This window comes from Zophobas morio, unplaced genomic scaffold (genome assembly GCF_036711695.1).
Source record: "Zophobas morio isolate AGI-343-1 ecotype UQ-CSIRO unplaced genomic scaffold, CSIRO_AGI_Zmor_V1 ptg000017l, whole genome shotgun sequence".
Lineage (NCBI taxonomy): Eukaryota > Metazoa > Arthropoda > Insecta > Coleoptera > Tenebrionidae > Zophobas > Zophobas morio.
The window spans coordinates 3,261,385-3,333,473 of NW_026972122.1; the positions used below are offsets into that span (position 1 = coordinate 3,261,385).

Sequence of the window (72,089 nt, forward strand, 5' to 3'; positions counted from 1 at the left end):
GGAGCAACACTTAGAAAAACTGGAAAAAGCAGAAAGGAGAAACAACATCGTAATCAAAGGAGGGAAACTACAAGGAAGCGAAATAACAGCAGAGGTTGAAGAACTCCTAAAAAATAAGGTAGGAATCCAAACTAAGATACAAGACGCAAGATTAGTCAGCGAAAAATACGACATAGTAGTAGCAAAGATAGAGAACTGGGACACAAAAAGAGCAATCATGAAACAGAAGAACAAATTAAAAGGATCAAAAACGTTTATTGAAGACGATTACACCAAACAAGAGAGCGAGATACAGAAGAAAATAAGAGGAATAGCAGCAGCAGAAAAAGGGAAAGGAGTCGAGGCAAAAGTAGGGTACAGAAAGATGATATGGGCAGGAGAAGTCTGGCATTGGGACACTAAATTAGACAAATTAGTGAAAGCACCGTCGCACCCCAAAGAAAATCCAAAAAACTAACAGAGGAAGAAACCACACACCGGAAAACAATGACGACGTATGCAAAGCTCATGGATGACCCGATAGGAATTACGAAGGGAAAGAAAAACCCGAAAATTAGAATAGGAACATGGAATGTTCGAGGAACATATAGCGAAGGAAAACTCAAACAAATAGTTCAGGAATTACAAAGGTATAATATAGATGTAGCAGCTATACAAGAGACGAAACAAAAAGGCAAATTCATCACTGAAATAGACAACTACATATTATTTAATAGCGGAATTGACAACAGAGAACTAGGAACAGGATTCATGGTGAAGAAGAGCCTGAAAGGAGCAGTAATTACCTTCAAACCAATCTCAGAAAGAATGAGCTATATAAGTGAATAAATGTAGACTGTCTGTCTGTTGGATAATTATCCAACAGACAGACAGTCTAACAGGATAAATGCTTTGTAGTATTATAATTATAATTATAACATGCCTACTAAAATCGACTACATGTATTATAAAAAGAGAAAAGAAAAAAGAAAAATACAAACAGGAAATATTCTATGATACAACATGAATACCTAAGTACATATAATTATAATTAACACAATATAAGTTTTTTACAATTTCGTCTAAATGTTGTTACGTTATATTGGAATATATCTAGGACAGATGCTACAACATTGTAACAGCGGCATATATTATTTAACGGTGCATAATAATGTTGGTTTGTTCTGCATGTATCTATTGAAAATGTTACATGATGTCGACTATTTAGACGCGGGACTAGAAAATGGATATCGTTGAGAAGTTTGGTGTTTACAATGATACCATGAATTAGCTTGAAAAGAAAATAAATATTACCAAACGTTCTTCTAGCCTTTAGTGTACAAAGATTAAATTCTTTTAAGAGAATATCATTAGGATATGATCTAACTGGATACACACCATGTTTAATATAATATAATCTCTTACAAAATTTTCTCTGTATTCGTTCGAGCGGCGCAATATGAATATCATAATATGGATCCCATATCGTACTACCATATTCTAATTTAGCCCTAACATATATATATATATAGTACAGCGTTAACAATGTTTCCGTGTTTCTAAAATGTACCGTGTTCCTATATATAAATCCCATCATTTTTGTGGCATGGTTACATAAATATTGTATGTGTGGTACAAATGTCAACTGTGGATCTAGAATAATACCAAAATCTTTAATTTGATTAACTTTGTCAATTGCTGATCCATTCAAAGTATAACTGTAATCTATATTCGAAGTTGTTCTAGAAAAAGTAATTACTTTACATTTAGATACATTAATTTTCAGAAAATTTGTTGTACACCACGATTTAAAACCATCTAAATGTGCTTGCAGTAGTTGACAGTCAACAGTAGATTCTATACGATTAGCAATTTTTAAGTCGTCCGCATAGACAAACACTCGACAACGAAATAAAGACAAAGCATCGTTAAAGTACATAACAAAAAGAATTGGTCCTAACGTTGATCCTTGTGTAACGCCACTCTCAGTATTATACAATTGTGAGCGGTACCCATGATATTCTACAAATTGTTGCCGGTTGCCAAGTAGCGATTTAAATAAATTTATCAGATTGTTACATAAGCCAAAAGTGTTTAACTTCCTAATTAGGATAGAACCACGTCAAAGGCTTTGGATAGATCAGTATATAACACATCGACTTGTTTCTTAGAATCTAATACACTGGATACATATTGAATATATTCACAAAGGTTCGTCGTCGTAGATTTGCCCTTAATAAAACCGTGTTGGTTGTCACTAATCATGCATGCTATGTGGCTAGATAAATTTTTTGCTAAGATGGCTTCAAAAATTTTTGCAAAATTCGAGATAACCGCTATTGGTCTGTAATTTTGAACATCATGTCGTTCACCGGTTTTATGAATAGGAACTACCTTTGTCGTTTTCCACATCTTCGGAAAAGTTGCTTTCTGAACTATGATATTAAACAAATGACATAATGGTTGACATAAACAAGAAATACAGTCTTTCACTAAAAATGCAGGTACACTATCAGGTCCCATTGTAAAATTTGGTTTAATTTTCTTGAGAGCTTGGTAAATATCACAGGTCGTTATCACAAAATTATTTAACACTGGAAACATATCACTAGTATTATCACAGAAGGTTGAATTATCACAGGGAATGTCACTAATAAAGACCGAACTGAAGAAATCAGCAAAGGCATTGACGATATCTTGTTGATGAACTAACTCCTTATCTCGGAAATGCATGTTACTTAGGATGCCGGTGTTATTTCTTTTTAAGTTAATATATTTCCATAAATTCTGTGGATTTGTACTAATATTTTCTTCCGCTCGATTAATAAAATAAACATACTGCATTTTGATTTCACTTTTAATAAGTTTCCTTAGGTTATTAACTTGTACTAGATCTCTCTCAAATTTATGCTTTTTATAACTTTTCCATAGGCGACACTTACGATTAATATAACTGATTATAGTTGGTGTAAACCATACTGGATACTGTATTGTACGAACAGGACACTTGGGAATGTATATATCAAATAAATTATATATCTTATCATAAAAATAGCTGCACGCATCATCCACATCAGTTAATAGTGTTAATTCCGACCAATCTATTGAACATAAACTGCTATATAAACCTATGTAATCGCCCCTACGAAATTTGTATTTAAGACTGTTATTGGAAGTGTAAAACTTGCAGTCATTATAAGTATGGAGTGGAATTTCAAGTTTGATTTCTAATGAAGGATGATGTTGGTCTTCTATAGTTAAAGGATCTTCACAATTCATCACTAAGCAGTTCAAATTGTTGGAAATTCGTACTAAATCTAACAGTCTGGAGTTGATATTCGTTACCATATTTCTTTGAATGAGACCATTGATATTGATGAAGTCCCGTAGAGGGATAGTAGAGCCTGTTATATGTTCAGTAGTGTTATTATGAGTCATCTGAGAGCAATATTGTGGAATATTAAAATCTCCTATAATAAGACTATTTGTGGATAGAGAACAAGTTTCTTCTAAATACTCAAAGATTTCCTCGTAACATTCGTTATGTAATGCTGGTGGTATATAAACATTAACGATATTTAATTTACATTTTCCATTAATATTTAGTGATACACCGATAAGATCTACCTCAGGAACTGGTGATGTAAGTGGTAGCAGCTTACAAACAAAATGTGATTTGACAGCCAGTAATACACCTCTACCCCTGTTTCCGTTGTTAGCCCTATAAACATTATACTGTGTGCTAAAATATTCGCTGTTTAAAACATCATTTTTTAACCAAGTTTCCGTAATTGCTAAAACATCATAGTTACTTATAATAACCTTTGGATAGAAAATATCGGCTTTTGTATTTAATCCTCTGACATTTTGGTAGTATATCTGCAGATTGAAGATTGACTGATGGATAATTACATGTTTTTTGGCACTATTATTTTTGGCATTCCATTATAATATCTTAGTTGAATATCATGTTCTCCCTGTTGTTTGCGACGTTTAAACTCTGAACGAATTAAATAAGAACTATTTTGTTGTCGAGGAGTTAGATCTCGATTTAAATAAAAATTATCTTTGCGTTTATAGGACTTCAGGACATCCAGGGCTTGTTGAGCATTAGCAAATGTCATTTTTAATGGGCGCAATTTATCTCTGTTATATTTACCTAGCCTTAAACATGACAGTACTGATACATTGTCCTTATTGGTAGGAAGAACAATGCTAAGGCATCGGGACGTATCATCTTCTTTACACTCAGTTTCCAGTCGAGATAGACCGGCACATTCAGTATGTACGTTTTTCCGACATATATCGCACGTTACACAATCAGAACAACTTTTAGCTTTTTTGTTACACATTAAACACGTAGACATGTTGTATCAATTAAATGATATTGGTTGTTAAAACTTATACAAACAGAGTTAAATCAGTACAAAATAAATTGCAAATCGTAAAGTCGACTCAACGCGTCGATTGTAATTTTAATGTTTAAGATTGAGAAGTAAGTACAGGGAAATAAGCCTAGTGAATATACATGCACCGACTGAAGAGAAAGATTTAGAAGTAAAAACAGAATATTACGAAGAACTAGAAAGAGAATATGTGAAAATACCAAAGCATGACATTAAAATGGTTATAGGAGACGCCAACGCAATGATAGTTAAAGAGAATTGCTACAGGCCAACAATCGGGAAAGAAAGCAAACACCAAAAAACGAATCAAAATGGAGAAAAACTGATAGAGTTTGCAGAAGAAAATAAAATGGTAGTCAAAAGAACCTTCTTTGCGCAGAAAGAGATCTACAAAGGCACATGGATGTCGCCTGACGGAAAAACGGTCAACCAAATAGACCACATACTGGTAGAAAGGAGAGATGCCCAACTAATAACCAGATTAAGAAGCTACAGGGGAGCAGAAGCGAATTCAGACCACTTTCTAGTAAGAGCAGACCTCAAACAAGAAATACCGAAGAAAAAAGAAGGAAAGAAGACGCAACGTGATATAAATGTAAACAAACTTAAGAAAGCTGAAGTACAACAGGAATACGAACAAAAGATGAATGAGAGAATAAGATCAACAGAGCAAGACATACCTATAGAAGAGAGGTGGGAAGAACTACACGAGAACATATGGAAGACCTCGGAAGAAGTATTAGGGTTCGTCAAAAAAGACAACAAAAATAGAAACGAATGGTTTGACGAGGAATGTAGAAAAGCAATAGAAGCGGGGAGGTAAGCCAGACAGAAATATCTAAAATCAAAAAATGAGAAGAACCAAAAAGATTACCAAGAAAAAAGGAAAGAGTACAAGAAGATATGCAGAAATAAGAAACGAACAAAGATGGAAGAACAAATACGACAAATAGAAGAAAACTTCAACAAGAATGAAATAAGGAACTTCTACCAGGACGTGAAAAAAGAGAAAAGTGGCTATCAACCACGAGCAATATATTGTAAAGACAAGGACGGCAACCTGATAGGAGACGAACAAGCAAGAATAAAACGATGGGCAGAATACTTTGAAGAGCTGCTAAACGAACAGGATACACAGCAAGATACGAACAAAAGAGTGAACGACTCGGATGACCCAGATGAAACAATAGAAATTGACGAAGGAGAGATCAGAGAAACACTAAAGCAGATGAAAAACAACAAAAGTCCTGGTAGAAACGGAATAAAGGGCGAGATGCTAAAATACGGAGGAGAAGCAGTAGCATAGAGATACATCGACTAGTGCTAGAATGTTGGAAGGAAGGAAAAATGCCAGAACAATGGACTAAAGCAGTACTTTGCCCGATATTTAAAAAAGGAGATATTACGAAATGCGAAAATTGTCGCGGAATAGCGCTGCTAGACGTAACGGCCACTTGCATCAACCGAAGACTAAAGCAGCATATGGAAAAAATAGTAGGAGAATATCAAGCAGGGTTTAGGAAAAATAGATCTACTGTAGACCAGATATTTATATTGAAGCAACTACAAGAAGTACATTCCGAACAAGGAATCAACTTATATCTGCTGTTCATAGACTTTAAAAAAGCCTACGACGCGGTTAACAGGAAAGTACTGCTAGAAGCCATGCAAGAACTGGAGTCCCAAGAAAACTAATAAAACTGACAAAGATGACCCTACAGAGCACCAGAAACAGAGTGTAACGAAGCGAATTTTCGCGGGCCGGAAACCGTGGCGCGTACCGCGAAAGCCGGGGGTAAATTGGCGATCGCCGCGCCGCCGCGGCGGAAGTAGAGGATTCTTCCCTGCAACTCCAGAGAGTGCGGAAGTGCGTGGCTGCTGTCCTGGTGAAGAGTGTTTTTGAGAAGTAAGAAGTCCGCAGTTGACCCTCCGACCACCGTAAGTACCTTTTTGGGTCGTCTGCCCGTCTTAGTACCGGTTTTGGAATCGCCGCCCCCGAGCGAGAAACCGTGTCACCATCACCGCGTTTTTTTTGTCACCGTCGAAAGTCGACACCGTCGTGCACGCGTCGTTACCGTCACCGCGCTCCCCTCCCCGGTCGCCGTACCGTCTTCGCGCGATTTCCAGGTTCAAGGTCGCCGCCCCCAGAGCCAAGAGGAGCCCGGCTTGAAGGAAGTCGCCGCCCAGGAGGAACGACCGTGCCGGACATTTAATTTTTTTTTTGTTGTAAAACCGTTCTGTAGTTATTTAAGTTGATTAGCCGTAAGATTTATTATCTTAGAACGTGTAGCTGGTGGCAGGGAATAAACCCTATTTTTGTTATAAAATACCCTCGCCGTTTTATTTCTTATTCTCGAGTTTTCGCGGCGGCTCATCACCTGAATTCCGTGTCTCCGGCTTTAGAGCACCCCGGCGCTCCCTCCCCCGGAGAGGGAGCTGGCGCCCGAGCGACCGCCGCTCCTGACCGAAGGCGCCACCCCCGGCGGCGTGAAGGTAGCCGCATAAGCTTGGTCGACCAGACGTGTTTCTGATATCAGCGATACTAGTCGACCCAAAGCTTGGCACCCAAGTACGCCGCCACCCCATACGTTATCGGCGAGATTCCGGACCGTCACCGGACCGTCCGTCCCCCATCATCCGGAATTTCGTCGCAAGAGTCAGGATAAATGGTCTGTTGTCAGAACCATTCCAAGTAAGAACAGGACTCCGGCAAGGAGATCCAACATCAACTAACCTGTTCAATCTAGTACTCGAAGCAATAATAAGGAGAAGTGGCATCCACAGAACGAGCACGATATACGAAAAAAGACACCAAAATATAGCCTTTGCAGATGACGTGACATGTATAACGAGAAAAGAAGCAGAAATGAAGAAAATGACAAAAAATCTAATCAGAGAAGCGAAACGAATGGGTTTAGCGATCAACCAAGAGAAAACGAAGTTTATGAAGATGGAAACAAAACAAACCCCAGCAAAACCACTGAAAGTAACTACAGAAGAAGGAACAACATACGAATTCGAAGAAGTAAATAGGTTCAAATATCTAGGAGTAGTAATTACAAACAAAAACGAAATGAACGAAGAAATAGAAGAACGGATCGCGAAAGCAAACAAGAGTGTAGGAAGATTAAACAGATTTCTGAGGAGTAAGAATGTAACACGACGAACAAAGAAACAAGTATATAAGACAATAGTAAGACCTACAGTCCTGTACACTAGTGAAACATGGACGCTAACGAACGAAAAGGAACAGAAGTTGGAAGTATGGGAACGCAAGATACTACGAAAGATATATGGAGGTTCAAAAGAACTAGACCAATGGAGAAGAAGAATAAACCAAGAGATCGAGGAAATATACGGAGAACCAACAATCACGAAGATAATCAGAGCACAGAGACTAAGATGGCTAGGCCACGTCAGAAGAGCACCAGAGGAAAGGACAATTGGGAAAGTATTAGACCCCCTAAAAGGAGGAAAGAAAAAGAGAGGAAGGCCAAAACTGAAATGGATAGACGATGTTCGAAAAGATCTTCAAAACTTAGGCATTGAAAATTGGAGATCCAAAGCAGCCGACAGGAACAAATGGAAAATTATTGTTAAAAAAGCCCAGGGCCTTTAAGGCCTGCAGAGCTGAATTATATATATATATATAATAATCTCATTGCACCGTTGGTAATGTCTATTATTTGTTTAGAAAAGGTTAGTGATGTGTCCATAATGACACCTAAATCAGAGAAACTAGTGCATGTTTTAATAACAAAGCCGTTTATATTATGGTGAAATGTTATCATACTCACTGTTCGTGTGTACGACATTACTGTGCATTTTTTACAGTTAATTTCGAATTTATTTTTATTACAAACAGTATTCCATGAATTTGTAGATGTTATCTTGTAGTATTAAACAGTCTCCGTAAGTGCGAATAGTACAAACAAGTTTTAAGTCGTCAGCATAGATGTAGACTTTGCACCTTAATTGATGACATAATTAAAAAAAACAACAAGCAGCAGTGGGCCCAAATTTGAGCCTTGGGCTACTCCACTATTAACACGAAATGGTTGAGATTTGTAACCGTTGTATTCAACATATTGTTGTCTACCCATTAGCAAAGATTTCACGAGGAATACTAAATGATCACACGATCCCCATTTTTAAATTTTATGTAACAAAATGCAATGGTTGATTTTGTCGAAAACCTTGCTTAGATCTGTGTAAACCACATCTGTTTGCAGCCTATCATCTAATGCTTTAGATTCAAAATGCGTAAACGAACTTAAGTTTGTTGCAGTAGATCTACCCCTAATGAATCCGTGTTGGTCAGATACTATATATTTGGACACATGAGAATAAAATGTTTCTGATATTATAGATTCAAACAGTTTAGCAAAATTACACAACAGAGTAATTGGTCTGAATCCGGATACATCAGATTTATCAGTAGACTTAGGCACAGGGCAAACACAAGATTTTTTCCAGTCTTGAGGATAAGTACAAGTTGCAATAATTAAATAAAAATATGCAGCAATGGTACAACAAAACAGTTAATACAGTCAACAGCAATGAATGCTGGTACGTTATCTGGACGATTCGCTTTAATCTTCTTAACAGATTTCATAATATTCTGCTCGCACACAGAATTTGCAAGCCCCAGAACCAGTATCACAGTTGATATCACAGCAATTATCAATGTTATCACGACTGCAAACACTAGCAAACTGTTGCGCGAAAGCATCTACTATTTCTTGAGGCGAGGTTAACGTCTTTTCTCCATCATTTATAATTCCTGGTATACTACTACATTTCTTCTTCATATTAATCATTGACCAGAATTTTTTAGTATCATGTTTCATTGAATTTTCAGAGTTCTTAATGAAATTTATATAATCTTGCCGCAATGCATGTTTAATTTTCCGTCTAAGGTCTTTAAATTTATGTAAATGGTATAGTAGTCCAGATTTTCTATAATTATTCCAGTGTCTTTTTTTCATCTTAATAAGATCTATGACAGTTTTAGAATACCACATCGGATAGTAACTTTTTGAGCTTAACTTACGTAGTAGTATATGCCGTAAGAACACATCATTTAGAAGTTGGTAAAGGCGATATGTAGCGTTATCAACATTAGTGCACTGCAATACACAGGTCCAGTCTATGTTCAATAAGTCCATATACAAGGTTTGTAGATTAGCTTTACGGAAGTTGAATACAAAATGATCTTTCTGGTCAAAATTTGGTTTATTGGTCTCACTCAGAGGAACGATAATATCAAGGCAAGGATGGTGCAAATCCTTAATGACTAGTGGTTCCTCGTGCCTCCTTATTTCTGCAGAGATGTGATTTGTAGTAATAATTAAGTCCAGAATTCTACCATTGGCATTCAGAATATTGTTATGTTGTGCGATGTTATTTAAATTTATAAAGTGAGCATAAGTATTATAAAAACAAGTTGATTTTGCTCCCGATAAACAATTAGTAAGTTCAGTAATATTGAAATCACCTGCGAGTATTACAGGATGATCAAAGTCAATATTTTGCTCAAGATACTTAAATAGTTCCATGTATTTTGCGCAGGAAGAAGCTGGAAGCACATAGACAACTAAAACTGACAGTATTTTATCATATATAATCACTTTTATCACGATAATTTCAATATTGTTTGGAGAGTTAGGTAGATTAATATTTTTTACGTTCATTTTATTGTTGACAGCTATCAACACTCCTCCTCCTCTACAATTTGTACGATCACATCTAAATACTTCAAATTTGCGAGGAAAAAGTTCATTGGAGAAGGCATCTTCATGCAGTCAGGTCTCAGTTAATAATACCAGATCTACATCCGCTTCACAAACAATAAGAAAGGAATTTTGAGTTTTTGTATTTAATCCTCTTGTATTTTGGTATAATATATTAAGACTGAATACACTCTGATTAGTTATCTGTTGGGTATCTACTTCTTTTTTTGTGTGATGGGTTTTGGCATACCATTCATATATTTTAATTTTAGATTTACCTCGCCATTACTGGTGCGAGTTTTGAACTCCTTACGAACCAGATACGTATTATTCTGTTGTTGTCGAGTAAAGTCTCTATTAACATAAATTTTATTTGTTATTTTGTAATTTGCAATTATATTATAAGCAAGATTAGCCGAAGTAAGTACAACTCGAACTGGTCGACACTTATTTTGAGATTTTTTGCCAATGCGGTAGCATTTAATAAATTCAGCATTTTTTATGCCAGTACTCGATATAATTTTGACTATTCTGTTTAAATCATTCTCAGTTTCATCATCACTCTCACTTTCCTCTCGTAAATTACTCACAATAATATTCGCTGCACGTCGTTACCTTTCCTCAAACTCTTCCAGCAATTGATCATCAGTAAAAATACGTTTACCTTGACAATGAACCTCATCAGTTTCATTTGCTAATTCACCTTGCGTTTTTGTTGATTTCTTTATTTCAGTGATTTCGGATTTAAGATCAATAATTTCCTTTTGAAGCCCTTTGATAATGTCAAACAGGTTGCAACCTTTACACAGATATTTAATTTGTCGATTCACATTTTTTAGGCAAACAATCCACTATTAGGCATTATTACAATCACTAGTACTAGTTAACTCAAAAATAACAATTCAATAAAGGATTATTATCCTTTCCTTCATAAAATTTTGTAGAGGAAAAACTCATTTGAAGCATACGCATAGCAACCTTCTTTACATTTACTTTAGCATTACTTACTTATCTATACTTATATAATAAAGCTGAAGCTTTTGTTTATTTGAACACGTTAATCTCAGAAACTACTGGTTCAAATTCAAAAAATCTTTTTATGTTGGATAGTCCATGTATCATATCTACATATAGGCTATACAACATCACGCTACGATCATTAGGAGCGAAGTAGCAATGAAAAATTCGGAAAAACGGGAAAATTATTCCTCCTTTGACAGCTTCCGTTGATTACGCTGCTTAAACGGTTAAAGTTACGTGAAAATCATGTATGACGAAATTGTTCCCCTCTAAAAGTTCTAAAGAAAAGTCCGCGACAGCATATGTCTATCTTTTAAGGTCGAGTCAGTATAACCTTTTTTATGGTAATGAAATTTGTTCTAAAATAATAATGCATTGTGTATAAAATTCTCGCGTCACAGTGTTTGTAACCGAACTTCTCCGAAATGGGTTGACCGATTTGTATGAAATTTTTTATGTATATTCAGTAGGTCTGAGAATAGGTTGTAAACTATTTTTTAAACCCCTAAGTGATAAGGGTGGCCCACCCTAAAAAAATTTTGTCTATTTTTTGGACAAAATTTCTTATTTTTATTTTTTTAAGAATTGGCATCAAAAAATACACATAACCCTAAATTTTCACCTTTCTACCACCAACCCCCATTTTTTAATCGTCTATAGAATAAAAAGCAATTGCTGTTCCTGTTAGTCTCGCTAAGACTCAAAAACGACTTGACCGATTTGAAGAATTTTTTATATTACGGGGATATTTTATAAATAAAAAAAATAAGGAAAACTTAAAAGAACAGTTAAAAAATAAAAATTTGTAAAAATTTTGTATGGGAATCGCCACTTCGAATTATTTTCAATAGTTGGCGTTTCTGACGGACATGTCGTCTAACTGACGTGTCATACAAAACTAATTCTTCCGTGCAATTGTGAAAAGTATATTACATTTCAAATCGTTCTTTGTTTTTTCGTAAAAAAAAACGTCGTTTATTTTAAGAAAAGTCTTGGTTAAAGTAAATTTAATTACACATTGCGAAAGTTTCTTATTAATTTTGATCTGCCATTCTATTTACCTATATTCACTTTGTTGGTTTTGACAAAACCTCAAACTTTACCGTTATTCGAGGATTTAATTTGAAGTTTTCAATATTTTAAAATTCTCAAGACAAAATTTACAGATTTGATTGACTGTGAAAATAATTACGTGTCGTTTTATGAAGTTTATTAAAATGTCCAGAAGACGACAACTTCACATAGGTCCACGAAGTTAATCAAATGTGCGACGAACTACCTCAGGTGCAAACCGCAATGATTTATTTCATGGGTAATTGGGATATGGAAGTTGATCAGCGTTGTGCTCATAATCAACATAATCAAACATTGAAGCGAGACATTGGGTGGTATGAATAAAACTGAGTAGAAACTAATATTCGAAGTACGAAGTACCTACTTCATTAGTACTCTTATATACCTGAGCATCTACTCTATGTACTGAGTACCTACTTGGAAACATTGTATCTCCCCGGACACAAATTGAACATCTACGCGTTTTGTGAGCATTTAATCTAAAAATGAGGATCGGCGAGGCAAATAACTGATCTGTCTGTAAAGCAGCTTAGAAAACGAGTAGGATCGTTGTAACAGTGAATTTTAACTAAACATGGCGACTTTCATGAACGTGGAACGTCGTCAAAAGGTGCATTCAGTTTGAAAAACACATTAGGAGGGGGAATATCGAAAACTTTTCAGGTAATTAACTTTTATTTATGCATAAATTGTGCAGTGCGTTTTTTATAACACTGGCCATAGAGATTCCCATCTCAAGGTGTCTACCCCATACTAACTTATATTTTGGTGACTCCATTTTTGCTTTGATGGTTGAACACTGTCACTGTTGTCCTTTTTTGTTGTATCGAGATGGTACTTGAGCATCAACTGTTACCTACTGAAGTATTAATATCATCTAGAAATACTAGAAATATTTTGATTTGATATTCGAGTAGATACTTCGTATTTCGAGTCTGAGCATCTACTGAGTTTTATTTATATCAACCATTGTCAAAAAATTGATCGAACGTTGTTTCGACAGAACTTCCTTCGCACCAAAAGTATAATGAAACATATTCAGCATTTTCGAGTTGAGTCTTTTCTTCACACAATTTTGTGATGACCTAATCAACATTTACGATCAACACGTATACCACCTTGGATTGGTGCAGTGTAATACTAAAAATAACTGTATTATATTCTCAAAATTATCTGCGAAAATCGAGTGAGCCATTCCATCAATTTTTTGGGGGGAATAAATAAATATTCTTAACAATTTACCATGCTTACAATAACTTTAAACCGTCTGCAAGATCTCAAAGTATTCATTTTTGCAACTCTTGAGTTATTCACTAAAATAAATTGACTGATCCATATATTTTTTTGAGTCACTGTAAAAGCAAACAAAAAAAAATGTGAATGCAATGATAAATTACGAAAATATACTGATGATATTTTCCACATTTTAGATAGGATTTATTCGGCAAAATCTTGAGATGACGTCTTCAAGTTTTTGGGCTTGATAAACAGATATATTTTGATTGAAAACCTACCATGTCAAACAGTAACTTCAAAACCTCTGCAATATTTCAAAATTCAGTTTTGCAATTCTTGATTCAATCAATAAAATAAATTGACTCAGTGATTTTTTTTTTTGAGACACTCCCTATAAGCAAAACTAAAAAATATGAATGGAATGATAAATCACAAGTATAGTCTCATCCTATTTTAGACATTTTAGATAGGATTCATTTGGCAAAATTTTGGGCTGACGTCATAAATTTTTTGGAGGGGATAAGTAAGTATATTTTGAATACAAATTTGTTATGCTTATCATATGTTTAAAACATCTGCAAGATTTCAAAGCATTCGATTTTGCAGATTCAAAATTAAATTGTAGGTGAAACGAAGTTCACGGGGTCAGCTAGTCACTAATATAACAATGAAATATTTTCGTCCTGATTATCTGTGTTGAAACCACTGCTGTCACATACAACTGCTAATGACTTTATCTGAATAGACCGACAAACACCATACGGTAGCTTATCACGATACCTTCCCTTGTTCACTACTCTACTAATTAATCAATCAGGACAATAGCGATGAGAGAACCATAAACGAGGCAAAGACAACCCACGCAAGATCATCCGAAACGCAAACAATAAATCACTGAAATCTCTAATATAAATTTTTCAATCCAATATCGATACTTGTAAAGTAATAATCATAATTGAGTTTTTAAAATAAAAAATATCAAATTGCCTTCGTTAAGTATTAAACACAAAGGATAACTAATTATCGTCCCTCGTTTCAGCCAACTTCCAGTCACCGGTGAAATATTTAGTGTTTTATGTCTGGAAAAATAAGCAACAATAAAATAATGTCTCCGCTATTCTTGAATTAATTTCCGCTCCCCCAGGAGCGGAAGCCTTGGAATTATCTGCGTCTCTCAAAGATCCAGACGCTCCTTTCAAAATCAGAACTTTCATTTTTTACCATAAAGCGGCGTGCCTGTTCCTGACTTCGCTAAATGATTAATTAACTGAATAAATCGGGATAATTACAAAAGCCTTTGTAGCATTATTACTCAGTTATCTTTATATAATATCAGTGATTATGCAACTGTACAGGTTTCCAGAAACTGTGCAAACCCAGACACTAATTCAAATAACAGATTGACCCAATTATCGTCACAATTTTTACTTTCAGGAGCAAATATTTGCCTTACGAGCACAGGACCGACAAATTAGAATTTCCACCGCGTGTTTCTCATTCCTGACACATTTACCTTGTTGCAAGTGTAATAAACTGCCCCATGCAGTTAATTATATTTCAAAGCTGACATTTGTAAAGGACAATTTCGTGTTAAATAATTAGGGAAAGCTGAAAAGTAATTACGTACTTTGTCGACTCGACTTCTGCGGTTGACAAAAGGCCACCGCATTTTAATTATTAGTTTAAGGAGAACGATGTACAGGTGCAGCGATCTAAAATGGACGAATTAAAAACCTTGCCGGTGATTTACATATTTGAGTTGGATCGATATGTACTTTCGCCGAGTCTCAATCAAAAATCCGACGTTATTTACATTTATTATCGTCGGTGAGCGAGCAGTTAGGGAGGACCACAAAATTGAGCAATAGACCAAATGAATCGACTAATCGGGCACGGGAGAATCATTATCTGTACGTAAGGCGTCCACTACACTGTATAAAATGTATCGAAATATTTTACCGTAGTTTGAGGATTATGATTGGTAAAACGTAGTTGTTGAAGAATTCTCACCTTAATCAATACGCTTGTACAATAACTGCATATTTCTCTAAATTCTTATCCGAAAATAGATTTTTCTTTGTTGTTAAATGTTTTTAGTTCGGGAAAACGAGCGCAGGTTCGAATCCTGCACCTGGAACTTTAGTTGACTTTTTCTTCAAAATCTACTCTAATCAATTTCAAACTTTAATGTTTTCACAAAATGGTATATATGGTTCTGTATTTAAGAAATAAACCCACGGACTAGCTAGGGACGCCGCCACTGATCCGGTGCGTGGCCCCCTTGACGCATCAATGAGCCGGCGGCGGCGTTCTGGGACGTTCGAGAAAATAAAAGCCTAGAAGCGGTTTTTTTTATAAATTTCTTGAAACGCAGCGTCAGCGTGGTGGTTTTAAAAGGGGACACCGTCGGAAGCAATTCATTTCACATCTAGCCCGAAGTGCGGCACGCTATTAAAGTAGGAGAATTATTCGCTGAAGATTATCGCTATTAAGTCAGTTGTATACCCTGGTGTATTCGATAAATAAATCGTTGAGTTTTTATTCACGCCGATTTAATTCCCGTGAATCGTAACACTGGTGTCAGCGGTGGGATTCAACGATTAATAATTGGTTTTATGAAGATTTACGGGCAGGTTGGACAAGAATTCCGAAAATTTATGCTCGTGGAGACTAGAGCTCAAAGTGCAGAGGAAAAAATTAAAGAACTTTTGAGTCGCCCTGTATAAGCAAATCCTGAAATTTTTTTAACGTTTTGTTTAACCCTCCTATTTATCTAATTCTCTTTTAAAAATCTCTTTTAAAAATCGTCGAATTATTATTAAATCCCAGTCCAGAAATCTTTCAATTTATAAACTATTCAATTTATATGGATATAAATAGTGACATTTGTACACTTATTGACTAAAAATATGTAATTATTATAACCTCTATTGAACATTTATGCACTGATCCATTTAACATCGCTGCACCGATCTCCACATCATCCGTATAATATCGTTATGCTTCAAATATCCATACGAACGACCTTATTGTCCCTGAACGCCCTACATACACAGCACACATTCCCATGTTTCAACTATCCACGTTCATGACATTTATTACAATTCGACCTCCGCTTGACTCGTAATCGATGTACATTCGACATTTTTTTCCCCAGTACAATAAAAATTACAGATTGTTCGTCGCAAACACAACATTCCAGTCTGAGCCAATATTTGAACTTTTAACGCTAAAATAACTAACGCATTAAACGCTCATTCCCCTGACAAAAACTTCGAGCTTCAACTTCCATGTTTGGCTTCATCCCGATTTCACGAAGGAGAATTAAAGCGTAATAAAACTAAAAACGTTTAAGTGAAAATTACCGTGCTGGGACTAGAGCTACCTTTTTTTTTTGTTAACGCGCTAAGGAGCTTGTTGGAAAATAAATTATCTTGCTTTATTGTGTCTATCAAAGTAGAGTCTATTTGTAGCACTTTGTTCATCAGACCTTAGAAAGGTCACATCAGGGTGGGTTAATGCTTGTTTGCATCGATCAGTTCGTTGACTTCGGGGTTGTGAATGTTATCTTAAGCTCTTTTTGACGTTTGTTCTTGATAATTATCGTAGCTAGTTTATTTTTTGGGACAACTGATTTTTTGTTTAAATTTTTTATGAAACTAGTTTAATGTATATATTTGTAATACAGCATAAACTTTGCTTGTTTTTTATTTAAGCCCGATTTTTTTTTTAAATATACACCGAAGCTGTTTTTTCTCAGTTCTCGACTAATTATTTATTTATGTGGGGTATCTATTCCTGCACCCAAATCCGATTGAGTTTTCTCTTTTCTACGACATTTCTATTGAATTTGCGACTTCTGTTTACCTTAAACCCTTTCATGTAATTTGTGAACGTCAGTGACTCTGCATTATTTACTTCGAAAGGTATTGGCCTCAGTGCCCTGTATATTCCTGTTTGATGTTAGGATTTCTGTGCGCCTGTGATCCTCTTGGGTAATTTATAAATATACTCTTATGTTTGTAAAGCATTCGTTTCACAATATTGAATGGATTTAATAACGAAAACCGTTAAGTTGGTTAATTTTATTTCATTTCGGTTTTCAATCCCTTACTTTGAAAATTTTAGCCAATTTTCGATGATTTTTGAAACGTAACTAAGGATATTTGTTTATATATTTAGACCTACAGAAATTAGTTTTCAGTCTCGTTTTTTCAATAACTGCTACCATTTTTCCAGAAGAGTTTACTGGAATTTTGCATTTTTTTTAATTAAAAAAAAAAAGATTTTTGAATCAAATATTTCTCAAATCTTGCCCCGGGAGCATAAGTACGCTACATTTTTGGAACCAGCACATTGAAATCTATAACTCTTAGTTTTTTGGGAATTTTTTGACAACATTTTCAAAAGTAAAATTTTTTAGGACGATTATGGCTAAATTTCGACCATTTTGGAAACTCGCCAAACATATTTTCTTCAACCTACAGAAGTTCCTTTCGGCCTCATTTCTTCAATAACGCCTATCATTTTTCTACAACCCTCCTTGGATTATTGCAATTTTTTGAAATTAAAAAAAATAATTTTTATAATAAGTATACTTAATATTTCTAAAATCTTGTCCCGGAGCGATAAACACTCTATATTTTCAGAATCAGTACCTCGAAATCTGTACCTCTGAATATTTTGAGAACTTTTTGATAACTTTTTCTTTAGTATACTGCCTAATGAAAATTTCGACCAATTTTCGACCGTTTTCGAAACTTAACTGAAGACATTTCCTTATAGATTTCGAACAACAGAAATTAATTCATTAGTTTAAAGACATTTTCTTTTAAATTTAGACCTGCAAAAGTTAATTTCTACTTTATTTCTTCCATAACTCCTACTATTTGTCGAGAATCGCCAATTTGAATATTACAATTTTTTGGATTAAAAAAAAAAGATTTTTAAACCGACTATTTCTAAAATCTTGTACCGAAACCATGGATATTATAGTTTTAGAATGAGCTTGTGAAGTCTATATCAATAAATTTTTTGGGAATTTTTTCAAAAGCAAAACTTTTCAATAAAGCTCAGTATGAAAATCTTGGTGAATTTTTGACCATTTTCGAAACTTTACAAAAGACATTCTCTTATAGATTTTAATATATCGCCCATTGAAAAATTTAAATTTTTTGGATTTTTCATACAGAATAATTCTAAAATCTACCCCTTGGACGATAAACACGATATATTTTTGAAATCAGGACGTCATAGTTTATATCCCTATTTTTTTTTTGGCAATTTTTTTGACAACTTTCTCAAAAATAACATTTTTCAGTATACCTGCATAGTATAAAATTTCGGCCAATTCTCGACCATTTTCGAAATTCAACTAAAGACTTTTTCTTATATGTAGATTTTAACCCATAAAATTTAGTTTCGACCTCATTTTTTCCATGACACCCACAATTTTTTCTGAATCGCGAATTGGATTACCTACCGCAAATTTTCGAATTTTTTAAAAAATTGATTTCAAGCCGAATATTTCTACAATCTTACTGAAGATCATAATATGCTATATGTTTGGAATCATTACGTCGAAATCTATATCACTGAATTTTTTTGGAAAATTTTTGGCAACTTTTTTAAAAATAACATTGTTCAATATGATATGAAATGTTAGGCCAATTTTCTACCATTTTCAACAAATAACCAAAGACATTTTCTTATAGATTTCCAAGCCAGTTTAGGCCTCATTTCATCGATAACTAACATTTTCCAAAATCGTCCATCCGAATATTATAGTTTTTGGATATAAAAAAAATTTCAACTAGATTATTTACAAAATATAGCCTTGGGACCTTAAACACGTTATATTTTTGGAATCAGCACATCAAAATCTATATCCCTGAATTTTTTCGCAATTTTTTGAGAATTTTCTCAAAAACAAAATTTTTCAATTATTATTATACGTACGAAAATTTCGACCTAGTTTCGACCATCTTCGAAGTTCAACAGGAGATAGATTTATAGATTTCAACCTACAGAAGTTAATATCAGCCTCATTTATATAATTTTTCCAAAATCGCCCATTGGATTACTACAATTTTTTTGGAGTTTTAAAAAATTGATTTTTAAACCGAATATTTCTAAAACCTTGCTAGGGATCATAAACACGTATATGTTTGGAATCATCACGTCGAAATCTTCAGTATCCAAATTTTTTGGATTTTTTTTGACCATTTTTTCAAGAATAACAATTTTCACTAAATTTTTTGAGGTTTTTTTGACATTTTTTTCGAAAGGGTAATAATTCAATGTATTCAAATTTCATTTTTTTATAGATTTTGACCTACAAAAGTTAGTTTCGACCTCCTTCCTTCAATTTCTCCTGCCACTTTTCTAGAATCGCCCTTTGGAATATTCCAATATTTCGGATCTCTACGACTAGAAATAAGCTATATTTTTGGAATCAGCATCGCTAAATCTATATTTACCGATTTTTGGGAAATTTTTTAAACCTACTTAAAAAAAAATGTTTTATTATAGGAAAATTTTTACCAATTTTCGACCATTTTCGAAATTTAAATAAAGATATTTTCTTATAGATTTCAATCCATAAAAGTTAGTTCCGGGCTCATTTTTTTCCATAACTCCTAGTATTTTTCAAGAATCGTCTACTGGATTGTTGGAATTTTTTTGACTTTTTAAAAAATAAAATTTCCAATCGAGCATTTCTAAAACCTTGCCCCCAGACCATAAATACGCTATATTTTTGGAACCACCACGTCGTAGATTTGGGTACTGATTCTTTTGGAGAATTTTTGAGAACTTTTCCCAAAGCAAAATTTTTCAATAAGAAATGTCGGCCAATTTTCAACTATTTTCGAAACATAACCCAAGACATTTTCTTATCGACTTCGACTTGCAAAAGTCAGTTTCGGTCTCATATTTTATATAACTCCTCCCATTTTTTCCAGAATCGCCCACTGGAATATTGCAATTTTTTGAATTAAAAAAAAAGGTTTTCAAATATAACATTTCTAGAATCTTGCCCCAGGACCGTAAACACGCTGTTTTAGAAATAAACACGTCGTAATGTATTTCACTGAATTTTTTGGGAATTTTTCGACAACTTTTTCAAAAACAAAATTTGTTTGTTAATCCTTTATGAAAATTTCGGGCAATTTTCGACCAACTTGTCTGACATTTTCAAAAGCAAAAATTCTCAACAGATGAAAATATTTACCAATTTGCGACCATTTGCAAGACTTAACCAAGGACATTTTCCTATAGATTTCAACCCACAGAAGTTAGTTTCGGTTTCATTTCTTCTATAAATTTCACCAATTTTGCAGAATCAGCCACTGAGTTATTGAATCTTTTTATCAAAAAAAGATTTTCAAAATAAATATTTCTAAAATATTGCCCTGAGACTAGATATACGCTATATTTTTGGAATTAATGCATCGAAATCTATATCACTGGTTTTTTTGGGAGTGTTTTGATAACTTTCTCAAAAACAAAATAATTCCATACATCAAAATTTCGCCAAATTTTCGACCATTTGAGACTCTTAACTAAAGACATTTTCTTATAAATCTGGACCTACAAAAGTTAGTTTCCACCGCATTTCTTTGATAACTTCTTCTATTTTTTAGGATCGCCCACTGGAAAATTGCAATCTTTTGGTTCTCCAATAACTGAGTATAGAAAATTGAATTTCAAACCGAATATTTTTAAAATCTTGTCCTAGGATTATAAATACGCTATATTTTTTGAACCAGCATATCTAAATCTATATTCCCGATTTCTTGGGGATTTTTTCGACAACTTAGTCAAAAGAAAAATTTTTCAACAATTTTTTTTGACTTTTTAAAAAATCGATTTTCCAATCGAATATTTCTAAAATCTTGTCCGGGGAGCATAAATACGCTATATTTTTGGAACAAACACGTCGTAATCTATATTACTGAATTTTTTGGGGAATTTTTCAGAACTTTTCAAAAACAAAATTTTTCAATAAACCCCCTTATGAAAATTTCGGCCAGTTTTCAACCATTTTCTAAACATAACCAAAGACATTTTTTATAGATTTACACCTGCAGAAGTCAGTTTCGGCATCTCTTATATAACTCCTCCCATTTTTCCAGAATCGCCCACTGGAATATTGCAGTTTTTTGCATTAAAAAAAGATTTTCAAACATAATATTTCTAGAATCTTGCCCCAGGACCATAAACACGCCATATTTTAGAAATAAGCGCGTCGATTTCGCTGAATTTTTTGGGAATTTTTCGACAGCTTTTTCAAAAGAAAAATTTTTCAATTATGAAAATTTCGGGTAATTTTCGACCATTTTGGAAACTTAACTGAAAACATTTTCTTATAGATTTGGAACTACATAAGTTATAATCGGACTCATTTCTTCAATAACTTTTACGATTTTTCCATAACCGTCCACCCGAATATTGCAAATTTTTCTATTTAAAAAAAAAAAGACTTTCACATCAAATATTTCCATATACATGTTATAGTTTTGGAATAGACACGTCGACATCTATATCTTTGCAGTTTTTTGTAATTTTTTTGAACACATTTTCAAGTGCAAAATTTTTCAAAAAATGAAAAATTTTACCAATTTGCGACCATTTTCCAGAATTAAGTAAAGAGCTAGTCTTATAGATTTGGACCTACGAAATTTAGTTTCGGCCTCATTTTTTCGATAACTCCTTCCATTTTTCTAAAATCGCCCATTGGAATATTGAAATATTTTGGATCTCTAAAAAAATTGATTTTTAGGCCAAATATTTTTAAAATCTTGCTTTAGGACTATAAACACACACCAACACGTCGAAATCTAGATATTTCCGAATTTTTGGGGATTTTTTTGACAACTTTCTCAAAAGCAAAATTTTCAATAAACCCCCCTATGAAAATTTCGCAAAAAATTTTGAAACTTAACTAAATACATTTTTTTATAGATTTGAACCTACAGAAGTTAGTTTCGGGCTCCCTTTTTCCGTAACCTCTACTATTTTTCAAGAATCGCCTATTGGATTATTGGAATTTTTTGAATTTTGGTTTGTTGATTTTATAAATCTTGTCCCGAGACCATAAACACACCCTATTTTTGGAACCAACAAGTCGAAATCTATATCACTGAATTTTTTGGGGAATTTTGTGAGAACTTTTTCAAAAACAAAATTTGTCAATAAAACCACTTATGAAAATTTCGACCATTTTTGAAACATAACCAAAGACATTTTCTTATAAATTTCCACCTGCAGAAGTCAATTTTGGCCTCATCTCTTACATCACTCCTCCCATTTTTCCAGAATCGCCCATTGGAATATTGCAATTTTTTTAATTAAAAAAAAAAGTATTTCAACCAGAATATTTCTAAAGTTTTCTCCTGGAACAATAAATAAGCAATATTTTTGAAATCAGTACGAATAAATTTATACCACTAAATTTTATGGATTTTTTTGAGAATTTTTACAAAACAAATTTTTCAGTTCGATATGAATATTTCGGCTAATTTTCGACCATTTTCGAACTTAGTCAAAGACATTTTCATACAAATTTAGACCTACAGAAGTTAGTTTCGGCTTCATTTCTTCGATAACTCCTACTAAATTTCCAGAAACACCCATTAAAATTATGCAATTTTTTGGAATTTAAAAAAAATTATTTTTAGACCAAATATTTTTAAAGTCTTGTACTGTGGCTATAGATAAGTATTATATTTTTGGAATCATCAGCACATCGAAATCTATATCACTGAATTTTTTCGAAATTTTCTACAACTTTTTCAAAAACAAAATTTTTCAGTAAACCCCGAATTTTCGATAATTTTTAAAACTTAACAAAAGACATTTTCTTGTAGATTGCAACTTACGGAAGTTAGTTCGGCCTTATTTCTTCGATAACTCCGACCATTCGTCTAGAGTCGCCAACTAGAAAATTTAAATTTTTTGGATTTAAAAAAGAAATGATTTTCATATAGAACAGCTCTAAACTCTTCTCCTGTGACCATAAACACCCTAAATTTTTTAAAACAGCACGTCGGAATCTATTTTCCTCATTTTTTTTTTTTTGGGAATTTCTTGACAATGTCCTCAAAAGCAAAAATTTTCAAAATACCAACGAAAATTTCGGCCACTTTTTGATCATTTTCGAAACTTAATTAAAGACATTTTCTTATAGATTTCAAAGTCAGTTTCGACCTCATTTCATCGATAACTAACATTTTTCAAAATCGCCGACTCGAATATTGCAATTTTGGTTTTTGAAAAAAGTTAATTTTGAACTACATGTAGAATATTTCTAAAATCTTGCCCTGCGATCTTAACACGCTATATTTTTTAAGTCAGCACCCAAAATCTACAAGCATCACTGAATTTTTTGGGAATTTTTCGACAAATTTTTCAATAAACCCCATATGAAAATTTCGGGTAATATTCGACAATTTTGAAAATTTAACTGAAGAAATTTCTTTATATATTTAGAACTGCAGAAGTGATAATCGGACTCATTTCTTCAATAACTTTTACTATTTTTCCATGACCGTCCACCGGAATATTGCAAATTTTTGTATTAAAAAAAAAATTGACTTTCACATCAAATATTTCTAAAATTTTGCCTTGGATCCATAAATATGTTATATGTTTGGAATCGACACGTCGAAATCTATATCTTCGAAGTTTTTTGTAATTATTTTTGACATTTTCAAATGCAAAATTTTTCAACTGACGAAAATTTTTATCAATTTGCGACCATTTTCCAAACTTAACTAAAGACCTTTGCTTATAGATTTGCACCTACAAAAGATAGTTTCGACCTCATTTCTTTGATAACTCCTACCATTTTTCTAAAATCGCCCATTGGAATATTGAAATATTTTGGATCTCTAAAAAAATTGATTTTCAAACCGAATATTTCTAAAATCTTATCCTATAAACACGCTATATTTTTGGAATCAGCAGCCCGAAATCTATATTCCCGAATTTTTGGGATTTTTTTGGACAACTTTCCCAAAAGCAACATTTTTCAATAAATATTTGAAAATTTCGGCCAATTTTCGACTATTTTCGAAACTTAAATAAAAACATTTTCTTATAGATTTGAACCTATAGAAGTTAGTTTCAGCCTCCTATTTTCTATAACTTTTGCCATATTTTTGTAGAATCGCCCATTGGATAATCGCATTTTTGGCAAATGTTTTGACAACTTTTTGAAAAACAAAATTTTCCTACCCTTTTACTAGAAACGCATATTATTTTACATATTTTAAATAGTCACTTACGTGACTTCATCAAAATTTTGATGGGGATAGATCGACACATTATGATTAGCTATTTATCAGACTGATGAACAACGCAAAGTATGTGCTAAATAACAAAAACAGATTAATAAACTAGAAGCATAGAAGCTAAGGATAAACAAATAAATTTTTGTTTCAAAGTGCGCCCAAAATATTAGGTCCAGTGGTTTTTGTTTTTACTTTAATAATAATAAAAACCTCTGGAAAATTTACACTACTGGACATAACAGCTAGTTATGAGCATGGTAAGAAGGCATTAATAAATTATGACCGTCCATTTCTGTACACAAAAAAGCTTCTGAATGTGACCTAATAAATTTTCATTTTAAAGAACCAGAGGTAGACAATGAAGGAAATTTCGTAATTTTTTTCAGACTTCAAATTATGTAGCGTAATTAAGTTTACAAGCAATTAAGTTTCCACATGCAACAGGTAATATCAAAATTGCAATTTTCAACAATTTCTTGTGTCATTAATCACTCCAGCCTTCCGCCTGCCCTTATTACGGAGAACTTTATCAACAAACGAACTTATTACGCCTTCTAAGCTCTCCAAGCTTCAGCCATCTCCACTTTGATCTAATCTTGAAATGTTCATTTCGCCTTTGCGATTCCAGTTTTTCACAAACCATGAATTCCCCGGTCACCGAGTTGACTTAGTCGAGTGTCCCAACTTTCCCTCCACACGCAATAAACTTTTTTAATAAAAATTTCTCCAGCTAATTTCCCAGACAGCAAACTTTAAGATCCGAATTAAAGCCAAAGCCATCGGAGCCCCAACAAAATAAAACACGCTTTGGATGCCGACACGGAGCGAATCTCTCAAGCACTCTCAAAAACTTGGCTATAAAGCGACCCTTTTCGGGACTTCCTGAAGGAGCCGTCCCGCAGGAGCGCATCCATTCGCATTTGCGTATGAATCCCAAGTCGCCAAATGGATAATTTAATCCTGAAGGACGCTGAATATTTAAGCGATTTTGACGCGATGGAGGTAATCTTCGCAATTATCGACTTTTAATTCAGAATTTCGGTGCGAAAGGGAGCGAATTAATTTGTTCGGGCGGGCTGCGAGTTTCTTTTTCCCGCTTGGAAAAACACACACGGTGCAATTAACCTCGAATTTAAAATAATATTTGAAGTTTTTCCGGGCGGTATTTGCTTTTCATTGCACTCGGGTCTGCGAAGAGGTTGATTTTGAGTTATTATATCGGCTGTAGTTAGCAAATGTTGTTTGCTTTGAAACTCGACGAGTTGTTTACTCGAGGCGTTGTTATTAGGAGAAAGAGGGACTTATGGAGGTTTCTGGTGACTAGAAGGAAGCTTTCGTGTAAGACGAACGGAATTTATAAGCTTTGAGCTGCGAGAATACAAAGAACTTTATAGGTTACGGTTACAATACGTGGAGGGGAATTTTAAAAATAATGAGGATGTTGCCCTCTTAAAAGAAAAATCAGAAAATAAAAGATTGGTCGAAAGCTTGTCATCAGATTGAAACATGTGTAAAATGAAAAGTTTACCTGAAAAATTGCTTTAACCCACGGTATCAGTTAGGGACTGATTTGAAAACGACGTTCAACTCGGGCACCAGTTTTTACCTTGTAAAGTTGAATTTTTATCAACATTTTTGCAAGGACACGTGTATGAATTTGGATGCTGTGTAGTACTTGCGATGATAAGATTGCTTGTGGCAAATTATATACTCCCTAAGAACATAGAGGGCGGGTGGGCTTAGGTAGTATTTGTTAAAATAAGATTGATTTTGATAAATGACTAAACAATATTAAGAGTAATTACTGGAATGAAGATTAGGTGGGTGGGCGGGGCTAATACTTGCTTATAAGAGATTCTACAGGAAAAGTTAAACTTAGCCCCGCCCACCCTCCCGTTCTCTCATTTTTTCTTCAGAAATTAAAAATAAATGTTCTAACAAATACGTAGTACAACAAAAAATTACGACTAATTAGTTACAATTAGTATTTGTTAAAATAAGATTGATTTTGGTAAACGACTGAACAATATTAAGAGTAATCACTGGAATAAGGAGAGGGTGGGTGGGCGGGGCTATTAGCTTGCTTATAAAAAATTCTGTAGGAAAAGTTAAACTTAGCCGCGTCCACCCACCCGTTCTCTCATTTTTTCTTCAGAAAAAAGAAATAAACGTTCTAACAAATAAGTAGTACAACAAAAAATTGCGACTAATTGGTTACGATTAGTATTTGCTAAAATAATATTGATTTTGGTAAACAATATTAAGAGTAATCAGTGGAATAAAGAGGGGTTGGGTGGGCGGGGTACTGCTTGCTTATAAAAGATTCTCTATAAAAAGTTAAACTTGGCCCCGCGCACCCACCCGTTCTCTCATTTTTTCTTCAGAAATAAGAAATAAATGTTCTAACATATAAGTAGTACAACAAAAAATTACGATTAATTAGTTACGATTAGTATTTGTTAAAATAAGATTGATGTATGTAAATGACTGAACAATATTAAGAGTAATCACTGGAATAAAGAGGGGGTGGGTGGGCGGGGCTATTGCTTGCTTATAAAAAATTCTGTAGGAAAAGTTAAACTTAGCCCCGCCCACCCACCCGTTCTCTCATTTTTTCTTCAGAAATAAGAAATAAATGTTCTAACAAATAAGTAGTACAACAAAAAATTGCGACTAATTAGTTACGATTAGTATTTGCTAAAATAATATTGATTTTGATAAACAATATTAAGAGTAATCAGTGGAATAAAGAGGGGGTGGGTGGGCGAGGTACTGCTTACTTATCAAAGATTCTGTATAAAAAGTTAAACTTGGCCCCGCGCACCCACCCGTTCTCTCATTTTTTCTTCAGAAATAAGAAATAAATGTTCTAACAAATAAGTAGTATAATAAAAAATTACGATTAATTAGTTACGATTAGTATTTGTAAAATAAGATTGATTTATGTAAATAACTGAACAATATTAAGAGTAATCACTGAAATAAAGAGGGGGTGGGTGGGCGGGGCTATTGCTTGCTTGTAAAAGATTCTGTAGGAAAAGTTAAACTTAGCCCCGCCCACCCACCCGTTCTCTCATTTTTTCTTCAGAAACAACAAATAAATGTTCTAACAAATGAGTAGTATAACAAAAAAATTACGATTTATTAGTTACGATTAAGATTTGTTAAAATAAGATTGATTTTGGTAAACGACTAAACAATATTAAGAGTAATCAGTGGAATAAAGAGGGGGCGGGTGGGTGGGGTACTGCTTGCTTATAAAAGATTCTGTAGGAAAAGTTAAACTTAGCCCCGCCCACCCACCCGTTCTTTCATTTTTTTCTTCAGAAATAAGAAATAAATGTTCTAACAAATAAGTAGTACAACAAAAAATTACGACTAATTAGTTACAATTAGTATTTGTTAAAATAAGATTGATTTTGGTAAACGACTGAACAATATTAAGAGTAATCAGTGGAATAAACAGAGGGTGGGTGGGCGAAGCTACTGCTAGGTTATAAAAGATTCTGTATAAAAAGTTAAACTTAGCCCCGCCCACCCACCCGTTTTCTCATTTTTTCTTAAGGAATAAGAAATAAATGTTCTAACAAATAAGTAGTATAACAAAAAATTACTATTAATTAGGTACGATTAGTATTTGTAAAATAAGATTGATTTATGTAAATGACTGAACAATATTAAGAGTAATCACTGAAATAAAGAGGGGGTGGGTGGGCGGGGCTATTGCTTGCTTATAAAAAATTCTGTAGGAAAAGTTAAACTTAGCCCCGCGCACCCACCTGTTCTCTCATTTTTTCTTCAGGAATAAGAAATAAATGCTCAAACAAATAAGTAGTATAACACAAAATTACGATTAATTAGTTCCGATTAGTATTTGTAAAATAAGATTGATTTATGTAAATGACTGAACAATATTAAGAGTAATCACTGAAATAAAGAGGGGGTGGGTGGGCGGGGCTATTGCTTGCTTATAAAAAATTCTGTAGGAAAAGTTAAACTTAGCCCCGCCCACCCGCCCGTTCTCTCATTTTTTCTTCAGAAATAAGAAATAAATGTTCTAACAAATAAGTAGTACAACAAAAAAATACGATTTATTAGTTACGATTAGTATTTGTTAAAATAAGATTAATTTATGTAAATGACAGAACAATATTAATAGTAATCACTGAAATGAAGAGGGGGTGGGTGGGCGGGGCTATTGCTTGCTTATTAAAGATTCTGTAGGAAAAGTTAAACTTAGCCCCGCCCACCCACCCGTTCTGTCATTTTTTTCTTAAGGAATAAGAAATAAATGCCCTAACAAATACGTAGTACAACAAAAAATTACGACTAATTAGTTACAATTAGTATTTGTTAAAATAAGATTGATTTTGGTTAACGACTGAACAATATTAAGAGTAATCAGTGGAATAAAGAGGGGGTGGGTGGGCGGGGCTACTGCTATGTTATAAAAGATTCTGTATAAAAAGTTAAACTTAGCCCCGCCCACCCACCCGTTCCCTCATTTTTGTATTTAGAAATAAGAAATAAATGTTATAACAAATAAGTAGTAAAACAAAAAATTACGATTAATTAGTTACAATTAGTATTTGTAAAATAAGATTGATTTATGTAAATGACTGAACAATATTAAGAGTAATCACTGGAATAAAGAGGGGGTGGGTGGGCGGGGCTATTACTTGCTTATAAAAAATTCTGTAGGAAAAATTCAACTTAGCCCCGCCCACCCACCCGTTCTCTATTTTTTTCTTCAGAAATAAGAAATAAATATTATAACAAATAAGTAGTATAACAAAAAATTACGATTAATTAGTTACGATTAGTATTTGTTGAAATAAGATTGCTCTATGTAAATGACTGAACAATATTAAGAGTAATCACTGGAATAAAGAGGGGGTGGGTGGGCGGGGCTATTACTTGCTTATAAAAAATTCTGTAAGAAAAATTAAACTTAGCTCCGCCCACCCACCCGTTCTCTAATTTTTTCTTCAGAAATAAGAAATAAATGTTCTAACAAATAAGTAGTATAACAAAAAGTTACGATTAATTAGTTACGATTAGTATTTGTAAAATAACATTGATTTATGTAAATGACTGAACAATATTAAGAGTAATCACTGAAATAAAGAGGGGGTGGGTGGACGGAGCTATTGCTTGCTTATAAAAGATTCTGTAGGAAAGTTAAACTTAGCCCCGCCCACCCACCCTTTCTGTCATTTTTTTCTTCAGAAATAAGAAATAAATGTTATAACAAATAAGTAGTACAACAAAAAATTACGATTAATTAGTTACGATTAGTATTTGCTAAAATACTTTATAAAATAAAATTTTTTCTTACTCAGAATGTCGCAGAGTAAAGACGTGTTTTCGGGTCTCCCGACAATACCGTGTAAGAAGTGCAAAAGTCTGCCCATTACAGGGCTTAGATGTGTTAGATGTGGTTCTCTTAGCCACCCTAGTTGTGTCAAGCTTCTAAAAAATGTCAAGATAATAAGTGAAACTCAGATTGTTTGCTGTGATAGTGATGATGGCATGTCCAAAAACGAAAACAACTACTTGACTCCCCAACCAGTTGATGCATCAAGTATTAATAATAGTGATAATGATAACATCTTGATGTTAATCAATGTAGCAATGCAACCTTTGCTGCAAAAAATCGAAATGTTACGTAAGGAAGTATACGACTTAAAGGAAAACAACAAAGATTTGGTAAGACTATTAACTAATAATGGCAATGTTCCGAGTTTTGCCTCAAAGTTTCCATCAAAGCCCATTTCTGCTGATACAAATAAGTGTAAATACGAGGATTTGAATAAACCGGATCCGTCATTGAAAAAACAGATACCAGTTATAAGAAATGTAGATAAAGCGTCCAAAAGAAATGAAGATAACGAATGTATACAAAAATCAGCCGATGATACAAAACAAACAGAGCAAACTTTGGGGTCCTCTGATGAAGATGGACACTTTTTAGATACCGAAAAGGAGAATCCGTGGGTTGAGCCTAAACGTCGATCAAAGAACAAGAAAAAACCTCAATTTTCAATAACTGGTACATCTCAATATAACGCAGATGCTGGGAACAACTTCAAGTCCACATATGTCAAAAAAGCTTGGTATTATGTTGGAAAAGTGAGTCAGGAAACGGATATAGATGCTGTTAAATCTTACATTTGTGACAAACTTTCATCAGAAGACGTTACCGTGGAAAAACTTCCAGTAAAGGGTTCTTATCAATCATTTAGAGTTGGTGTATTGTTCGCCTTTAAAGATGTGCTTTTTAAAGAAGAATTTTGGCCGCAAGGTGTGACTGTGAGACGATTTAATTTCGCTTCTAAATCTTTTTTAGTCAAGACTATCGCATAAAAATTGGGGAAGGATCTATAAGCATGCCTTTAGACAATAAGGATAAGTACCATTTGGAATCTGTTAGTACCTTAATAATTTATTACCAAAATGTTCGTGGTCTACGGACAAAAGTACAGTCTTTTTACGATGAAGTTTGTGCATCTGACTTTGACTTTCTGTGTTTAACTGAAACATGGCTGTCTGCTGATGTTGGTGATGCTGAGCTGTTTCCAATGTTTTACAACGTTGTGAGATGTGATAGAGCCTTTGCAGCTTGCGACTTAACAAGAGGTGGCGGTGTGTTACTTGCTGCTAAAGTCCGCTATCAGCTTATACCTCTTAATGTATCGTCAATAAGGTCTGTGCTTCCTATGATAGATTTTACCTGCTGTAAAGTGAAATTAACCAATAACATAAATATTTGTCTTTGTGTAATTTATATTCCTCCACATTGTCCAGTGGCTGATTTTGAGCTATTTTTTGAAATGTTAGAAGACTTCCTTATTGTGCTTAATGATGTCGACAAATCATTTCTCATTGGTGACTTCAATGTGCATTTCACTAACGAGTCGGATAATGATAGAAGGCTTATTATTATAAATAATTTTATGGAATTTTTTAATTTCACTCAGTTCAATAATATCCCCAATAATCATGGATTTATATTAGATCTTGTATTTTCTGATTTAGTATGTGGTGTTAGTAAATTTGATGAAGCATTTGTACCTGTTGACGCACATCATCCCTGCTTAGTAATAAATTTGTCTTATGCACATAATCACTATAAAGAGTTTATACCAGATTTTATACCCCCTACATATAATTTTTCAAAAGCAGATTTTGCTACTATGTACAAAATATTCTCAGAAATAGACTGGTCCTTGTTATATAATTGTTCTGATGTTGATGATGCGTGCAATATTTTTTACGATTTAATTTATTCCACATTTGATTATACAGTCCCGTATACTGTTTGTAAACACGACAAGGGATACCCTATCTGGTTTACCCGTTCAATAATTAGTAAAATCAAATTAAAAAATAAGGCCCATAAAAAATTCAAGTTAAGTAAGCAATCTGCAGACTATGAGTATTATAAGGCACTAAGATCTCAAGTAAAAACGATGATAAGGTTTGCATATGAAAATTATATTAGCAAAATTGAAGGTAATTTAGTTTCAGATCCTAAGACATTTTGGAACTACATTCGTGGTAAAAAAAGTCACACCAGGATACCTGGTCAAATGACATATAATGACTCTCAACTTGACAATGCTGATGCTATTGTTAATGCTTTCGCCCATTTTTTTCAAAGTGTGTATATTGAATCAAATTCAAATTCATGTAACAAACCATGTGATAAGCAGTCAGGTGAAAGTTTCCCGAATATCGCTGTACATTGCTTCTCTCTGTCAGATGTGCGTCTTGCCTTAAAGCAAGTTAAAAATAAAAAAACTGCAGGATTAGACTTGGTACCAGCTTATATAGTGAAAGATTGTTACAATATTTTTTGCGAACCTTTGCTGCATATTTATAATTTAATCTTGAAAACGTCAACCTTCCCCTCAATATGGAAAAAAGTTAAAGTTTGTCCAGTATTTAAAAGTGGAGATCATACTAATATTGTGAATTACCGACCCATTGCTATATTATCGAATTTTTCAAAAGTTTTTGAATCTATTCTTTATAAACACTTATATGCACAGGTTAAAAATTTAATTTCCCCTTGTCAGCATGGTTTTATGAAAAAGAGATCAACTGAAACTAACTTAGCTGTACTATCACAATATGTTGCCGAAGCTTTGAACCAGCGTGGCCAAGTGGATGTTTTGTACACCGATTTTCGGAAGGCTTTCGACACCATAAACTTCCTTATACTCATTAAGAAATTAGATCACTTTGGGTTTTCGGGAGGACTGTGTAATCTGTTTCTATCGTATCTTTCTGAAAGAGAGCAACTAGTTGTTTATCAACAGAGTAGATCCTTGCCATTTTTCGCCACGTCTGGTGTACCACAGGGATCCAACTTAGGGCCCCTGTTGTTTCTACTGTTTATCAATGACCTTAGTGACATAATGGATAGTAACAGATTGTTCTACGCAGACGACTTGAAATTATACGCCAAAATTGATTGTTTTAGCGATTGCTTAAATCTTCAACATGATTTAGATAAAGTTTATAACTGGTGTTGCGAGAATTGTCTGTTTCTGAACATTGGTAAATGCAAGGTGATATCTTACAGTCGTAAAAGGCAGATTACTCAGTTTGACTATAGCATTAATAATGACTTAATACAACGTTGCTCGAAAACTACTGACTTAGGTGTGACATTTGATACTGAATTTACCTTCAGGGAACATATTACCATTAAAATTAAGGAATCATGCCGTGTTTTAGGCTTCATTTACAGAAATTGTTCTGATTTTAGAAATAGAAACGATAGTTTGAAGACCCTATATTACGCTTTGGTGCGTTCTAAACTCGAGTATTGCTCTCTAATTTGGTATCCTGTGTACTCCTATATGGTTAAAGGGATAGAGCGTATCCAACGTAAATTTCTGAAATTTCTTTATCGCCAACGTTTTGGTTATTACCCTCATAGACACTTTGAGCATTCCATCCTTTTGTCTATCTTTGGAGTATTGTCACTTGAAACAAGGAGGGTCTTATCATCCATTAATTTTGTATATAAGTTAAATAATTTTTATATTGACTGTCCCCTGCTTTTAGATTATCTTAATTTTTATGTGCCTCGTTTATCGAGTAGAAGTAGTCGCACGTTTTATTGCACCTTTAATAGAAGTAATGCCCTAAAGAGATCGCCTATCACGGTTGCTTGCTCCAACTTTAATATATTTGCGAAAGATTGTGACCTTAACTTCGATTCCTTAAAATGTATTCTAGGTAAAGCTGTTCTCGAGTTTAGCAAAAAATAGTTTATCTTTATCTAATTAGTTTATATATTTTTCTATATGTTTTTGTGCGCATCTGTACACTTATTTGTTTATTGTTTTTTATATATGTATTTTGTATTTTTTTCTTTTGCCTACTTGTGGCTTATGCTGTTTGGCAAATATATATCTATTATTAATATATATCTATTAAAATAAGATTGATTTTGGTAAACGAATGAACAATGTTAGAGTAATCAGTGGAGTAAAGAGGGGGTGGGTAGGCGGGGCTACTGCTTGCTTATAAAAGATTCTATAGGAAAAGTTAAACTTAGCCTAGCCGACCCACCCGTTCTCTCACTTTTTCTTCAGAAATAAGAAATAAATGTTATAACAAATAAGTAGTACCTATAACAAAATATTACGGTTAATAAGTTACGATTAGTATTTTCTAAAATAAGATTGATTCTGGTAAACGACTGAACAAAATTAAGAATAATGAGTGGAATAAAGAGGGGGTGGGCGGGCGGGGCTACTGCTTGCTTATAAAAGATTCTTTATAAAAAGTTAAACTTGGCCCCGTGCACCCACCTGTTCTCTCATTTTTTCTTCAGAAATAAGAAATAAATATTATTAAAAATAAGTAGTACCTATAACAAAATATTACGGTTAATTAGTTACGATTAGTATTTTCTAAAATAAGATTGATTCTGGTAAACCACTGAACAATATTAAGAATAATCAGTGGAATAAAGAGGGGGTGGGTGGGCGGGGCTACTCCTTGCTTATAAAAGATTCTTTATAAAAAGTTATACTTAGCCCCGCCCACCCACCCGTTCTCTCATTTTTTTCTTCAGAAATAAGAAATAAATGTTCTAACAAATAAGTAGTACAACAAAAAATTACGATTAATTAGTTACGATTAGTATTTGCTAAAATAAGATTGATTTTGGTAAACGACTGAATAATATTAAGAGTAATCAGTGGAATAAAGAGGGGGTGGGTGGGCGGGGCTACTGATTGCTTATAAAAGATTCTATAGGAAAAGTTAAACTTATCCCAGCCCAGCCACCCGTTCTCTTATTTTTTCTTCAGAAATAAGAAATAAATGTTCTAACAAATAAGTCGTACAACAAAAAATTGCGACTAATTAGTTACGATTAGTATTTGCTAAAATAATATCGATTTTGGTAAGCAATATTAAGAGTAATCAGTGGAATAAAGAGGGGGTGGGTGGGCGGGGCTACTGCTTGCTTACAAAAGATTCTTTACAAAAAGTTAAACTTGGCCCCGCGCACCCACCCATTCTCTCATTTTTTCTTCAGAAATAAGAAATAAATGTTATAACAAATAAGTAGTACAACAAAGAATTACGATTAATTAGTTACGATTAGTATTTGTTAAAATAAGATTAATTTATGTAAATGACTGAACAATATTAAGAGTAATCACTGAAATAAAGAGGGGGTGGGTGGGCGGGGCTATTGCTTGCTTATAAAAGATTCTGTAGGAAAAGTTAAACTTAGCCCCACCCACACACCCGTTCTTTTTCTTCAGAAATAAGAAATAAATATTCTAACAAATAAGTAGTACAACAAAAAATTGCGACTAATTAGTTACAATTATTATTTGTTAAAATAAGATTGATTTTGGTAAACGACTGAACAATATTAAGAGTAATCAATGGAATAAAGAGGGGGTGGGTGGGCGGGGCTACTGCTTGCTTATAAAAGATTCTTTATAAAAAGTTAAACTTGGCCCCGCGCACCCACCCGTTCTCTCATTTTTTCTTCAGAAATAAGAAATAAATGTTCTAACAAATAAGTAGTATAACAAAAAATTACGATTAATTAGTTACGACTAGTATTTGTAAAATAAGATTGATTTATGTAAATGACTGAACAATATTAAGAGAAATCACTGAAATAAATAGGGCGGGGCTATTGCTTGCTTATAAAAGATTCTGTAGGAAAAGTTAAACTTAGCCCCGCCCACCCACCCATTTTCTCATTTTTTTCTTCAGAAATAAGAAATAAATGTTATAACAAATAAGTAATATAACAAAAAATTACGATTAATAAGTTAGGATTAGTATTTGTTAAAATAAGATTGATTTTGGTAAACGACTGAACAATATTAAGAGTAATCACTGGAATAAAGAGGGGGTGGGTGGGCGGGTCTATTGCTTGCTTATAAAAGATTCTGTAGGAAAAGTTAAACTTAGCCCCACCCACCTACCCTTTCTGTCATTTTTTTCTTCAGGAATAAGGAATAAATGTTACAGCAAGTAAGTAGTATAACGAAAAAATTACGATTATCGCTTTTTCAACTGCATACGTTCTATTAGTTCCCATTCTCAGTTTACAAAAGAAGATATAATTCACTTTCGACCAGTGTTTTAGATTTGCTTCAAGAGGTGTGTCAAAAAAATTAATGAAGGAATCAATTTATTTTATTGATTAAATCAGGAATGGATCTCTCCATTTTCCCAGAAAATTTTGGGAATGCAATTTTGTTATTTTCCAATTTCCATTTTACACTAAATAAAATAAGTAAGTCAGAGAAATTGAGAAAGGAGGTGGGTGGAGCTAAATTTAGGTTCTTTCTAGTTTGATGAGCAAGCAGTGGCCCCGCCCACCCTTGTTCGTTCCAATGATTATTCTTAATATTGTTTAATCCTAGTTTAGCAAGTTTTAGCCCCGCCCACCCATCCTTTATGTTCTTAACGAATATGTTATTTACCAAAATCAATGTTATCTTAACAAGTACTAGCCACCATTTTTGAACCACGTGTTTAAGCAAATCAAAAAAATACGAATGCAATGATAAATCACAACTAAAACTCATCATATTTTGCACATTTTGGGTAGAATTTACTCGGCCAAATTTTGAGGTCAAAATAAAATTGATTTTGGTAAATGACTGAACAACATTAAGAGTAATCACTCGAATAAAGAGGGGGTGCGTGGACGGGGTTATTGTTTGCTTATAAGAAACCCAATAGGAAGGTTAAATTTAGCCCCGCCCACCCACCCGTACCCTCATTTTTTTCTTCAGAAATAAGAAATAAATATTATAGCAAATAAGTAGTAGTAATTAGTTTTCCATTCTCACTTTACCAAAGAACATATAATTCACTTTCGACCTATTTTTCAGATTTTCTTAAACAGGTGGCTCAAAAAAATTAATTAATGAATCATTTTATTTTATTGATCAAATCAGGAATGGCTCACTGTTATTTTTCAATTTTTATTTTACACTAAATAAATTAAGTAAGTCAGCGAAATGAAGAAAGGAGGTGGGCGGGGCTAAATTTAGCTTCTTTCTAGTTTTATGAGCAAGCAGTGGCCCCGCCCACCCAATTCTTGTTCGTTCCAGTGACTATTCTTAAAATTGTTCAGTCCTAGTTTAGCAAATTTTAGTGTCAATCGCCGAATGACGTTTTTCGAGTTTTGACCTTTCGAAAAATTGGAAAATTTCACGAACTGAATTCTGCAATGTCATAACCAAACTGGTGGAGGTTGTTTCCAAGATATCGACCAGTTAAATGCGACGAACTTATTTATTTGTCAAAACTGATGCAACCTGATGTTTTCCCAGAGCTGTTTTCACAATCCATTAAGCTTTCTCTAATTCTAAAGAGAAAAAACTACTACGCCACTGACGGTTGTGTGAGAAGGAAGTCATTTCTCTGCATTTATTTTATTTAATAAAAAGGACTTTCAGAAGCACTATGTTCCAAAACAGGCTTAATTTGTTGGGGTGTTTGTCATTTGATTAAAAGCGTCCTCGGTCCATTTCCGACTTTAATGAAAAAGTAATTAACAAGTTTGGTTTACAAAAAGCGGAAACAAAAATAGAGTAACATTTTCTGATGTGTTTTCGAGTTGTGCTGTTGTAAAACGTCTCACTCTTGTTTATTTAAATTTTATATTTTTATATTTGAAGATATATCCGGCGAACAGTTAATTTCATGTTTGCTTGCCTTTTCATGGTCCCTAGAGTGTGAAAAAATGGGTCCTCGTTTCCCTGTCTGTCTGGCGAGTATCCGTCTGTGTCGATATATGTGTATTAAACAGATAATCTTCGAAACTACTGGACCGATTGTTGTCAAATTTTATATGTAGGAATATCGTGCAGATGGTAAAACCAAAATTTAATTTTTTTTTTTTTTTAATATATAGTTTTCTTTCAACAACAGAATGGCTAAACATGTTTTTTAATTTTTGGTTTCCTTTTTACTTGATAATTATAGGTTTTTTTTAACATAGTTTTTTTTAAAAAACATGTTTTAGATGGTAATTTCTTGTAGAAAAATAAGAATTTTGCAGTTAAGCTCTGGCCCCTGGCTGCCGACGAATAAAAAGATTATCACAATTGAGATAGGGTGGGTGGGCGGGGCATATATTTTGTATTTCTTTTTCTTAATGGATGCTACACATTTCCCTGTCAAGGTACATTATTCCAAAAAAGTAACATCTCAAATGCGAGCGTAGCGAGCACGTTCAGGGTGTTTCAGTTCCACAGATATTAGCGGTCACAAATTATTTTTAAACTCATATTTTAATGACAACTAAATTTTTCTTAATAATTTAGCTTCGCAAGGATACTAACGAATTTTTTTTTAATAACACCTGAACGTGCTGCTTCTTTTTCTAAATAATTTAGTATCAAAAAACATTTACAAATGAACGGCTCCTTAGTTTTTATTGTAATAATTCTCGAGATCTCCCTTGACAAGGTAAATTACACATTGCGTGTTTATGCTACATGGGCTGGATTTTAAAATATTCTGTTTGATTTTTTTTCTTTTAATAAAAAAATTTACGATATTTCAATTGGCGATTCTGGAAAAATGATAGGAGCTATTGAAAAACTGACACCGAACTAGTTTCTGGAGATCGAAATCTGTAAAAAAATCTTTAGTTAAATTTAAAAAATTGTCCGAATTTTTCATGGGGGTTAATAATGTTGATTTTGAAACAGGGGTACTGAAAAAGTTTACAAAAATTCCAAAAAAATTCTGGTATATAGATTTCGTCGTGCTGATTCCAAAAAAGGGTTGATATAAGCAGCAACAAAATTTCAACTTAAAAATGACTTAGTAATTTGTGTAAATTTTAGATGAATATGGAATCGAACGAAAGACGTTTTTAAAATATTTGAACTGAACGTCTGCAGCGCTATAGTTTTATTTTGTGGATTAACTTAACCTTAATGAATATGATACAAGCTCCAATAGCAATATTAGAACTGACAGACAAATTTTGATTAACGATTTACCATACTTCCAAAACCCTTAAAATATTTGCAAGATTTAACAGCATTCGGTTTTTGCAATTTCAAAATTAAATAGTAAAATATCGTTATACAATTTTGATTTTTTGACAAAAAATCTGAATTCCAAGCTCAAAGCTCAACACGGATTCATAAATCGCACATTCAGAATTATGTAATAAGATTAAGAAATCATTTATTTAGCGAAATTGTAAAAAGACGTCATCACATTTTTGAGGGATATAAACAAAAAAATTGAACGATTTACCAGGCTTACGATAACCTTGGAAGGTTTACGAGGTTTTAGAAAATTCAGTTTTGTAATTTCAAAATTATTTTGCATTTTTTTTTTCCAAAAATCCGGATGCCTAAGGTAAATATTCAACACGAATTCATAAACCACATGTAGAGGAGTATGTTTTATCAAATTTAAATAATATACACTCATGTAAATTTTAGAGATGACGTCATCGTATTGTTAGGGGGGATGATTATCCAAATTTTGGTTAGCGTTATACCACCTACACGTTATTCCTAATACACATCTAAAATTTGACAATAACCGGTTGACGGTTGAATTTCCGGACAGACGGCAAACAGACAGACAGACAGACAGAAACGGAAGAACGTCGAGAAAAGATAAGGAGCCAGTTCTCCAATGGACTCAATTACAAATCGTATAATTTTGCGTATTCCAAGGAAACTGTTAGTTTGACAGGTATTCTGCTACTCCCCAGAACCGCATTAGCATTATTTCAAGAGGGTGGTTGATCGTCAATTTCTTCTTCCTTGTCAATATTCATGTAATCTTCTTTACGAATTTTTCTTCTTGATTCTTTCACTTCCTAACTTTTCCTGTTGATTAAGCTTGTCTTACTATCGCTATTAATCCTTTCTTATTCTTATTTTTTTCATTATTCCTTACTTTTCAGATTTGTTTTCAATTTCTTTATTGATCTTTTTTTTAATTTGTATTTCTTTCGTACTTGTCGTGCTTTCTTTTTTTTTCCTCATTTACTTCCTCATTTCTTCTCTTCTTTCTCTCTCTCTTTCATACTCACTTTTCGCTTTCATTATTGTAACTAACATCCTTTCTATTACCATCCATCCCTCTTAAAATGTCCTTAATGTTGATTATACAATAGAAAGAAACTTTTCTAAATTTAAGCCATTTTAGCTGAAAACAGGCAAAGTTTTACAACAAGTAATTTAGTAATATAATGTAACGTAATAAGGAAATCAAACGTTCAACCTAAACGAAGAAAAATTTGTTGCCTAAAAATGCCTAATTTCGGATTTTAGGGGCCCATTTTAATTATTTTAAGAAACTAAATATTTTAGGCGCCTATTATTATCAAATTTTAACCACCTAAATTCTGGGCCTCACATATCACCAACGCGCGGAGTTGTATCTCATATGCTAGAACCAGTGCTGTCGCGGCGATAGTTTGATTATAAATATATTTTTCTTTTGGACTATTTCAACATAATATAACATTTCAAGATCACAAATCTGTGGTCCTGTGGTTGAAAAATTAAAAAGGGCATCAAGTATTATTATTTGAAGTAATATAGTAATATAGAAGTAGTTTTTTTTACTAGCTGTAAACACTCCTAGCGACGCACTGGCTACGACCTTGTGGACCAGAACAAGGCGTCACCGCTACTCGCCGTAAAACACACCTTACTTCAACTGGGGGATTGCAGCGGTGAAACAAATTCCCGCGTACTGCATATCACTTTACAAAAGTCTGTGATACCTCGATTGTTTAATGTTTACCAAACAAATAGTAGTAAATAATTCCAACTAATTAAATGAAAACAGGCTCCGAACAGACAACAATCGATACCTACGAGCAGAAAATAGATTCCCTTCCCGTCCCAGCGATTTTTTTCAGCCCACATTCACAATAATGAAATTCGCTCCCGGAGGAATAGTCAAAGGTCAAAGGCATGTGTACGTTTTAAACAAAGTTTTTCAATTATAGCGGGGGCTGCAGAAGCGGTCAACTGAGCCGACTTCATCGATTATTCCATTTTATTTCCACCTTTCGAGCAAATAGCTGTATCAAACGAATTAATCAGCTCCAGGTCACAACTTTACAAACTTCCGCGATACCTTTATTGACCCCGCACTCTTCCGCTTAATTGTCCCCGAAAAGTCCGTTTGTGTCAAATCCGAGGCTCTGCTCCCGAGATTGAGAGAGTCGAAAGCGAACATGATCCGGATTTGGAGCACAAATAAAAAGCGGGAAGAGACAAGCGAAAAGGCAATAAGGAAAACATTGGGCGCCGGTAAATTGGCGACCTTTAGGGTTTTTTAGGGGGAAGAGAGTGAAGATGCCACCATGAATATGAAGCGGGTCAGGCAGTGGCCGTGATAAGGATTTCGGTCCACATATAAACTAGGACGGGGTTTAGTGGAATTCAAATAAAGTTCGGGCTAGCGAAAGAAATTTTGCATGCCGTTCGCACGTGGAGAGAGTTCGAGAAATGGGGAGGAGGTGGAAATGGGGTTATTTGCGGGTGTTGGAGGAGCTTTTATACAAAAATTCAGGGGTGTGTACTACATAAAATTTTATTGTGGTTGGGGGTGTGTGCGGATGGAAAGTTTACTGTTTCTTGTGGAAAGAGAAGGAACTGCAGCCGCATGGACTTCCGGACTATTTGATTGTGCCGCATCTTCTCATCCGAACGCTTTTAATGAAGTAGGTACGATTATTGCAGATGTTTCGAAATCACCCTGTATATTGCTACATCTATGTATTAATGCAAATAAAAAAATTGAGCTTGTAAAAAGTGGATTTAAAATATCAAAGAGGTAATCAGAAAGAAAGCTAAGTTCCATTAAATTTGTGCAACGCGAGTGACGAACGAACTCAGAGGCTTCATAAATACATAAAATGACGAAAAAATATACCACAGGGAATTAAATACGAACATGATGCAGGCAGTTCCGCAGGTGAGGAAATCTAACAGAGTGAAATTTGCTCCGGACCAAGACTGTTAAAAATTTATAAGAGATTTTTACGTTTTAGAAAGCTTTCATATAATTGCCTTCTACTTTTTATGAATTTTTTCTTCCATCCAAATATGTATTTTTGGAAGTTCCAGCCAAAATTTCTCATATTACTCATAAAACCAATAGGACGTGTGTCACACATTCCTACCCTTGACCTTAAAACTTTATATCGTTCTTATCATTTTTCCGCTTTATCGACGCGAAGAAAATATCGTCACCATTCATCGCGCGAACTTCCACGTTACCAAATTACGGCAACAATGAGAGGTGGCATTCGCATCACGCCGAACTCCCCTAATGGCCATAGTGTTTCCTGAATTCTGAAGCGATTTGGTGCCCTCACGTAAATACGTACAGTTCTTTTCGCGTTATTGCCAACTCGCTGGTCTACTTTCCGTGTGCATAATTGGAGCTAAAGTGGAGCGAGGCGTTGTCAGAGGGATAGTAGTGGTGCTTGGGGACGGTGAAGTCTAATTTACAGACGTTAGAGTTTCTTTCCGTGTTTTCTTGGAGGTTATAATTGCACGTTTGGGGGCATCAGGTGCATGTAAACGTTGTGAATTGGCGTGCAGTTGACAATCAAGCGCATTAAAGCAGACGGTGAAAGCGTTTAAATTGGCGTTCTTGGCTAATGATATTTTATTGGTAGGTATTTTATTGGAGTGGCTTAATCGGTGGCGTGCAACCAAAGCGATCATTTCCAGTTTAATGATAAAAGCATTAAATGATAAATATACGTGGATGTAAAGCCATAAACCGATGTGATTATAAATCAACAATTATCACCCAGTAAGTAAGCTTCCACTGCGCTTCTTTTGTTAAGTAGGACAAATGAGTTGAAGCAAGAAAAGCATAGTGCACTCTGAGCATGGTTGTATGATATAGCAATTAACTCAGCGGTTAGAGCAATGACATTGAAAATGTTGGAACACTGCATTTACATGTACAAGAGGAACTGAAATATGAACTTATTTAAAGATAACCTATTTCTTTATTAGGTATTTATAATTAGTAAAACAAATTTACATATTAAATATTTATTTCTTCATAATCAAATTCCGAAAACCTAAAATCGCTATCATCTTGGTCATCAACATGTTTGTAGGCCATTTGAAGAATCAATGTCAGGTTTTCGGTATTTTGTTTTGTTCAAAGATGATTGGACAAAATGTTAAAGCTCCGATGCGATATGACGACTACACGCTGTATCTTTTGACATTTCAGGAACCTGAAACCTGCAATGAAGCGATAAAGTCCGATCATAGAGAGAACTATGGCAAGAGGCCATGGATCGTGAGATGAAATCTCTTAAAGATAATAAGAAGAAAGGCTATTCCAAACAAGTGGGTCTACAAGATGAAGATTTTTTTATTCGGCAACCAGCCGTGCACTATATTGAATTTATTTCAAGTGTATTTTGAAGTGTTTTCTTCTTGAATAGTTAATGTTCAAATTTCATATTTAGGCAAGTAAGTTCTCAGTAAACCCATTTACATTGTTTTTTCAAATTAATTAAGTATCCCCAGAGAAAGTTTACAACCTAACCTAAAAATTCGAATTTGCACCTTTCCATTTGTGTCCTTTTGTTTACCCACTCCGTGGTCTTATTGTTTGTTCAGTTAGTCACTGCGAACGATCCCGCAAGTGTGAAGTGTATCCCTGTTTTATCCTTCTTTTAGTAAGTTACAATCCTAATAAGGTTAGGTTGTGATGGTGCGTTGCCTTAAATGTAAAGGGGATATAGATGATAAAAGTACTGCCTATATTAAATGTGATGGATGTACTAAACCCATCCATACAGCCTGTTCTGAACTTTCTCAGCAGGATCTAAAATGCTTAGCCTTGACGTCCACCTCGCGACGCCTTAAATACATGTGTGAGCAGGGTGTACACCAAATTCTTAAACTAATTTCCATGATAAATATGTTACAAGACGAAATTCAGCAATTAAAAAATACTATCAAAGCTAATACCACCATTGCACCCAGTGATTCATCGTTTATTGAAACTGAAAAAATTATCAACGAAATAACCGAACGCAAAAAACGTGAATGCAACATAATTATCTTCAACGTTAAAGAATCTAACGGTATTTCAAAACAAGAACAAAATGTTGCTGGTTGTTCTCTTGTCAATGATCTTATGTCTGAATCAAAACTTAACTTGCCAACTGTTCCACCGGTTCGTCTTGGTAAATTTGATACAACAAATGTCAACAGAGCGCGTCCTATTAAAGTTACATTGTCCAGTCCTGAAGATGATTCTAGTATGATCAAAAACTTTAAAACTTTAAAATCAATGGATAAATAGTCCCACATTAACATCTTAATGGATCGTACTCCCATGCAAATTAATGCATATAAGTCGGTAAGGGAGCACTTGACAATCGTTTGGCTCAGGGTGAAAAAAATCTGAAAATTCAGTATCGTAATGGCATACCTACTATTATTGCAAACTTGTCGGAAAACTAGATCAGTCCAGCAGGTATTCAACATTAATTTGTCTGTATTACCAAAATGTTCGTAGACTTGCTTCCAAATCTCATTCTTTTTACGTCACTTGTTGCGATCTGTCTTTTAACACTATCGCAATTAGTGAAACTTGGTTACATGATTCCATTCTCACTTCCGAAATATTTGCTTCTTATTATAGTGTCATTCGTTCTGATAGAAAATTTTCATTGGTTCGTCCCTCTAGAGGAGGTGGAGTATTAGTTGCATTCTCAAATAAATTCAAATATACGGTAATAAATAATAAACATCTTACTGATTTGGTACCGCTCATTGACGTAATCATTTGTAAATGCTCTTACGAAAATATGATTTTCTTATTTGTTGTTTTATATGTCCACCAGATGTTTCTGTTCATGATTTTGAGTTATTTTTTAATGCCTTAGAAGTTATGGTAATGCATGAACATTTGATAATCGTTGGCGATTTCAATGTTCCTAGTTTTTCAAGTAATAGCCATAGTAACTGCCATAAAAGTTTAATTCTCAAGCAGTTCTGCAGCGTTCTTCAACTATCACAATTTAATTCGATCCTTAATATTAATAACAGATTGCTGGACCTAATTTTTTCCAATCCAAATACTACAGCCCTAGTCTCCCACTGCATACCACCTTTAATAACTGAAGATAAGCATCACCCCGCTCTCCATCTGAACTTTAATTTTGCTATGCCTAGTATCACTTCTAAGTTTCCGTTAGCAAAAAAACTTCGCTATAACTTTCGCAAGGCCAACTTTTTAAAATTATATCATGACATCAACAACGTCGATTGATCTTTTTTAGAAAGTCAGGAAGATGTTTTAAATATTGCTCTTGAGGGTTTTTATTCTTGTCTTTATAAGTTATTTGATACATCTGTTCCACGTATAACCTCTAGCTCTTCGAAATTTCCACCTTGGATTACTTCTGAGATTAAGCAGAATATAAAAACAAAAGACTGCTACAGGCGTAAATGGGTTAAATTTAAGGATGCTAAATTCTATATCGAATTCAAACGATTAAGAGCTATTGTTAAAAAACAAATGGGTAATGCCTACCAACTGTATCTAAATCATGTCCAGAGCAATATCAAATCTGATCCTTCATCTTTATGGAGCTTTCTACATTGGAAAAATGGCACTTCTGGAATACCGGGTCAGTTAAGAGACAATAATGGAAATATATTTTCGGAACCTCAGGATATTGTGGATGCATTTGCTACTACATTTGCCAATGTATTTATTGTTAACAACTCTACGCACATAGAGTCTACTTCTATTTCTTCAAATTCTTTCTCAATGTCTTCCGTCAGCATAGTGGATTTAATTCTGATCATGTCAAATTTATCCAACAAACAAACATGTGGTGATGACTTAGTCCCTAGTTTTTTAATCCGTGACTGTAGATATGCATTTGCTCAACATTTGTCCATTATAATTCACAAGATACTTAAAACAAGTACATTTCCGGACCTTTGGAAAATTGCAAGAATCAGTCTTATTTTTAAAAAGGGTGATCCATCTTTACTAACGAACTATCGTCCTATTTCCATTCTAAGCAATTTTGCCAAAGTTTTTGAACAGGCATTATATAGTTGAATTTACAATAATACTCGTTCGCATATCAGTTTAGGACAGCATGGATTCAGAACTGGTAGATCTACATCTACAAACCTTGCAGTGCTTGTTCAAGATCTAAGTGTAGCACTTGATAAACGAGAACAAATAAACGTAATATATACTGACTTTTCTCGAGCTTTTGATGTTCTTCCTCACGACATTCTGTTAAGCAAACTTAATAACATTGGATTTAACTATCCCCTTCTCAAACTGATGGAATCTTACTTAATAAACCGTAACAACTATGTATTTTACAATGGTTTTACCTCTTTTCGTTTTTTGTCAAGGTCTGGAGTCCCACAAGGCTCTAACCTTGGGTCTCTCCTCTTCAGTCTATTTATCAATGACCTTTTGGAATCTTTAAATTGCAATATTTTAGCATATGCTGATGATCTGAAAATTTATTCTAAAATCTCAAGTCTTTATGATGCTGAGCTTTTACAACGTGAACTTACGAAAATCGTGGAATGGTGCTAACAACATAGACTTATTATTAATATTAGTAAATGTTGCTACATTTCATATTGTCGAAAGCTTAATATCGTTGATTTTTCTTATTGAATAGAAGGTACACTGTTAGAACGAAAAACATCGATCAAAGATCTTCGAGTCACTTTTGATAGCTGCTTGACTTTTGATATTCATCTTACCAACATTTGCAATGCTGCAAATAAATCTTTGGGGTTAGTCATAAGAACTTCAAAATTTTTCAACAACATTGACGAAATTAAATCCCTCTTCTTTGCATATGTTCTTTCGAAATTAGAGTATGCCTCACTAATATGGTATCCCATATACTTATATGTATCAGCACATGCTTCTTGATAAAGTGCACAGGAAATTTTTGAAATTCCTTTCGTTCAAATTTGATGGTAATTATCCGGCCAGAGGTATTGAGATGGAAAGTCTTCTCCAACGACACAAGATGTTCTCTTTGATTGTTCGAAGGGATCTGCATGCGGCTAACTTCTTGTGTAAGCTTATTCACAACAAAATTGATTGCCCATATTTATTATCACATATTAGATTTAATGTCCCTCGGCCAGCATCGAGATATGTTAACAACTTTCATATCTCCACCGCCCGAACTAATATCCTTCGTCGTTCGCCAATTACTACAATGTGTCGATGTGCAGATAGATATGTAGCTGATATATTTTATTCAAATTAGTTTATACTTCGAATTATGTTTTTGTTATTTTTATAATTTTTGTGTTTGTTATTCATGTAATATAAGTAATTATTTAGATTTGTCCTGTCATTAGGGTAACCTGTTGGACAATAAATTATTATATTATTATTATTATTATGAAGACAAATGCCTATAGGGCAGTCAACAAGTTAAAAGCCCGATTGGTTATCAAAGGATTAAATCAGAAAAACGGAGTAGAATACATATGATCAGGCCTTTAGTCCAGTCGCAAGAATGTCAGCGATTTGAACATTGCTTAGCATAGCCAATGTAGGCATGAAACTTAGTCAGATCGACGTTTCCACAGCTTTCTTATATAGTGACCTGGATAAAACCATTTTTATATGCAACTAAGAGCTATGAGGATAAATCTGGGAGAGTTTGTGGTCTGAAAAAAAATCTGTATTGAATGAAACAGGCGTATCGAATAAGAACAAGAACTTCAAACCTTCATCAATGAGTTGAAGAAAGAATTTAAAATTACTTTCAAACCGGCGACATATGGAACGAGGACGAGATGGCTCCCTTCAAGTCCTTCAAACTCACTACTACTAAATTATAGACTTGTGTATAAGAATAACCATGAAAAAGGGGTTCTTATCTGCTACAGCGACGCTGATCAGCATCCGGGGTGTTAGGCCTATACTCTGGAGTGCCGATCTTATGGATGTGTCAAAGACAAGTCTCTGTTGCAATTTTCACCACAAAGAAGCTGAGATATTAGCTGCGAGTGAAGCTGCTCGGGAAATCATCTGGATTAAAAGGCTTTTACTGAACTTGGTCAGTTGAAAGAAACACATTCGTACTCGACATTTCTTTGTACGCGAATTAGTTACTACTGGGCAAACTAAAATTTGTAAGGTAGACACGCTGAGATAGCTTGCAGATGTATTGACAAAACCATTGTCATCAGTTAGGTTTCGGGAATAATGCATTAATTTACGAATGTTTTTGTTATTAAATACGGGAGAGTGTTGATGTAATTCGTACTTACATTTTACTATATATTTAATAACTTTATAATAAGGAGTTTACGTGTCTGTCTATTTTTTAATGTCTATGGGAATTCTCATTAGATTCTTCTATCTACAACAAGTCGATCAATAGAGAAATAGTTCTGTGGCTGGTATTTTTGTTACAAATTTTCAACATTTCGCTTGACGCCAAACCATTTCAATTGCATTGAATTGACAATGATACGGATTTGATCAATTTCATACATTTTCTTCTCCTTACGCTCCTTTGCTATTAAAAGTAAGTCACATTTCAAACTTTGAGGTGGATAATAAATTCTCCTTTGAACCAACCAATTTGAAATATCTTGTTTTTCCAGCTAGACGTTGTTTGTTTATTTTCTAATCTGGAATGATATAGTGATAAAATAATTAACGAGTGCTCCTCCAAATATTTCAACATGGTGGCCAACCATTTTTCACAATATTCGTGGATCATACACACAGCACCATCCACGAATCCGTCTTTTTCGTTCCGGCATGTAAGATGATAAATCGTTTTCCAATTGAGGCCCCGTGTTTCTGGTGCTAGCTACATTTCCATCAGTTTGGTCTTCACTTCCAGATTGAAAAATCCACATTTCAGCCAACATGACAATGATTTTTACACATCTTCATTTTAAGTTTTTTATATTGTCGACAAAATTCAGTTCGTAATTGTACAACATGAGCTTTTTCGCACAACATGTTTCTGTTTGTTTACCATTTTATACTTAAAACTCATACATAAGTGGGATTTATAAACTTCGTGTTGACGTTGAAGTTCCCGTTGCAGTTGCTGTTCCCGCTGACGTTGCTTTTAGAGCTGAAGTTGTTGTTGATAGTAACTTTGATATTCAACTTTTGCCGTATTTAAAGGGGTTGTAGAAGAAATTTTAGACTTGTTTTAAGTTTCTTGTTGTCAAAATATGTCTACACATATTAAGAAAAAAAGGCAAAATTTTGTCCCCGCCCACCCGCCCAATCTCAGTTGTGATGATTTTTTTTATTCGTCGTGAACCAAGGGGGCGGGCTTAACTGCAAAATCATTATTTGTCTACGAGAAATTAAAAACATGTTTTTCAGTATCGTGTTGTTCAAAGAATAATATATATATTAAGAAAAAATTCAAGCCAAAGATTAAGCCCCACCCATACTTGCCCTGATCTAAATGGTAATGAAATTTTCATTCGTTGGTAGACCTAGGGGCGGAGCCTAATTCCAAAATCCATATTTCTTTACAAAAATTGCCATTTTAGACGCGTTTTAAGTTTCTAAGAATAAAAAAATCATCAGAATTAAGAGGGAGTGGGTGGGTGGGGTTTATGTTTTGCCTTGTTTTCTTAATAATTTAATTAATTCAAACATTAGTTGTAAACATACACAGATGATACAAAATGTATCAAACGATTCTGTTAATGTAAAGTATATAAGTGAGGAGGAAATACTAAATACTTTAAAAAGGACTAAAAATAACTTAACAGCAGGTCCAGATGAAATTCCAAATTTTCTTTTAAAAAATTGTGCTGCAATATTTGCAAAACCATTGCATTCCATATTTAATCTAATTATAAAAACATCTCATTTTCCCTCTTTTTGGAAAAAAGCTTGTATTACACCTGTATTTAAGAAGGATAATCCAGCCAAGATTGAAAACTATCGTCCAATAGCATTACTATGCAATTTCTCAAAAGTTTTTGAATCAACCATTTACCTATAAACAAATATATTCTACACTGAAACATTCAATATCACCATATCAACACGGTTTTGTAGAAAAACGATCCACCATTACCAACTTAGCCTACTTTACGCAATATGTCTCTGAAGCTATAGATGGCAAAAGTCAAGTTGATGTGATATTTACGGATTTCACTAAAGCATTTGATACAATAGATCATTTCATATTATTACATAAACTAAAATTAATTGGCTTTTCTGAATCACTAATACTTTTGTTAAAATCTTATCTTCGCGGCAGAATAAATTGTGTCAGCTATAGAAATTATACCTCTCAAACTTTTACCCCTAATTCAGGCGTACCACAAGGCTCCAACTTAGGTCCGCTTCTTTTTCTGTTGTTTATAAATGACTTACCAAATACCATCTTCAGTGAAAAGTTATTATTCGCAGATGACTTTAAAATATTCCACAGGATAGACAGTCTAAATGGTTGTCTACTACTACAAAACAATTTACATAATTTATATAAATGGTGCACCCTAAATTGTCTAGCTTTAAACTTAGATAAATGCAAAGTTATGTCATTTTCAAATAAGAAAAAATTTATTGAATTTTCATACAATATAAATGGCACTAACTTGACACGAACTACTGAGTTTAAAGAGTTAGGTATTTTGTTTGATGAAAAACTCACTTTTGTCAATCACGTGAATGACATTGTCAGAAAAGCATTTGTAAACTATGGCTTTATATACAGAAATTGTAGAGACTTTACGAACGTGAAATCCCTTATTACTTTATATTGTAGTCTGGTAAGGTCAAAATTAGAGTACGGTAGTCTTATTTGGTTCCCTATTTATGAGACTCATAGTTGGCATATCGAGTCTGTTCAAAGAAAATTTTTAAAATTCGTAAGTTTTCTCCTTGACGGTAGATATCCTGAAAGAGGCTGTGACCATCATATGTTACTAAGAAGATTTAATGTGAATTTATTATCAACTAGAAGAATTATTTTAAGCCTTCACTTTTTATACAAACTAGTTAATAACATCATTGATAGCTCTGTGCTTTTATCAAAATTAAACTTTGCGGTACTTAGACATAATTCCCGCCAACATATTACATTTTACCCCAAAATAGGCCGAACAAATGTATCAAACAATTCACCGGTAAGTGTTATGTGTGAGCATTTTAATCAAATAGCTAATGAATGTGATCTTTATTTTACACCATTTAAAGAGATTTCTGATTATGTTATTAAGTATTTAGAATAAGCCTAATTTTTAGTGTTATTATTGTGTTTAATTTCAGGCCGGTTGCCTTAATCTTAAGTATTGTATATTTTCCTGTAATTGGGTGTAACCTGTAGGGAAATAAACTATTATTACTATTATTATTATTATTATTATTAATATACGTAGTATTCTTTAAATAACAGGATAGTCAAAAACATATTTTTAATATCCTGTAAAGAAATAAATATTTTGCAGTTAAGCTCCGCCCCCTTGGTTCACGGAAAAAAAATGACCAGAATTGAGATAGGGCGGGTGGGCGGGCTTACATTTTGCCTTTTTGTTTTAATATTTGTAGACTTCTTTTCACAACATGGAACTCAAAACATGCTTAAAATGGAAAATTTGTATAAGGAAATATCGATTTTGTAATTATAGGCTCCGCCCCATAATCCATATTTCCTTGCAAAACTGTAAAATTAAAACCATGTTATAAGTTTCTTGTTGTGAAAAGATGGCTACGTATTTTAAGAAAAGCAAGCCAAAAATTAAGCCCTACCCATATCCATCTCAAGCTCAGTTGTGATGAATTTTTCATTCGTTGTCAGACCGAGGGGCGGAGCCTAATTACAAATTCGATACTTTCGTACAAAAATGTACCAATTTAAACATGTTTTACCTTTCTTGTTGTGAAAAAAAGACTGCACTTCACATATTAAGAAAAAAGGTCAAAATGTAAGCCTTTGTAGTTATAATATTTACGTAATCTGTTTTTGAGATGAATAGCAATAAATCGATTGATTTAAACGTCGGGAACTATCTTCAACAATTGCAATAGGTACTCACAGAAAGCTGAAGTATAGAAAATGATATGGCAGGTAGTTGAAATATATTTCAAAAAAAAAATGAGTCACTCCATTTGCCTGAAAATTTGGGATTATTACATTGGTCAACAAAATTCAATTTTTTCTCTCTAACTTTGACATAATTGTAATGTTTTCGTTTAATTTGTCTCTGTGTTTGTAACAAAGGGCATAAACCTTACAACTTAGCTCAATTAAAAATAAAAATGCATATTTGATGTTAAAAACAAAAAAGCAGGTAAAACAATTTAATTTTTGTATCTTTAACGGCAAAAAGTGATGTATTAACAAAAGAACAACCATAATTAAGAAAAAAACAACGATTGTAGTTTAAAAAACGAAAAAAACAAAAGAAACAGCTAAGACCGACGTTTTTTCGCTTGCCTCCTATGGATTTCATTGGAGATCTCTCGCTTGATGGTCCCGCAGTATTCTGCGGTGTTAGGTGTTCCATCGATCTTGGTAACGTTTTTGTATCCACAAAATGCCCAGATGGAAGCGTTCTCTATGTCCGACACTCACGTCGTCATAATTTTTGGGGAAAAAATCAAGATGCGAATACATAAAATGCACTTTTAAGAATATGTTAATTTTAAATTTTTTATATGATGATAACATGTTTTCTACTTACTAAACGTAGTTTTCTTATTGTTTCCCAAGAAGTTTGTAGCAATTTGATCACAAAAAAATACACCTTATAGAAAGTTTCCTATTACTTAATAGTACGATTTTTGTATTTTTCAAAGGATAATATTGAAGATTACTTTTAAATGAGAGCTAAGTTTGGGTTTAGCCGTTTATAATATCATTTAAAATTGTTAATTAAATAATAATTGGCTGCTATAATAAAAGTTAGAGTTTAGCTGTTGACCAGTGATATGAGGGTTTCGGTGAACAGGTGATTAAATGGTTTAATATTAGTGTTGTCAACCAGAAAAATGACCCCCCTACTTCAGGGGATTTTCCTTCAAGTTGGCGGCACTACACACTACCGCAATGATTGACTGGTTGAAAATATTTCAAATAATCGACCTTTTCAACGATGTTAAGAATGTTGAGAACTGCAGGAATGAGAAGAAGGTTTAAAATATTATGTCGACAGAGGTCTGTATTCGCGTTTAGCATAAGAGTCAATGTCGTTAGAAAGCTTTAAGCAGTAGGCGTTCGCTACTAGAGTACAAAGCGGTACTCACAAAACTGGCAAAGCTGTGCAATGATCGACGTGCAGAGGCTAAAACTCCGCTTCCATTCGATACTAGCACGTACTAAAAGTATAACGATTTATGACAGGTGTTAAATAGTTAAGCTTTATAGTTTTCTAGCATTAAAGGTATCAAGAAATAATAGTAACTCTCAGCCAGACTAGCGATACCTTAAAACCTCTGAATTATTCCCCGGCAATAAATTCCCAACGACATGACAATAACATCACTTTCGGTTTAATGAAACAGAATAATGAATGAAGCAAGTTCATTGTTATTACCCTTCCCAAAACCACAACAAAGCTCCAACTAATTAAACTTTAAAACCGAAACAGCCGCTAAAAATTTCACCGCAAAATATCAAACATCTCCACTTTTTCCTTCAGCCCATCAATTCACCTCGAGTATCCTCTCCTTCACGCTTCGGTAAGCATCAAAGCTCCGGTATAACTCCGGCCGCCTTCTCCGGAGGCGTTGCAATTAACGCCCTCCGCCATGTTTTCGAAATGATAACGAACTTAATGGGGACAATAATTAGCAGATGTGGGCTGAAAATTGGGTTACCCTCCAATTTCCCCCAAATTTTTCTGGGCGCGCATTTACAGTAATGAAATTCTATATCGGGGGATAAGTCAAAGGGCAAAGGAGGCGTTTTAACAAAGTGTGGGCACAGTGTCAGCAGCCTGGGGGCGTGTTTCAAGGTGATCAATAAAGAACGACTTTTCGGTTAAAAAAAGCCAAAACAGATCCTAAAACTCCCAAATTTCATTTTTTGTAAACAATTGTTTTACTGTATCACTCAGACTGACTTAACGTCAGCCCAAAGGTCTCTAATCTAGTTATACTTATTTTTAAGATGGAAAATGGGTTTTTATATAAGCCAAATCATGTTCAGATGTTTGTGTTGGAAATACTATTTGACCGCAGGTAAAATCTAAAATCTTAAACAATATATATCTCAATGCATGTACGTTTCTCCAAAATCCAATACGTCTTTAAAATCCGTGCCTTCGAACTTATCGACGTTATTCTCTGGAGTTACGGTGATGCGAAGTCCGATCCTTTTGACATGTATTCATGCCCGTGTTCAGTAGATGTGAAAAATACATTTCTCAGAAGCTCCGCGCCTTGTCACTCCGAAATGGAAAGAAAACACGTTCTTGCGAACCGAACCATATCATTTTTTCCATAAACTGTCTCGGTACGAGAAAAAAACAAACACTGTATCTTGTATCATTTTTCGCGGGAAGTGGGTTATATTTACATGACCCCTCAACTCATCAAACTTTCTTACTTGTGACGTAATTTCGCCGAGGGTTTAATTTTGACGCACAGCATATTAATAAGAGTTTGACGTTAATGGCGGTGGTATATTTCGGGGTAATTTTCCGACTGTTTCAAATTTAAAGGATCCGCTCCAATCACGTTCTCATTAACTCCGTCCCTCATGCGGAGAGTAATTTTCGAAATTACGATATAATACCAAGATTTACGGGGCTTACGTTCTAATTCATCATTCGTAAATAGATTTTTAAATTAGCAGTTTAAGTTGGGGTGGCCGGGGATGTTGAATTAATCAAGAGAGCTTGAAGTTGAGGGTGGTCTTAGTGTTTACTGGGTGCAAAAAACACCTATTCTTAAAAACATTTCCGATAAAGTTATGTTAATTAATTTAATGGATAAATGAGGCGTACTAAATTTAATGTTAAGCATCAACGGGTAATAATAATCGTGGTATTGATCGAACGAGGTACAATTTTACCAACTTTCATTTGTGTGGCTATTAAATTGCTTTTATTGTAATAACTTGGTGTGTACTTTAATGATATTATTTTTCACATGCAAGCTGGGGCGATACGGCACCGTTTTAAACGTGGTATGTGATGTTATTACCTTTTTAACACGTCGTTTCTGAAATAATAACAGGGAAAATAATGGTTGTGGATGTTGGTGTAGTCACATAAAAGCTGTTTACTACACGTGCATATGTGTAGTCTAAATATTAAAATTTTGATGAATAAGCCACCATTCAACCTAAATTTTACATATACATGAATTTCCCATTTAATAGAGGGAAATGTTGATCGGTTTTTGTATGTACATGGTTTAAAGTCCTTTAACCAAAGGAAAGTAAATTTACACCATTTTTAAATTTACAAAACTTGTTCAGACTGGAAGTCATCTTTACATATTTTCAAAAACATTAAACTTCAGTATGTTGCTGTGTATTCTTTATTTTACTAATATCACTAACATGATTCGTGCACACAGTTTTTAAAATGTCTGAGTAGAAAAAAATGGAGATCTGGGAGGCCTTTAATCAACTGACATCAAGCGTTTGTCAAAATATTCATGAATGGGCTGTTGCACCATCTTGTTGAAAGTATCCTCGCTGCAGAGGATAGAATAAATAGTGATTGTTGATAAGGTAAAAATGTTATTAAAATAATTTCTATACATTAACAGGAAGTGCATTTGAAATTCAGATTTTTCTAACACGATTTGCATTTTTTTTTCATTTTTGAAATATATTGCAGTTTGAAGTGGTTATTTGTTTAGTTTAAGTTTATTCAAAAGTAACAGAAAACAAGAAACCACGGAGAAATAGGGGAGAAAATATAGAACTTTTTTTTTCATTTGATGACATAAATATCTCATTTTTATTCCGAACTATCATAAAACGTTTGTCTAAAAAGTTAAATTTTTAACCAGAAATTGTGAGCTTAATTAATTAATTACTCACAAATCAAAGTTTAAAATAATAAAACTCGTTGGGTGCAAATAATAACAAGCATTACTTTATTACAATACGTTAAATGATTATGTTCAATGACCTGAATGAAATATCTTTATAGTAAATTAGTAATTTAGGAATTTAAGAAACTTCATTAATCGTGCAAAATTAAGACTACAAATTCTTTTGTGCGAAATTTTCAGTAATTTTTTCTGCTTTCTCCCCCAAAATTTGATGACGTTACCTACAATTTTCTGTGTCTGTTATCCTTTTTTTTTTTAATCATACGTATGCCGGCGAGCTTTGCAAAACTTGACAGAATTTTCACTTTGCAATTGTTCAAATTTTTCATTTTTTATTTTTACAGTTTTTTGTTTCTTCAAACTTTCAATTTTTCACTTTTTACACTTTTCAGTTTCTCAATTAAAAATTTTTTAGATTACTAGTTTTTTATTTGTTAAAAGTTTCAAGTTTTTGGTTTGTATTGACCACTTTTTTCATTTTTCCGATTTTTCTATTTTTCAATGATTCGATTTTATAATTTTTAAATTCTGAATTCCTCGATTTTTCAATTTCTAGATATTTCAACTTTTCGTGTTGTTAATTTTTGATGTTATTAATACTTTATGTTTTCAATTTTTCCATTTTGCACTTTCTGGATTTATAATTTTTCAATTTTTCCTTTCTTAAATTTTTTGAATTTACAATTTTTCGATTTCAAGTTTTCACGATTAGTTGTTATTTTGTTTTTTTGTCAGATTTTTGTTTCTATATGAACATCTGTCCGAAAATTAATTTATTATTATTTTATGTAGATTTCAAATTTGAAATTTTTCGAATTTTTCATTTTTCATTTTTTCAATTTTTCGTTTCTTTAAATTTTTTATTTTTCAGTGACACAATTTTTGGATTTCTAGATATTTTTCAATTGCTAGCTTTTAAATTTTCGATTTCGCAACTTTCTTATTTCAATTTTTCAAATTTGCAATTTCTAGAATTTTTAATTTTTTTATTTTTACTGTTTTCATGTTCTTTTGTAGTTTTCAGTTTTAAATATTCAAATTTCGATTTTTAAAGTTTGGAATTTTTCAGTTCTTCGAATTTTCAGTTTTTCGACTTTTTCACGTTTTACACCTTTTAGTTTCTCAATTAAAATTTTTTAGATTTTTAATTTTTGATTATGTTAAAATTTTTAAGTTTTTGGTTTTTAATTGATCACTTTTTTCATTTTTCCGATTTTACTTTTGCTCAGTGTTTCAATTTTATCACGTTTTCAAATTTTCCATTTTTCACTTTCTAGATTTAAATTTTTTAATTTTTCAATTTTTCGTTTCTTAAATTTTTTGATTTTACAAATTTTCGTTTTCAAGTTTTCACGATTAATTGTTATTTTTTTTGTTTGTAAGATTGTTTCGTTTATTTGTCAGAATTTTGTTTCTATATGGATATCTGTTAAAAATAAACCCATCATTAGTTATTAATATTATTATTATTTCCATTTCAAGTTTTAAATTTTTAAAATTTTTAAATTTTCATTTTTTCAGTTTCTCGTTTCTTCAAAAGTTCTATTGTATAATTTGTCGTTTCTTAATTTTTTTTATTTTTCACTGGCAGGATTTTTGGATTTCTAAATGTTTTTCAATTGCTAACTTTTAAATTTTCGATTTCTCAACATTTTTGTTTCAATTTTTACAATTTTCATGGCATTTTTTTCTAGTTTTCAATTTTAAATTTTCAAATTTCAGTTTATGAAGTTTTGAATTTTTCAGTTTTTCGACTTTTCAGGATTTCGAATTTTCAATGATTCGTTTTTTAGATTTTTCAATTTTTTACACTTTTCAGTTTTTCCATTAATTTTTTTTAGATTTTTCGTTTTCCGTTAGTTAAAATTTTCAAGTTTTTGGTTTTTAATTGGCCACTTTTTTCTTTTGTCGGATTTTCTATTTTTCAGTGTTTCGATTTTACAATTTTTGAGTTCTCAGTTCTTCGATTTTTCAATTTCTAGATATTGTAACTTTTCGAGTTTTTAATTTTTGCTGTTATTAACTTTTCGCGTTTTCAATTTTTACATTTTTCATTTTCCAGATTTATAATTTTTCGAATTTTCAATTTTTCGTTTCTTCAATTTTTTGACTTACAAATTTTCGATCTCAAATCTTCACCATTATTTGTTACTTTGTTTTTTTATTAAATTATTTTGTCATATTTTTGTTTCTTTGTGTATATATGGAATTTTGTCCAAAAATAAACCCATTATTATTATTATTTCGATTTTGAGTTTGGAATTTCTCGAATTTTTAATTTTTTAGCTTCAATTTTTTTATGCCTTTATTTTCTTGTGTTTGCAATATTATATTTTCAAGTTTCGAAATTTTATGTTTTAAATTTTTCAAGTTTTCGGTCTTTCAGTTATTCAATTTTTCGATTTCAATTATTCAACACAATTTGTTAATTTATTTTGTTCATTTCTGAGATTATTTATTTATTTGTTAGATTTTCGATATACAATATCGCCATCTGTCCGAAAATAAACCCATTATTGTTATTTCGATTTTAAGTTTGGATTTTTTCGAATATTTAATTTTTCATTTATTAAAATTTTTAAATTCTATATTGTATAATTTGTCGTTCTAATTTGTATTTTTTCGATTTTTAGTTTTCGAGTTTAAATTTTCAAATTTCGATTTTTAAAGTTTTGAATTTTTCAGTTTTTCGACTTTTCAAGTTTCCGATTTTTCAATTATTCGTTTCCTCAATTTTTTACTTTTTACACTTTTCAGTTTCTAAATTAAAATTTTTAGAGTTTCCGTTTTTCGTTTGTTCAAATTTTCAAGTTTTTGGTTTTTAATTAATCATTTTTTCAGTTTTCCCGATTTATCTATTTTTCAATGTTTCGATTTTATAATTTATTAATTTTTCACTTTCTAGATTTATAACAATTTTTCAGTACAGTATTTTTTTTTTCAATTTTTCCTTTCTTCAATTTTTCGATTTTATAAATTTTCAATTTTAAGTTCTCACCATTGTCTGTTAGATTATTTTGTTTATTTTCTAAATTATTTCATTTATTTGTCATATTTTTGTTTCTACATCTGTCCACAAATGAACCCATAATTCAAATTCGGAATTTTTCTAATTTTTAATTTTTCAAGTTTGCAATATTAAATTTTCAAGTTTTGAATTTTTCAATTTTTCGGTTGTTCAATTGTTTAATTTCTCGATTTCAATTTTTCATCTTTATTTGTTAGATTATTTTGTTTATTTATAAAATTTTTGTTTCTATGTAGACATCTGTCCGAAAATAAACTCACTATTATTATTATTAATTCGATTTCAAGTTTGGAATTTTTCGAATTTTTAATTTTTCAGCATAAATTTTTCATGCCTTCATTTTCTTGAGTTTGCGATATGAAATTTTCAAGTTTTCAATTTTTCCGTTTTGAATTTTTCAATTCTTCTGTTGTTCAATTTTTCAATGTTTCGATATTTCAATTTTAAGTTTTCAAGTTTTCGATTTTTGAAATTTTTAATTTTCCATTTTTTGTTTTTACGATTTTGCACTTTTTCGATTTTTTGTTTTAATTTTTTAATTTTTAATATTTTCAACTTTTCGACTTTTCAGTTTTTCGATTTCTCAGTTATTCGTTTTTTCCATTTTTCATTTCATCGCCTTTTTAGTTTCACAATTTAATTTTTTGATTTTTCAGATTTTTCATGTCAATATCTTGATTTTATATTTTTTCGTTTTTCCAATTTTTGATTTTTCAATTCATAGTTTTTTAATTTTTCAGTTTTTGAGTTTTTCGACTTTACAATTTTTCATGTCTTCATTTTCTCGAGTGTTCAATTTTAAATTTTCAATCAAAATATTGACAATTATTATATTATTAAATAGTTCAAAAAAGGTTTTACAGATATTTTAGTTTTTTTACAGACAAATAAAAATAACGAATGTTAAAGAAAATTAAGTATTGCACTCATTGTGTAACAGAGCTTGCGTGATTACTTTTATTTCACTGAACTTTTATTTTTTTTATTAACTGACAATGACATAAATCTCCAAGTGTTTTATATCACTCTTAAATAACGACGAAATATATCAAAGTAATCTTCCATCTTTAAACTAAAAATAAATCACATGCCAATTGTAATATCGTTCAATCCCCCACAGTTTCCATCCTCAGAAAACATATTTCTTTCTTTCAAAGTAGCAACGACCCAGAAATAATCCTCCAGATAAAATTTTACGTAATTCCATGTTGGATGTCCGGTCATTTCGACAAATTGTTATTTAGAGAGTCCTCCTCTCATGAAAATGTCACACGTAAACAACAAACTTTTCTCATTTTCTACCAGTTCAGTTTATCTCAATGTCCATCCCTAAATATTATATCGGTGACAGCAATTTCTGCCAATACCAGCTGTTCCAAATAGAATAACAACCCAAAATCGATTGGATTGACCCGTTTTGAATAACCTCCGCATATTTCACCTGACACCGTGTTTCTTGCTTATCAGGTAAAGCGTAATCGAGGATTTATTCAAGGTTCAGGGGTGGCATTGATCCAACAATGTAATCAAACTAAACCAGGACAATGAGCGTCGGTTTAAATTTGGTCGTCGCATTTAGAAAGCTCCCTTGTGATAATTAGATAAACAAAAGTAATAAAATAAAAATCAAAACTAAATTGATAATTACTTCCAATATTCACAAGTGTTACATGATAGCCTTAGCCACCGTGATGCGTAATGACTACTGAAATACCAATTCAAGTAAGATTTGGATCTGAGTGTAGCTGTATGATTTACCGAGCACATTCTCCTCATTTACCGACTTCATAACCGCCCTCAATAATAACCCCGATGATCGACGGTAATTCACCCCATCTATTCGTTTAATTTCATTATCCGCGCAAATTGTAGATTAATCTCCCTATCCGGAGGCAACACCGTATCACTACTTGTTCATTACCAAGACGTGTCGTTTTGGTAATTTACGATGTCGTTTAGTTGTCGAGACAATCAATTTTCTCGACGATAACATTTTAAGTAGCTATCTTGTCTTAAATTAAATTTGCACACAATTTTACCTGATGGATGCAAGCGGAAGTTCTTAATTTAGCAGGAATGTAAATAAGGGGAGGGAACGGTTTAAAGAAAATGTACAACTTTATTAATTTTACTAAAGTAAAGCTGCGAACGTTTTGAAAATAAATATATTTAAGAAAATGGGTTAATTGTTGCCGCAGGAATTTCTCTGAGGTCTGTAATTTCATAAAAATTTCAATATATTACCAGAGAACGTAGAGAAGCGTCATCGTTTAAATTAAATGACGGTTGAGGACTTATGTTGGCAACAGTGTTTGTTTCTAACTAGAAATAAAATTAACTACAATAGAAAAAATGTCATAATATTTATAACGACGCATTTTACTTTCAACAAATTAACACTAGATTTACAAAAATATTACAAGCTGCTTACTGTTTCCTTCACTTTAATTCAGGTCACACGAATTACAGTTCATCGTCTGAGAACTTGTTTGATCCACAGACCAGAGCACACTCAGGCCAATGTCGACTCTAAGCGTTTGATTTATAAGCCATGATCCGTGATATGTTACACATCCTAACCGGTTTCGACCATAATTTCTGCTGTTTCAACTTTCGAATTCTCAGTTTTTCGAAATTTTAGTTTGGGAACTTTTCAGTTATCAATTTTTGGATTTTACAATTTCCCAATTGTTCAATTTCTCGGTTTTCAGTTTTTCTCTTCAATTTTACGATTTTTAAATATTTCGATTTTTCAATTTTTGACTTTTATAAACTCTTTATGTGTTGATTTTTCAATTAATTGATTTTTCAGGTTTTTTGGTTTTTCAATTTTTCTATTTTTTCAGGTTTCGATTTTTCAAATTCACTTTTTTGATTTTTCGATTTCTCAATTTTTCAATTTTTGAATTTCTCAGTTTTTGGACATTTCAGTTTTGGGATTTTTCAGTTTACTTATTATTCAATTTTTCGATCTTACAATTTCGCAGGTTTTTGATTTTTCAATTTTTCGATTTTTTTAACGTTTCGATATTTCAACTTCACTTTTTTTATTTTTCGATTTCTCAATTTTTCGATTCTTTAAATTCTCAGTTTTTGGATATTTCTGTTTTGGGATTTTTCAGTTTTTCGATTCGTTAGTTTTTCTTTCATTTTTCAGTTTTTCGATATTTCAGTTTTGAGATTTTTCTATATTTCGATTCTTCGACTTTTCGATTTTTGACTCCTGGATTTTTCGATGTGTCGATTATATTACTTTTTCGATTTTTAAATTTTAGATTTTTTAATTTTTAAAGTTTTAGATTTTTCGATTTCTCGATTTTTCAGTTTAGTTCTTCGAATTTTTCAAATGTTTCGATTTCTTAATCTTTTGATTTTTCGACTTCCCGGTTTTAGATTTTCTGTTTTTCAATTGTCGTTTTGTCAAATTTTCAATTTTCTAATTTTTCAAATTTAACTTTCATAAACTCTCAATTTTTCGATTTTTCAATTTAATCGTTGTTTTGATTTTTCCATTTCTTGACCTTCGAGTGTTTCGATTTTCCAGTTCTTCAATTCTTTAATTTTTGGATATTTCAGTTTTGGGATTTTTCAGTTTTTCGATTCGTCAATTTTTCTTTCATTTTTCAGTTTTTCGATATTTCAGTTTTGAGATTTTTCAATATTTCTGTTCTTCGACTTTTCCATTTTTCAATGTGTCGACTTTTTACATTTTCGATTTTTTAATATTAGACTTCTCAATTTTTTGGTATTTTAATTTTTCAAAATTTAAAATTTTACATTTTCGATTTTTCAATTAATCGATGTTTTGATTTTCCCATTTCTTGACTTTCGAGGGTTTCGATATTCCTGTTCTTGAATTCTTTAATTTTTCGGTTTCTCAGGTTTTTGATTTTTATTTTTTTTATTTTTTAAGGTTTCAGTTTTTCGACTTCACTTTTTGGATTTTTCAACTTTTTAGGTTCTCAGTTATTGGATATTTCAGTTTTTGAATTTTCAAGTTTTCCATTTTCCAGTTTTTCGATATTTCAGTTTTGGGATTTTTCAATATTTTGATTCTTTGAGTTTTCGATTTTTAGCTTCTGGAGTTTTCGATGTGTCGCTTTTTTTACTTTTTCGATTTTTCAATTTTTCGATTGCTTAATCTTTCGATTTTTCGCCGTCCCGGTTTTAGATTTTCTCTTTTCAATTGTCGTTTTAAATTTGTCGATTTTTCAATGTTTTGATTTCCCGATTCTTAGTTTTTCTTTCATTTTTCAGTTTTTCGATATTTCAGTTTTAGGATTTTTCAATATTTCTGTTCTTCGACTTTTCCTTTTTGAACTTCTGGATTTTTCGATGTGTCGACTTTTTACTTTTTCGATTTTTAAATATTAGATTTCTCAATTTTTTGGTATTTTAATTTTTCAATATTTAAAATTTTAGTTTTTTCGATTTCTCGATTTTTCATTTCAGCTCTTCCATATTTCAATTTTTCAAATGTTTTGATTTCTTAATCTATCGATTTTTCGACTTCCCGGTTTTAGATTTTCTGCTTTTCAATTGCCGTTTTTTCAAATTTTCGATTTTTCAATTTTTCATATTTGACATTTATAAATTGTCAATTTTTCGATTTTTCAATTAATCGATGTTTTGATTTTCCCATTTCTTGACTTTCGAGGGTTTCGATATTCCTGTTCTTGAGTTCTTTAATTTTTCGGTTTTTCAGGGTTTTGATTTTTTATTTTTTTATTTTTTTAAGGTTTCAATTTTTCGACTTTTTAGGTTCTCAGTTTTTGGATTTCAGTTTTTCTTTCATTTTTCAGTTTTTCGATATTTCATTTTGGGATTTTTCAATATTTCGATTCTTCGACTTTTCGATTTTTGACTCCTGGATTTTTCGATGTGTCGATTATATCACTTTTTCGATTTTTCAATTTTTCGATATTTTAATTTTACATTTTTTAATAATTTTTAAAATTTTAGATTTTTCGATTTCTCGATTTTTCATTTCAGTTTTTCTATATTTCAATTTTTCAAGTTTTCGAATGTTTCAAATGTTTCGATTTCTTAATCTTTTGATTTTTCGACTTCCCGGTTTTAAATTTTCTGTTTTTCAATTGTCACTTTGTCAAATTTTCGATTTTTTAATTTTTCAAATTTAACTTTTATAAACTCTCAATTTTTCGATTTTTCAATTAATCGATGTTTTGATTTTCCCATTTCTTGACCTTCGAGTGTTTCGATTTTCCAGTTCTTCAATTCTTTAATTTTTTGATTTTTCAGGCTTTTGATTTTTCGATTTTTCGGTTTTTAGCTATTACAATTCTTCGGCTTTTCTGGGTTTTTCGATGTGTCTACCTTTTTACTTTTTCGATTTTTCAATTTTTGGATTTCTAAATTTTAGATTTTTCAATCTGTTGATATTTTAATTTTTCAATATTTCTTAATCTTTCGATTTTTCGACTTCCTGGTTTTAGATGTTCTATTTTTCAAATTTTCGTTTTGTTAATTTTTCATTCCCGAATTATCGAGATTTGCTTGTTGAGGTTTTCGATTTATCAGTTTTTCAATTTTTTATTTTGGCCTATTTCGGTTTCTCAATTTTTCAAGTTTTCCATTTTTTCGTTTTAGATTTTTCCGCTTTTTCAACTTTTAACTTTTTATTTGTCGATTTCTCTATTTTTCGATTTTTCGACTACATCACTTTTCAATTTCTCGTTCTTTTGATCTTTCAATCTCTCAATTTTTCAATTTTTCGAATTTTTTTTTTTGGTTTCTCGATTTATCGAGATTTGGAGTTTTCGATATTTTGATTGTCAATTTCTCAATTTATAAATTGTTCAGTTTTTAACTTTTCGATTTTTCGATTTTGGCCTATTTCGGGTTTTCAATTGTTCGGCTTTTCGACTCCACGATTTCTTGATCCTTTGATTTTTCGATTTCTAGGTTTTTCGATTTTCCAGTTTTTCGATGTTTCGATTTTTCAGTTATCCAATTTTTTAAATTTGGGAGTTTCGATTTCTCGATTTTTCGTTATTCGGTTTTTACATTTTTTCGATTTTCAGTTCTTCGATATTTCGATTGTTCAATATTTGACTTTTACAATTTTTGAAGGTTTCGATTTTTCGATTATTAGATTTCTCGATTTTTCGAATTTTCGATTATTTTAATTGTGCATTTTTTTCTCACTGTTAATATCATACAATGTATCGAAAACAACTACAAAAATTGTGACTAAAAACGTTAAAAAAAATCATACAAAATAGAACACAGTGTTTCAAAACGTTTTCCCGAAAAAAATCCATTGGGTTATTACGATTTCAACAATATTCTTAGTTTAAGACGTTTTGCTGGTATAAAACACAAACAAAGAATTAATTCTTAGTTAAACAAAATATGTAAAATCATTTAAATGTGTACCAAAAATATTCTTAGTCGTTATAAAAAACTGACCACACAACAATTTCCCGCAGAAATTATAGTCTAAACCAACCAAATCGCTTGTGAACGCTTAGAGTCGACATTGGTCTGAGCGCGCTCTGGTCTGTAAATCAAACAAGTTCTCAGGCGACGAGTTGTAGTGAATCAAGTTTTTTTATTGACATCGACTATTTAAATTAGGCGCTTGCCTTTGGCGGTTGAGGACTCCAATATCAATAAGGGTGGTTTTGCAAAATCAGCCTGTATGTCGCATTTATTAATGATATTACCTTAGATTTCCAGAGTCAATCAAATCTCACACAAATTAGCATAATTAATTATGATATTTTTATTTTTTTGAACACGTAAAATACCTTAAAATTTACGACAAAAAATACGGCCACTTCCCGGAAAAATTTATGTCTTGGCATCTCGCAACGCAAAATTTACTGTTGAAATTAAAAAATCTGATTAGCATACTTGACATAAGTTAGAAAGAAGTGGCAATAAAGAATAGGAAATTAAACCAGAACGCGACATTGTGAACAAGAAGCTCAGCTTTGGAATTCTGTCTTTCGAATAGTTTTCATTAAAACTTTTCTACATTCAGTGTAATACAAAACTTAGTTGTTAAATTAAGTTCGTGGCATATTTTCAACTGCTAAGAATACTAAATACTGCGAACTCGACTTATCTGATTCCAGTTTTATTTTGTTAGATATTGAATTAACGTCCTAATTTTAGGTAATTTCTATTTATATTGAAAGCTCGTAATTATATAATAAAGTTTTGGTTACTATTACTGTAACAACGCTAAATTTACTTTCAAAGTTTAAAACGGGAAACGAGCTTAATCTCGTTTAGGCATAGTTACATTGAATGAAGTTAGCTCTTTGCGAAAGTTTAATGCAGCATTTCCATTCCTGAGTAAATAAGTATTTGATGTTGTGGCGCCTTTAAGAACTAACATTATTTTTTTGAAAAATTCATTTTGGTGATTATGTTGATGGGCAACGAATTTCAATTTAGTTGTTTATAAAACGCTCAGAAAGTGCTATTTCATTGAATTTTGAGGTTTCCTATGGATTTAGAACATTTCCAGAGCATTGTTAACTCCGTAAAATCCAGCACGATAATTAAATTACACTTTGTTATATGAAAATAATTAATTAAAAATGCTTATAGTCTTTTTTATGACAAGCCATGTAAGTTCCATTCGAAAGAATTCGACTATTAAGCACGTACAGATAACCGATAGCACGCAGATCGAAATACTTATTTAATAATATAAATGTAATAAGAATAAGTAATTAATTAATTCAGTTACAATAGAGCAAAACGTTTCGAATATTATTTTGGGTGAGAAACTGTTGTACTACAGCTTATTTTGTTTTTCTAAATTCGTTGAGGTATCATAATTTAATCACCCATACCCCGCCTCTGTCTATTTTCTCAAAGGATATGCCGAAATAAGACTTATCTTAGAAAGTACTACCCCCCGCCCACCCGCCCTTATTTTTCTCGGAGGGTAGTACTTGCTAATATTTGCTAAGATAAATCTTATTTTGGCAAACGACATATCCTCTGAGAAAATAGGGGCGGGCAGGCGAGGTTAGTACTTGCTAAGGTAAAACTTATTTTGGCAAATGACATATCCTCTGAGAATATGGGGGGTGGGTGGGTGGGGCGAGCACTTGCAAAGATAAGGCTGACTTTGCCCCATTTAACTTATAAAATTAATTGAGTCTGTTAAGTAAATACGGTTTTTCGCCTTAACTAAATAATCATGTTTAAATAAAGTAGATTTAATCCAATAGAAAGTCTACGAGAAAAAGTCTTTTAAGAAACATGATATTTAAGGTTCGAATTTTAAGCAAAATGCACAGTCTATAAAATGCGGCATATTAAAAAAAAAAGATGTTTCCTGGCCACATAACTTCTTTTTTTAAACAATGGGTCAAAAAATGCATATTTCTCCAACCGCTTTTCCAGAATCGCGTATTGAAATATGTATAGCAATTTTTAAAAATTTTAAAAAATTCTAATATCACTCCAAATATTTCGAAAACGTTGCTCCGTGACCCTAGAGATACTATATTTTTGGAATCAGCACGCCAAGATCTATAACCATTAATTTTTTGAGGATTTTTAGACGACTTTTTCAAAAATAAAATTTTCCACCACCGCTTTTCCAGAATCGCCCATTGAAATATCGCAATTTTTAAAAATTTCAAAAAATTCGAATTTCACTCCGAATATTTAGAAAATATTGCTTCGTGACACTAAATATGCTATATTTTTCGAATCAGTACGTTCAGATCTGTAGCCCTGAATTTTTTGTGAATTTTTAGTTAACTTTTTCAAAATTAAAATTTTCCACTATTTAATACCCTCTTCTACAAATTTCGAATCATTTTCGACGAATCTCGAAATTTAAATGCATACATTTTCTTGTGGATTTCGAGCCACAGAAGTCAGTTCCGGGCCCATTTTTCTTCGCTTATTTAAACTGTTTTTCCAAAATCGCCCATTGAAATAACTCAACTTTTAAAAATTTCAAAAAATTCGAATTTCACTACGAATATTTCGACATTATTACTCCGTAACCGTAAATATGCTCTATTTTTCAAATCAGCACGTCAAGATCTATAACCTTCATTTTTTTTTTAATTTTTAGAGGACTTTTTCAAAAATGAAATTTCAGTTTTTTCCCTAATGCAAATTTCGACCCATTTTCGACTGTTTTCGAAATTTAACTATATGCGTTTTCTTGCAGATTACGTACCACAGAAGCCACTTTCGGTCTCATTTCTTCGATAACTCCCACCGTTTCTCCAGAATCGTCCATTAAAATATCGGAATGTTTACAAATTTCAAAAAATCCCAATTTCACCCCGAATATTTCGACAACATTTCTCCGTGACCCTAAATATGCTATATTTTTCGAATCAGCACCTTAAGATCTATAACACTGAATTTTTGTGAATTTTTAGACGACTTTTTCAAAAATGAAATTTTCCACCATTTAATACCCTTTTCTGCAAATTTCGAATCATTTTCGACGAATCTCGAAATTTAAATACATACATTTTCTTGTGGATTTCGAGCCACAGAAGTCAGTTCCGGCCCCATTTTTCTTCGCTAATTTCAACTGTTTTTCCAGAATCGCCCATTGAAATAACTCAACTTTTAAAAACTTCAAAAAATTCGAATTTCGCTACGAATATTTCGACAATATTACGACATGACCTTAATATGCTCTACTTTTCGAATCAGCACGTCAAGATCTATAACCTTCATTTTTTTTAGAATTTTTAGAGGACTTTTTCAAAAATGAAATTTCAGTTTTTTCCCTAATGCAAATTTCGACCTATTTTCGACTGTTTTCGAAATTTAACTATATGCGTTTTCTTGAAGATTACGTACCACAGAAGCCACTTTCGGTCTCATTTCTTCGATAACTTCCACCGTTTTTCCAGAATCGTCCATTAAAATATCGGAATGTTTACAAAAGTCAAAAAATTCCAATTTCACCCCGAATTTTTCGAAAATGTTTCTCCGTCCATTGAAATAACTCAACTTTTAAAATTTCAAAAAATTCTAATTTCACTACGAATATTTCGACATTATTACTCCGTGACCGTAAATATGCTCTATTTTTCAAATCAGCACGTCAAGATCTATGACCTTCATTTTTTTTTAATTTTTAGAGGACTTTTTGAAAATGAAATTTCAGTTTTCTCCCTAATGCAAATTTCGACCCATTTTCGACTGTTTTCGAAATTTAACTATAGCGTTTTCTTGCAGATTACGTACCACAGAAGCCACTTTCGGTCTCATTTCTTCGATAACTCCGACCGTTTTTCCAGAATCGTCCATTAAAATATCGGAATGTTTACAAATTTCAAAAAATTCCAATTTCACCCCGAATATTTCGAAAATATTTCTCCGTGACCCTAAACATGCTATATTTTTCGAAACAGTACGTTCAGATCTGTAGCCCTGAATTTTTTGTGAGTTTTTAGTTAACTTTTTCAAAAATAAAATTTTCCACTATTTAATATACCCTCTTCTGCAAATTTCGAATCATTTTCGACGAATCTCGAAATTAAAATACATACATTTTCTTGTGGATTTCGAGCCACAGAAGTCAGTTCCGGCCCCATTTTTCTTCGCTAATTTCAACTGTTTTTCCAGAATCGTTCATTGAAATAACTCAACTTTTAAAAATTTCAAAAAATTCGAATTTCACTACGAATATTTCGACATTATTACTCCGTGACCGTAAATATGCTCTATTTTTCAAATTAGCACGTCAAGATCTATAACCTTAATTTTTTTTAATTTTTAGAGCATTTTTTCAAAAATGAAATTTAAATTTGGTCTCTTATCCAAATTTCGACCCATTTTCGACGATTTTCGAAATTGAACTATATGCGTTTTCTTGCAGATTACGTACCGCAAAATCCACTTTCGGTCTCATCTCTTCGTTTTTCCAGAATCGTCCATTAAAATATCGCAATTTTTAAAAAATTTAAAAAATTCCAATTTCACTCCGAATATTTCGAAAATATTTCTCCCAGACCCTAAACATGCTATATTTTTCGAATCAGTACATTCAGATCTGTAGCCCTGAATTTTTTGTGAACTTTTAGATGACTTTTTCAAAAATCAAAATTTCCAATATGTATACTCCCATATTATGCAAATTTCGACCCATTTTCAACGATTTTCGAAATTTAACTAAATACATTTTCTGTAGATTTCGGGCCACAGAAGTCACTTCCGTTCCCGAATTTTCGGAAAATATTGCTTCGTGACACTAAACATGCTATATTTTTCGAATCAGCCCTCAAGATCTATAACCCTGAATTTTTTGTGAATTTTTAGAGGGCTTTTTCAAAAACAAAATTTTCCACTATGTACCCCTCCAATGCAAATTTCGAATCATTTTCGACGAATTTCGAAATTTAAATACATACATTTTTTGTACATTTCGGGCCACAGAAGCCAGTTCCGGCCCCATTTCTTCGCTAATTCCAACCACTTTTCCAGAATTGCCCATTGATTTAACTCAATTTGTAAAATTTTCAAAAAAATCGAATTTGACTCCGAATTTGACGAAAATATTGCTCCGTAATCATTAAAATACTGTATTTTTTTTAATCCGCTTGTCAATAGCTACAATCCTGAATTGTTTGAGAATTAGACTAGTTTTTCAAAAGTGAAAATTTCCACTATGTAACCCCTCTTATATTTCAACCCATGTACCAATCTTATGCAAATTGGAATCATTTTCGACGAATTTCTAAATTTAAATATAAACATTTTCTTGTAGATTTGGGGTCGCAGAAGTCATTTGGGGCCCCGTTTCTTCGATAACTTTAACTGTTTTTCCAAAATCGCTCATTAAAATATCGCAATTTTTAAAAATTAAAAAAAAATCGAATTTCACTACGAATATTTCGACAATATGGCCCTAAGCATGCTATATTTTTCGAATCAGCACGTCAAGATCTATAACCCTGAATTTTTTGTAAATTTTTAGAAGATTTTGCAGAAATGAAAATTTCCACTAAGTATTTTTAAATTTCGACTGATTTTCAACGATTTTCGAAATTTTAAATAAGTGCATTTTCTTCTAGGTTACGTGCCGTAGAAGCCAGTTTCGGTCTCATTTCTTCGATAACTCCAACCGTTTCCCAGAATGGTTCATTAAAATATCGCAATTTTTAAAAATTTCAGAAAACTTCAATTTCACTCCGAATATTTCGAAAATGTTGCTCCCTGACCCTGAACATGTTATATTTTTCGAATCAGCACGTCCAGATCTATAAGCTTAAATTTTCTGTGAATTTTTAGATGACTTTTTCAAAAATGAAAATTTCCAATATGTATACTCCCACTATGCAAATTTCAACTCATTTTCAACAATTTTCGAAATTTAACTAAATACATTTTCTGAACATTTCAGGCTGCAGAAGTCCGTTCCCATTTCTTCGATAACTCCAACGGTTTTTTGAAGAATCGCCCACTGAAATAACGCAGTTTTTAAAAATTTCAAAAAATTCTAAATTCATTCGAATAATGCATCCTGACTCTAAGCACGTTATATTTTTGGAATCAGCACCTCAATATCTACAACCCCGAATTTTTTGCGAATTTTTAGACGACTTTTTTAAAAATGAAAATTCCCTCTACTGGTATATTGTCAACATTTTCAAAACTCTACGCGTTAAAATGTGCGCAGTTAACTTTAGGTCCCCTACTGGTTTTATTTTCGGATAAATTTAAAGGATAAATTTTGTTGCTGGATGAACCTGAAAAAATCTTCTGGCTTTTAGTGTTTTATTTT

General features: G+C 32.6%; 2 protein-coding genes across 2 annotated transcripts; one reads left to right on the forward strand and one right to left on the reverse strand.

Moving 5' to 3' along the window:
- Positions 1-4,602: 4,602 nt before the first annotated feature.
- On the forward strand, positions 4,603-5,208 carry LOC135130592 (craniofacial development protein 2-like). Its single transcript, XM_064057997.1, has one exon. It carries the CDS (start codon positions 4,603-4,605, stop codon positions 5,206-5,208), a length of 606 nt encoding a protein of 201 aa, XP_063914067.1.
- Positions 5,209-8,986: 3,778 nt separating this feature from the next.
- Positions 8,987-17,678, reverse strand: LOC135130593 (uncharacterized). The gene is made up of 4 exons (XM_064057999.1): positions 17,636-17,678; positions 16,813-16,937; positions 10,733-10,968; positions 8,987-10,112 (listed from the first exon to the last, which is right to left on the reverse strand). Exons 1-4 carry the CDS (start codon positions 17,676-17,678, stop codon positions 8,987-8,989), a joined length of 1,530 nt encoding a protein of 509 aa, XP_063914069.1.
- Between the last annotated feature and the right edge of the window lie 54,411 nt (positions 17,679-72,089).

Bases quoted from the DNA above. Each gene is read 5' to 3' on its own strand.
- LOC135130592 (XM_064057997.1), top strand. From the start codon at position 4,603: ATGGTTATAGGAGACGCCAACGCAATGATAGTTAAAGAGAATTGCTAC.
- LOC135130593 (XM_064057999.1), bottom strand. From the start codon at position 17,678: ATGGTAGCAGTTATTGAAAAAACGAGACTGAAAACTAATTTCT. The intron at 16,938-17,635 runs GTAGGTCTAAAT...GACCTTTCTAAG, and splicing joins GAGACTGAAAACTAATTTCT to GTCTGATGAACAAAGTGCTA. The intron at 10,113-10,732 runs GTAACGACGTGC...TACAAATTGTAG, and splicing joins CTGGAAGAGTTTGAGGAAAG to AGGAGGAGGAGTGTTGATAG.